Below are 71,744 nucleotides of genomic sequence, written 5' to 3' on the forward strand. Positions count from 1 at the left end.
TCAAACTCTTATGTTAATCAATCGAGTAATATGCATGAAGCCGTCAACTATTTTACGGAATGCGTGAATTAAAAAAAAAAAAAAAAAAAAAAAAAAAAAAAAAAGGCATAAGAAAAAGAAGTGGTAATGGGAGCATTTGTCCGGTTCGGTTCCGCTCAACATAGTCAAAATCGGTTCACCCCCAAACCGGTTCGGTTCAAAAGCGGTTTCATCATATTAGCAAACATTGTGCTCCTCATTTCAAACTCATTTATTTTCGTACACATTAAAATTTTTTTGGTTTAAAACTAAACAACTTGTAGGATAATAAACCCACGATAAAAAAGTAGTTGTTTTTTTAAAAACATCAAGCATGTCCGTAACAAGTTTGATAGTATCCCAACTTGATTCCGGATAAGTTGTAACCTTATTACGGTCCGCAAGATTGTCATGGAACATTTTTAAAGTATCTTTTTGACGTAAGGCACATTCAAACATTTTGCAAGTGGAGTTTCATCGGGTATTATTTTCCCAATTCGGACCTAAAAAGAGGGCATTCGCATCGACACAAAATTGCATATAATTATGATATCGAGCGTTACTAGAACTAAAAATATATTTTAGCATGTCTTTGAAACCATCTTTTATAGTTTCAATGCTAGTTAGTCCATCTTGCACAACCAAATTAATGATATGTGTAACACATCGACTATGAAAAAAAACACCATCGCAAATTGGTTTATATTTTAGTTTTAGTTGTCCAACCGCGACGGTGTTGTTTAAAGCATCTTCAAAAGATATAGAAAAAATCTTTCCTTCAAGTTTATAAGTTTTGATCATACAATCTAAAATTTTAAATAAATTTCTACCGGTGCGGGTACTCAAACAATTCAAACGTAATCGTACGCTTCATCATTACCCAATTAGTTGGATTAATCGAATGAGCGGTAACACAAAGGTACGCATCCGGTGAATCGTGAGGAGCCGTCCAAACATCACAAGTTAAATTCACACCGGTTTCTAAAGATTGAAATCCTAAAATCAATTCATTTTTTGCAAGTTTCCACATTTCAATACAATCACGTCTAATAGAAGTACGACTCACATGGCAATATCGTGGTTGGAGAGTATCTTGGATGAGTGAAGTCAATCGTTTGTTGTCGAAGTGGTCAAAAGGCAAACATTCTTGAATCACGAACTTCGCCATCCTATCCCGAACTTTACTCAAATCATAACTCCACAATGTTGCATCATTCGCCATTGTTGTTTGATTATGTCCCGGCCCAAATTTCACCGTGGGGTATCTTTTTGTCATATGAGTTTTCAATGTCGAATTCCCTTCTTCATTAAAAAAAGCACCACATTTCTTGCATCGCGCTCTTTTTGTACCGTTCGACATTACACACAAATCATAGTTGCACCAAATAGCCGAATTTCTATTTGTTTCTTTGATGCTAACAACGGTAGGATTGTTTGATGAATCTCCAATACCAATGGAAGCCGAATCCATTGTTTGAATTAAGAGCGTTTTTTGAAGTAAGAGAGGTTTTTTGAGGTTTGGTTAACCCAAAACATCTAATAGCTATTTATACTATCAAATATTGGGGAATATGGCCAAAAGGGACCAAAAATCGAGTGTCTAACAGCCATTAACGAATATATAGCCGTTAGAATAAGACAAAAAAACGGTCATATGCAAAACCGGTTCAAAACCGGATAAAAAAACCGGTTCTTATTAAATCGCTCCTAACGGTCAAAATAGCGAATTGGTTCGGTCCGACGGTTCGGTTCATCGGGGGTTCGGTTCAAGGCTGAACCGGTTCGGAGGTAAACCGGTTTCCGGTTCACTGACCGGTTCGGTTTGTGAACCGTTTTTTTTGGTCACTGCGACTCGCAAGTGGTAGCTCAATTTAATACCGGGTAGCGAGCTTAATTGTTTACATCGTGGCCAAACAAACCTCTTTTGGGCCTCCAGGGAGATCAAACCCATTTTACAAAAAAATAATAATAATAATAATAATAAAAATTTTAAAAAAAAAATCAAAAGTTTTCTTAAGCTTATTTAATATGTTCAATATATACATGTGAAAACAACATACATATAACATAATATACCCGTAAAGATCTAATGAACATTGATCTAATTATGAGAACATCTTCAATAGTCAATAGTTAAGTTATATAAGACTTAAAACTATTGTAAGCATCTTTATTTCAATAACTTTAACCAATAATTAAATAACTCATCCAATGATTAACCTCTTTCAATAATTTTATTTAATAAAAAATTTAACTAATTTATCTATATCTATTTAAAATACTCTATAAAACCCTTTAACGATTTTTTTAAACACACATTGTATTTTAATTTTATTTAAAATATTACAATACATTGTTTCAAAAGAAATATATTACAATATATCATTCGAAGAAGTTAATACGAGAAGACTATTACGGAATAATCATAAAAAAGATTGAAAAAAAATATATAATTATTTTAATTTTATATTTCATAGATTAAATGCCATCAAATAGTGAGTAAATTACATGAATGGTCTCTATGGTTTAGGGTAAATTGCGCGTTTGGTTTCTAACTTATTTTTTTAACTCGGAAGGTTCTTAATGTTTGTTTTTGTTACACGCTTGGTCTTTGTTTTACCTAAAAAGACTATTTTGCCATTGATTTTTTAATTTATTTAAATAAACACACCTCAACCCCACCCCTTCATCTTATCTTACATATTCCACAATTTTTTCCTATTTAAATAATAGTTTTTTAAAATAAGACAGAGACCAAGCGCGTAATAAAAACAAATAACAGAGATCAATCGCATAACAAAACAAATAGTAGGGACCTTCCGAGTTAAAAAAAAAAAATAAGTTAGGGATCAAGCGCGCAAATTACCCCTAACCATAGGGATCATTCATGTAATTTACTCTTAAATATTTAAGACAAAACTGTAAGATTGGTCCCTATGGTTTTCAAAAAAACTTTGGATGGGGTCCAAAAACTTTCATATATTTACATAAAAGGTCCAAACTCAAGATTTTTCGTTGTTTTTAGTCTCTGGACTACTTGAAAGGACTGGACTACTTGAAAGGACGATTTTACCCTTTTATTTTTTTTTTCTATATTTATGTTAATACCTTTTTAATTTAAAAGGAAAAAAAGGAACTAGTCCTACCCACCCTATCACTCTACTGGTAACGCCTCATATCTTTTTTCTCTCTCTCACACACACATACACACACAACTCAAAACATACACCCATACCTGGAACTCTCACTACTTCCTATAATCTCCAAATTCTAAAGAAGATGATGATGATTTCAAAGAAAACCCAGATCTGCAAGACCTCGAGTATGTCTCCCAAATCAAAAGAGACTCGTTTGGCCAAAATTAATTCCTCAAATACATAGATTATTTAGTGGATGACATAAGATAGAGACATAATGATTGGTGTTGCTTGACAGAAATGAGAAAGGAAAGAGAAAGAAAGTCAAAGAGAAAGAAGGAAGTCTCTCTGATTTAACAACCCACCCAACCATCGACACCTCACTCATCACCATCTGCTGCTCCTCCCATGAGAAAACGAAGGTGTTTGTTTTAGGGCTTCAAAACTATAACTAAATTGGAATTAGGTCATTGTTACATGTGACTTCGTAGATAAAGCTCATGATGGAGTCGAAGATACCCAAAACTTCTCGCTCTGATGGAGTGATGGTTTGGCTTGCCATTACTGTATGTTTGGACCTTGAACTCCATCGTGATTTCAATCAAAACTAGATGTTGATTCCCATGGAATGATATTGGTTTCAATTTTAGGGCTTCAATGGTTTGGATAGAGTTGTTTTACAGAATTATGTATGTATGTGTTTTTGTTGACGAGAGAGAGAGAGAGAGAGAGAGAGAGAGAGAGAGAGAGAGAGAGAGAGAGAGAGAGAGAGAGAGAGAGAGAGAGAGAGAGAGAGAGAGACCATTGGGGTGGGGTACGCCTCTTTTTTATTTTTATTTTTTAATTAAAAAAATATTAAAATAAAAGAAAAAAAAACATAAAAGAAATTCAAAAAGGGTAAAAATATCATTTCAAGTTTACCAAGGACTAAAACCAAAGAAAAATCTTGATTTCGAGCCTTCTATGCAAGTGAGAAAGTTTTTGGACCTCATCCAAAGTTTTTTTAATACCACATGGACCAATCTTGCAGTTTTGTCAATATTTAATATAAATAATTAAAACTAAAATATGTTCAAGAAAGTAAAATGAAATATAACTAAAATATGAAGGGATAAAATGACAAAACATAAAAGTATAACCGACAACCATGCTACGACATCCATGTTACTGCTAACTTCCATTTTTGCTTTTTCGACCAATTTCGTATTTTCGGTGGGAGCCATGGTTTTTGAAAGATCAAGAAACACAAATGTTTGATTGTGAGAGAAGAATTATATGAGATATAAGAAGACATCTTGTGGTATTTATATAGTAGGTTTATAATGATTTTTATTTAGGTAAAAAAAATGTTTGAAGCAGTAAATTGCAAATCAAATTCAATTGGTCGTTGCTCTCCGAGTCTCCGTTGTTGCTCTCCGAGTCTCCGTTGTATATACCACGAATCCTCCGGGTAGTGTGCATGGTGGTTTTCCATGGCCACCTTTACCATGGACCCATTTGTGCTTTGTATACTAATTGGTCTAATAAGCTTTAAAATAAGTTCCCATTTGAGATGCTCCATTTGAGAAGCTCTCACAATAGCTAATAAATCCTTACATTAGGGATGAGCAAAAGGACCGAACCGGCCGGAACCGGACCGGACCGGGGAACCGGCTTCGGCCAAAATCAAGAACCGAACCGGCCCGGCGGTTCTACCGGTTCCCGGTTCCTACCGGTTCTTGTCGTGTCTTCAAATGTTGGAACCGCTCCTTGAAAAATAGCATCATATGATTCCGGTTTTTGCCGGTTCTACCGGTTTTTGCCAGTTAAATCGGTTCCGGTTCCTACCGGTTCCCGGTTCCAAAAATCCACAAAAATAACGTCCCGGTCCCGGCCCGACCGGTTCCATCGGGTTCCGGTTCCGGTGCCGGTTCCGGTTCCGGTACCGGTTCCGGCCGGTTCCCCGATCCATATGTTCATCCCTACCTTCCATATCTTGTTAAAGTCATGTATTATTATGCGAAAACGAGTGGTTTGATGTTAAAGTTTCACTCAAGCACCATAATGGTGGCAATGGGCCAACTTTTAATATAAAAATTATTATATATAAATGCGATTACATTTTACCAAATCTCCAACACTGCTCCAAAGTCATACCTCCTTTTTTTTTCCTTTCTTTCTTTTTTTCATTTTTTTTTTTTTTTGTGTCTATCACGCGAGTTACTCCATTTTGGAAAAAGAATAGTAGTGATCCTCCAAATATGGAGTTATACCATTCATTTCTCCAAAAAGTTCAACTTCTACTTGTCAATTTTTAATCCCTCTTCACATTTTAGGTTTATCAATTTCCACTTTGTTTTAATCAACTAACTGTAATTTAAATGATACTAACTAATCATAAATATAAAATCAAATTCATATAAATTTTAGAAAACATAAAAGAGAAATTAAATATTCTCCTATATTTTATTCCTACTCATCCTTCTACCGTATCAAATGGTGACAACTGACAAGTGGATTAAATTAGTATTAACAATTACGATGTATCCAGATTTAGAACTAAAAAATATACCTTCACTGCAAACAATTCCATTCATTATATTTATTGCTTAGGGTAAACAATAATATAGCAAGTAGCAAACTAAAAAAAGAAAGAAAGTCTTACCTCTCTATATCTAGATTTAGAAGTAAAAATCTTGAGACTAAGATTTACCTGCTACTTGACACTTGACACCAACATCAGCAGAAGCAACTAACTACTGAGGTCCAGCAGGTTGAGGAGGTTCTTCTGATACAGCATTAGCATTAGCATTTTGGGTGGCAAATTGAAGAGGGGCATCAGCAAGCTGTGGGTTAGGGTTCTGGGGTGCCACATAAGAAGTCATCTGGATCTGATCAGAAGGTGGTGCACCAACACCAGCATAAGCTGGCTGAGCCTGTGCCAGTGCCTGTGAAAGAGGGTTAGGAGGGTAAAGAGCCTGAACCGCAGTGGGACCATACATAGCCTGGTGTCCTTGGAACCTTTTCAGTTTTGCAATGTGTTTCTTACCACCAACATGCCGCTCAAACACTTCCTGTGTATCACACTTCACATTACACAAGTCACACATCAACGGTATCACCACTTTCGGCTTTCCTACCCCTTGCTGTCTCTGCCTCTTACCACCGCGACCACCGCCGCTTTTCACCTTCCGTTTCAACCCCCCGGGCTTCTTCTCCCGCTCATCGTCTGCTTTCGTTGCAGCTTCATTCTCCTTCATCTCCACTTTTTCTGTTTGTTCAACACCAACACCAACACCAACGGGTCCGTATGCACCTTTCATTTGGAGATTCTTTTGGTGGCGTTTCCCGCTCTTGTGTGTCTCCAGGATTTCCTTACTCGTGCAGTCAACCCTACACAATTCACACCATGCAATCTTCAACGAAGCTTCTCCTTCGCCTTCCGACGCTTTTTCACCCTCCACAGGGTGAGAAGATGGTGGTGGGAATGGCTGGTCATGCCTGCCAATGCCTCCCCTACCCCTACCCCTTCCACGACCACCACCACCACGTCCCCTTCCGCTTCCTTGAAAAGGTGGAGGACCATAGCCGCTAATGTTTGGCGGCCGGAAGCCACGCCCGCCGCCTCTAAACGGACCTCCACCTCTTCTACCGCCACCCCTGTAGAAAGGAGGAGGAGGATGATCACCAACCTGCAAATTAGAGAGATGAGATTCTTTTAAAAGAGAGCACGTACAAAATGCAAGACAATAAATTATATACCCCACATATGATTATTAATTTCATGGAATAAACTAGGTCAGTTATGTTGAGTTGATTGAAAGTTGAAAGTAAATATTTCAAGAAACATCCTATTCCTAGCACATAATGGAGAGATGATAATGATGGAGGTTTAAGTTGTAATTTGTAAAGTATGAGTATGAGCCATGAGCCATCACATAGGTTTTGAGAATCACATATGACCAGCTTGAGCAATGAGCAGTGTTTTCTTCAATAGAGTTATGGGAAAAAGAAAACACGTCTCAATGTGCATGCATACTGATGCAACTGTCTGTTGTCCATCAGTCCGATTCTCCAGCATCATGCCAACCTACTTGATGTTTTGGAACAACAGCTTCCTCTTCTCAATTTCCTATATATATACATTATATGCGTTTGTTACCTTTGAACAAATATATTCATTCCATTTCCTCCTCAGTGTAACTATCTTGTTGCACTTAGCTGCCCAGAAAGAGACTAACAGTGGAAGAACCAACCGGAGTCCCACATCACATCCTCAGATGCATCATTTGTCAGCATGGAACCTTAAACTTTGCTCTCCAATCCATATATAACTCTATAACAAAAACCTCAACAGTTGAGTTACGCAAGTCCAAACAGAGCATAAAAAACTCATTCAAATTGCTTTTAGAAGCATCTCTCAATATTCTAAAATCTAAAGGCTCCGGTTATTAGACAAAGAAATCATCATTAAATTCCAGTTACATGCTACACAGATTGAATGTACCTAACTATCACTCGATTAGCTAAATTTCTTTATCAATTATCATTAAGGCAAGGTCTTGTTTATGTGTGTGAAGTGCAACCTCGTAGTAGTCTACAAGCACCCAGAATTGCCAGTGTAATATCTTCATTTAAATGGAAGAACTACTGCCACTACAGACGCCATAAAAGCCAATGCCCAAGAGAATAATCATGAATGAAGATAACCAAACAGAACAATATATCAAAGTTTTGTTTCAAAATCCTCAACATTTTTGAACATGAGGTAACATACATACCGGAGGACGGAAATGCCCCTGACCGTAATGTCCCCCACCGGCCATTGGGGGAGGAGGGGCATACCCTCCTCCACTTGCTCTCTCAGCAGCACCCATGGTACCAGCAAACTGCGTCAGCTGCGACAAGGCTGCCACAGCAGCGGCAGCAGCAGCATTAAGACCTGGAGGAACAGGGTAGCCTTGCGTCCCACCCAAATTTACCTGATTACCCGGATGAACATAAGGATCCTGCACTTGCCCTGGCCCTAATGATCCAGATACCGACCCAGCATTTTGTTGTTGCTCACTCGGCACAGCCGTAGCCACCAACGTCTCTGGATGCGTATACGGATGATGTTGCTGATACGCATTCGGATAATAATTCTGGTAATAAGAAGCATCGTATTGCTGTTGTTGTTGTGACGGGTCTTGGTAATTATAATTATAATAATACGATTGATCGTAAGCCTGCGATGGATCATATAATTGTTGAACCTGCGATTGATCGTAGGCCGGTGGCTGTTGTTGCACGGCAGCAGCAGCGGCAGCGGCGGTGGCAGCAGCGGCAGATTCTTGTTGTTGTTTCTGTTGTTGAGCTTGGTGTTCCTGAAACTGTTTTTGTAGCTGTTCAAGCTCTTGGCGTTGTGCATCAGGGAGCTTTGACAAATCCATTGATACAAATCACTGGAAAAAAAAATGAAAAATAAATCTAGGGTTTTGTATCTGGCGTTGGGCGACGGGGATTATGAGGTAATGGATGGAAGAGCGTGAAGAGGATGCTCCAATTTTAGCAATTTTTTTGTCCCCCTCCAGATTGTCTCCTTGTCAGTTGTGAGGGGACTGGAAATTAAAACAAACTGTATTCAAAATCTGTTTTACGGGTCCAGATCCAGCCTATTAGCTCAGTGCAAAGAGTGGATCAAGCCTGGCCTAGAGCATAGAGGGCCTGGACAACCACTTGGGCCCCTAACTTGATGTAAGTATGAGTTTAAAATAAGACCACATCCATGAGTAGGCATGCAAAAACCGGTTTTTTTTTTTCTGAACCGGACCGGTTCAGAAAACCGGTTCGGTTCAGGTCAACGTAATCAAAACCGGTTCACCCCCAAGCCGGTTCGGTTCAAAACCAGTTCAGCCCCAAAAATATCCGAACATATGTAAACCGGTTCGGTTTAATAGAAACCGGTTCAAATATTCCGTTTCAAAACTGGTTCGACGCAAATAAGCTTTTCTAATTTTTATTTTTTTGTTTTTGGGCTAATAGGTGTAAAATAGGAATGGGTTTTTGTTTGTTTAGATTATATTGCACTAGAGTGTTATAAACCAAAAAAAAAAATTTGTCTTCACAGTAGGTGGATTGGGGAATTGGGGGATTGGGAAGGCTTATAAGCCTTACATATATACACACATACTGCACGTCCATATGGACCATTTTGCCATAAGGTTTTTTTTTTCTTGTTAATAATATACATATGTTTTCATGTATTAACTTTTTTTTTGGTTTTAAATTTTATGTTTGTGTATATGTAGAAAAACATAATGTATGTAAAAAATTGTTCAACTTGAATCAACACATTTTTTGGAGCAATTTTCAAACTTTTTATTCATTTTTTTTTTGTTTTTTATATTAGAAATACATAATACAACTTCAAACATAAAAACACAAAACATCCAAATTGTCGAACTAATACATCTTCAAACATAAAAACACAAAACATCCAATTTTTTTTTTGTTTTTGTTTTTTTATTCGTTATCCGCCATGTCGTTGCGTAATCCTCTCTCATACTCGATCTCTTCTAGGGTGAGTGGCACCGACATTCCCATCGCTACTTCTTCCTCATGTACTCGTGCTTCGGCATGCAACGATGTGCCTTCTAGTACTTCAATGTCTTGTATCCTTTCCACGCCGTCAAGGTAGCATTTCAAGCAAATGCACACTTCCACCGACAAAGGGGTTAGTTTTGTTCTTCTTGATGATATTACCCTGCCACTAACAGAAAAAGTCGATTCCGAAGCTACCGTAGAAGCTTGGGAGCTTAGTAGATCACGGGTCATAGCGGCTAGAATCGGAAATTGGGTTTCCTTTCCTTTCCACCAAGCCAAGATATCAAAATTTTCAAACTCTTGAATACTCATTTGAGACAAGAAATCGGAACCAATGTACCTCCCGAGCTCGCTACTTGGGGTGTTAGACCGAGCTCGTTTGGAATTTTCATTCCTCAAAGTATTATAAAGCCTAATTGTTTCGTTATTTTGGTGAGAAGTGGATCCGGATGCCCCCGTATTTTGCATCATGTCATGAATGCTTGTTGAACCATATTTTGTTAAATAAACTTCAAACAAATTTTGAAAAACTTTGTTAAATTTTGAAATTTCCTTTGATGCATAATCCATGTCATCATCCATTAAACCCAAATCGTAACAAATATTTTCAATTAAAGTCTCAACCCCCCCCCCCCCCCAACATTTAGAGTCGGCGGAACAAGTAATAATGGGAGGCATTTCTTGAAAATATTTTTTTAACTTTGCTTTCATCGGTTTCATCATATTAGCAAACATTGTGCTCCTCATTTCAAATTCATTTATTTTCGCACACATTAAAAAAATTTGGTTTAAAACCAAACAACTTGTAAGATAATAAACACCTGATAAAAAGTAGTTGTTTTTTTAAAAAACATCAAGCCTGTCCGTAACAAGTTTGATAGTATCCCAACTTGATTCCGGATAAGCCGTAACCTTATTACGGTCCGCAAGATTGTCATGGAACATTTTTAAAGTATCTTTTTGACGTAAGGCACATTCAAACATTTTGCAAGTGGAGTTCCATCGGGTATTATTTTCCCAATTCGGACCTAAAAAGAGGGCATTCGCATCGACACAAAATTGCATATAATTATGATATCGAGCGTTACTAGAACTAAAAATATCTTTTAGCATGTCTTTGAAACCATCTTTTATAGTTTCAATGCTAGTTAGTCCATCTTGCACAACCAAATTAATGATATGTGTAACACATCGACTATGAAAAAAAACAACATCGCAAAAGGCAAACATTCTTGAATCACGAACTTGGATGAGTGAAGTCAATCGTTTGTTGTCGAAGTGGTCAAAAGGCAAACATTCTTGAATCACGAACTTCGCCATCCTATCCCGAACTTTACTCAAATCATAACTCCACAATGTTGCATCATTCGCCATTGTTGTTTGATTATGTCCCGGCCCAAATTTCACCGCGGGGCATCTTTTTGTCATATGAGTTTTCAATGTCGAATTCCCTTCTTCATTAAAAAAAACACCACATTTCTTGCATCGCGCTCTTTTTGTACCGTTCGACATTACACACAAATCATAGTTGCACCAAATAGCCGGATTTCTATTTGTTTCTTTGATGCTAACAACGGTAGGATTGTTTGATGAATCTCCAATATCAATGGAATTCGAATCCATTGTTTGAATTAAGAACGTTTTTTGAAGTAAGAGAGGTTTTTTGAGGTTTGGTTAACCCAAAACATCTAATAGCTATTTATACTATAAAATATTGGGGAATATGGCCAAAAGGGACCAAAAATCGAGTGTCTAACAACCATAAACGACTATATAGCCGTTAGAATAAGACAAAAAAACGGTCATATGCAAAACCGGTTCGAAACCGGTCCTAACGGTCAAAATACCGAATTGGTTCGGTCCGGCGGTTCGGTTCATCGGGGGTTCGGTTCAAGGCTGAACCGGTTCGGAGGTAAACCGGTTTCCAGTTCACTGACCGGTTCGGTTTGTGAACCGGTTTTTTTGGTCACGTCTACCCATGAGCATTCTGGTTATTCTTTGTTTTCATCATGGTGCGGGTTTCAGTCATCGGGATTTGAGCAACTCCCATTCCAACGTTCTGACATGTTGGACCTCGTTCAATTTTGAAAACTACACCACTCCTTGTGATGGTTAACGCATTCTATTCTATATACCCAATCAGATGTTCAATGTACCGAGACGAGAATATAGATAAGAAAGATTTAGACGCAAAATCCTCCTTATTACTCTGAAAAGTTATATGTCAGCTCTAATACCGTAATTAAACGTACGTTTAGAAATCTGAACACATCAAATTTCCTAATACTAGGTTGGCGACAGACCTTAAATCTAATAATAGCAACCTAGAAGGCAATCTAAGGCATGGTATATTACAATTCATTTGACACATAAAAGCGAATTAGGCATCTAATCCTAAAATAAACTAGTGCATGTTATAGCAAATAAGGTATTTAACATAAATTCTGATATATATATATATATATATATATATATATATATATATATATATATATATATATATATATATATATATATATCTTAATTAACACTTAATATTATTTAATGCATGTACCCTAAAATATCCTAGTGCTTCTGTTTATTCTAAAATATCCTACACCCACCTCATGATCATTGCTTAATCTCTAAGTTTAAGTCTAGAAATCCTACTTATTCCAAGTTCGCTTAAACTAATGTTTTGATACCAACTGTGACATCATCTAATTTTTAGAACCAATTACAACTTTTTTTATGCTTTTAAAATCATTTATTTATATTTGTGGAAATCCCAATACAAAATATCATTTTGGTTACAAATGTTCGTTTCCAAAATGTTAAAACCCTAAGGATGTCAAAATCAACACAAATACATAAGTTACAGTGTAAAGACCTGATGATCCTAAATACTATTGTGGGTTGTCTCTTAATCTCTTAGTATCCTAATCAAGTTCCAGTAGTTTAAGTCTTGACACCTGATATGCATATAAACTGAGTGGGTCAGGTTGGGAAAACATGGTGAGATACATAGGGATTTCAATCCCACGATATTGATATGATAATAATCTTTAATTATCAGACCCGCAAAACTAACCATTACCATACTAAATTCATATTGTCTTACATTGTTACTTATCTATTCCTACCGATCCTCACACATCCTAGTCCAATATTATCAAAGAGAAATTATCTCGCCTGATGAACCGTTAAGAGATTGACTACACAGCTAGCTAGGGGCTTCTGTGATAATCCGAAAAATTTTCCGTCACGGTATCCCGTTCTCGTCAATAAAACTATTTGTCTTGCAATTTTTCCGTTAACATTTTGGATTAGATCATTTAATTTAAGACTTTTATTATGACCTCGTGAGTATCCAAACCCGTTAGAAAAACGTGAAAACACCCCAAATTATTATTTGGAAAAATTTTAGTTTTATGCCGTCGGGTTACAAACAATTAAATCGGGTACGACCAAAAGCCTCGTTTAACGTCAGTATCGGGTAGATTTCCACCGGGCCACAAACTCAAGCCTTATATAAAGGATGAGTGAACTTCAATTTAGCTTTTTACCACCACCTCACAACTTTCTCTCTCTACTCTCTCTCTCTCTCTCTAAAACTCGAGTTTGAGCCAAAATCATCCATTTCAAGCTCCAAATTGGTAAGTAATCTATCCTAGCATGTTTCTAAGCTTGTTTAGCATGAAAATCTATGTTTAAACTACCCAAAACCATCAAAAACTTGTGTTTACGGTTTGGGAACATCTCCAAAACCGTAAACTCCCTTAAAGGGGTTTTGAATCCCCAAAACCCTTCCAACCCCCTTCTAGTGCGTAGATATGGCTTAAGGACTTGCGTGTACAAGAACATGCTTGGACCGTAAACCCTCATTCATAGACCATAAACTCCTTTTAAGGTGTTAAGATGCCCCTTAAACACCTCCTAAGCCTTAGAATAAAGTCTAGAACCAACCACCTTTGTGTTAGGGGCCTTAATCATCAAGAAAACCACTCCCTTAGGAGTTCACGGCCGTAAACCCCCCCAAGGAAAGGTTCCTGGGACGTAAACTCCTATAACTTGGTCAAATGGTGCCTTAACTTCATCCTATGACTTGTAAAATGAGTTAGAATCACATGTGATTAACCTAGAACCACCAAAACACAATAAGAATGGGTACATGAGAGTTTACAGTCGTAAACCCCTAGTTTATTGCCGTAAACTCCTCAAATGGTCCATAAGTTGATCTAGTCCCCTTCCATAGCCTTAGAACTAAACCTAGCACCATCCCTTAAGAGCTATAAGGCCATTAAGCACCCAAGAACACCACCCATGAGTTTATGGCCGTAAACTCATGGGGATATGGTCATTAGGGCCGTAAACTCCTTTAGGAGTTTACTCTTGAAGAGCAAACTCCATATCCAGGCCATACACATTCAAAGATGCCACTTGGGTCACTCCAAACACTTGAATTGAAGTGTTTTCGCGTCTCGAAGTGTTTATTCATATTTGATTAGTGGTTCAAGGTCTAATTAGATACAAATGTGTATCTCTTCATATTACATAGGAACCTCGCGCGTTTTCAAGCCCCGAACTGACGTTTAGCATCCAAACCGACACATTCCTCGATTGGTGAGTTCATACCCCAACTCCTTTTTCCGTGTTTTTCAAATTTTTTCAGGGGGGGAATACAAGCAAAAGTACAAGGAAATCTTGTACTCAAACTTATTATTTCAGTTCAAATGTTCATATTCTGTATGTTTTTAATATCGAAAACCGTATTAACCAAAAGTTCGAATTGTAGAGTTAGCTTTCAGATTAATTGTAGATCTCTTTATAAAATGTTATGATTTATGTTATATTTTATAATTTACGAAGGATTCATGCTAATCATAAATTAGGATTATTACTAATAAGATACGCCCTCGGATAGTAACAGAACTACGAAAGTACAGCCAGTGCACGCTTTTGGATGACACATAACTTCGAAATTACAGCTAGTGTACGTCTTTGAGTGCCACCAGAGTTTCGGAAATAATTCGAAAGTACGGCTTTGGATATCGACAGAGTTTCGAATATATACGCCTTTGGATGTCGACAGAGCTTCGGAAATACGTCTAAAGTATGCCTTTGGAAGTCACCAGAACATCGAATATACAGCTAATGTACGTCTCTGAGTGTCTCCAAAGATTCAAAATTACGGGTGAGTAAAGTAGATATTCGACATTCGAGTGTAGGATAACTAGGCTATCAGAATACCTAACTAATACTACAAGTATGGTAGATACTAGTACATTGCATTCCGAACCAAGAACTAACCACGACTTTTAGGAAAACAAGGGTTTTTCCTGGGATAACATAACTGCTCTTAACCAAATTGTGTAACAAATGGGTAACTAAACTTTACTTATAAGAAAATATGAGATTTTCTTGGATAACGAATTTTTCAGAAAAACCAAAGGAAACTTATTCTTTTACGAAAATAAACCGCTTATGAACTCACCAGCTTTATGCTGATTTTCAAACTGCTTGTATTCTCAGGTTCACATTAGACAGGTACCCCGCGATCTTTTGGAGAAGACGGAGCGTGTAGAAGACATGTCTTAGCTTTTGTTCATATGATATATATATATATATATATATATATATATATATATATATATATATATATATATAACACTTGTAACACTTTGTTTTCAGACAATGTAAATATTTCAATGTAATGTAATGGTTGTGTTTACTACGCTTACTATGTACATTGGTTGCGATACTACATGACGTCCTCCGCCCCGGAACGTTTCCGCCTTCGGTTTCGGGGTGTGACAGCTTCCTTTACCGATGTAAGTTGTAAAGGCTTATGGGCCGTCAGAGTATTTGATGAATATGGTTTTGCAATTCATCTGCGTCTGTGAGTAATGATCTCACACTAGCAACGTAATTCACAAGGCCGTCTAGAATGATCAAGTGTTGTCACCTACTTTGTGGGGTGCCTAGACACGCCGTTAATAGTTGCATGATCGGGACCCACCATTTCTAATCATCCCATACGAAGCTACCATACATCGACACCTGATAGTTTCATGGAACATAACTTTACTCCCCATTCCTAGGTGCACATTCTCATAATGAGACTACCTAATATCAAACTCAATTGAGCTAGGTATCTTCCATAAGTCTAAGTTTATCCCTAGACTAGATTATAGTGTTCGTAACCAACCTTAATATCATCTCTATTCTTGGGTGACACTAACCTAATTCTAGTGTGTTTATAATCCATACAGAGCATTATGTATAATTATTCTTTTATCTTCTTAGCAATGTAATTTTTAATACTATTATATGATGTTATCTATTTAATCCTAACATTAAATAGAACCATATCTCGTTCGCACATAGCACAGTATATATCCTAACATATAATCCAGACAATAAGTACATAATTAACATACGACTTCTAGAAGATATTTAATATTTTAATTAATACTCATTAAATCATGTTCATGAAAGGGACTATACACTCACTTGACAAAGTGTTTAGCGATTGGTGAATTAGGTAGAGCTTCGCCTTATATATCTTTCCAACAGACTTAGATGTACATAGCGCTAAGTCTTAGTCTAATTTAATACTTCATGGAACTATTATTTTACGGATTTGGATTTCTTAACAATCCCAAAGTCTACTTCAAGATCTAAATAATGAATAACCATGTAGGATTATATCGGAGGCAGGGTCCGTTTGGTATTAAAGTATATTGTTTGGAAATCTCACTTTAAATACCTCACTAAATCCAGCCTAGACATCACTCTCAAAAGTATATCAATCAGTATAACGACATGGAATTATTGATATATCTTATTTATAGGTTCACAATAACAATTTATGATCATAAATAAAAGTTACACTGAAAACGATATAATGTAGCTTAACTTACAGATGATTTAGTGAAAAGTTGGTAATTATGCGAGCAGAATTTTAATCCAGGAGCTTTTATTCACCGGCTATCTAACACTGCAGGGCTTCTGCTTGATAGTTACTACTACTTCATAGATCGCAGGGCTTCGTCGAAGCCTAAAAATCGAAGGAAATCGAGAGAGAAAGTGTGGGTAGTGTGAAAGAGAATGCAATTAAGCATATATATATATATATATATATATATATATATATATATATATATAGCCCATATGTGTGTCACACACTCTAGCCATGCCAATCCTCTCGTTTTGCGACACGTATTAGGTCCAAATTTGTCCGCTTCCTTATTTCAGCAGCCTACTGCGCGTCGTGCCCCTCGTGTGTACATGTGTGGATTTTTGATTTTTCAAAAATTGATATCTTCTTCATACGAACTCCATTTTCGACGTTTTTTTTATATCAATGCATAGCTAATGATGAGATCTACAACTTTTATTTAGACTCATCGCCTAATTTTGAATTTATTTGTAAAGATATATTTTTTTCAGACTTAGACTGTTAAAGTCTGTTAAAATTTTATAACTTTCTCATATGATATTTGTTTTCAACTGTCTTTATATCGATGGAACCATATGAACGAGATCTTCAACTATCGTTTAAATTGTTTTTTCCTAACAATGAACCGATCTCTACTTCGGTTTATGACTCATATACTACTGCGCTGAAACTTAGAAAAATCACAATTTCTTCTTTCGAAGTCAGATTTAGGTATTCTTTACATGCACACTCTCGGCCTCTTAGGCTAAAAAACAATTTATCAAAAATTCACTTTTTACGATACACAAAGTCGTGCTGGTTTAATCGCGAAACTTCGAAGAAGCATAACATCTTCATATGAAGTCGGATTTGAACGTTCTTTATATATACAAAATCCTTGTCACATACATTATAACTTTGGTTGAGGTAATTTATCCTAAATAATCTTCTATCAAAAGTCATTTGTATGCTTATTATCTATAAATGGACAAACCCGAATATACGGGCGTTACATAAACTCACTTGAAAACACATATATATGATGAATGAGAATGTTTGAATGAATTACTTAGTTGAGTTGGTTTGTCATACATCAGATATAATGATATACACATAATAATAGTTAATTGTGTGATCTATGTGTAATCTATAGATTTTGTATATACATCATTTTAAATTTAGTTATCTAAAATAAAAATTGCAACTTTGAGGAGACAAGATAAACATTACTTTATTTGTTTGATGACGTGCATAAATATTTATCACGTTTTATTAAATAGTATTCGATAAAATAAAATACGAACCTATTGTAAACAACATTAATATCATCATTATTTTTAGGTTTTGTAATTCATTAGTGATGTTTCTTGTTTTAAGCATTAACATTATGTTTTTTCCGCAAATATTATAACTTGTTTCTCCCATGTTAGATATGGACGGCTAAAGATAATATTTACCTTTATGTTATTTTTATAAAACAAACATTCATATAGTGTTAACATAAAAATTGACAAAAAAAACATTTTAATTTTATGAGACGAAAACGTATTATCAAAAGCAATTCAAAATCTGTAACTTTTTACATTAAAAATAAAAAACAATCAAAAGTATGAGGACTTGAGAAAGCCCGTTCTAGAAAAATTGATAAAATATTTAAAAAATTATACTAAATTACAAAAAATAAAAAATAAGACAAGTGTGTCACCATAAACACCCTACAAGTACAATCAAGTAAGTCGACCATTTAATTGAGCTTGTAATCACCCAACCCGAAGAAAGATCGGATTCCATCAATGAACTATATCTAAAATTCGGGTTTGACCCGTATAGCGCCTGGACCCCTTCCACGTCATCAATCTTAAGGTCCACCTTCTTAGTTCTCGGACTCAAGCTCGGGTACATGATAGCGTCTTTGACCGAAGTGTGGGCCAACCCGAGTATATGCCCAATTTCATGCGTTGCAACTGATTCTAAATCAACGGCCACCTTTGATTTAGTTGATTTAAAATCAACGGCCCATGTCTCAGCTTCATCTAAATGGAGCCGACCGTTTTCCGGCGAAAAAGCGTGAGCCAACACTCCTAAAACACCGTCGAACGGCTCTCCGTCGCCATGATCACCTTTGTAAAATCCGATTTTTATGTCTGCCGACGAGTAATCGTCCGCTTCCGTAAAGTTCACCGGTATCACAGACGACCACCGTGAGAACGAACGCCGAAAAGCATCTTGCACGTCGGAGGAACTAAGGTAATCGATCATATGATTACGGGAAAAAGCGTATGTTAGCGACACCTGAGCTGATCTCCCCCACCGCGGCTCACCGTAAAAATACGCATAGTGTTTAGTGACGTGGATTTTGTCCGTCGACCCTTTCCTTACATCACTTACGCCGCAGCGCGGCGACATGATCTGTGTCACAGTCCCGGCGTCGAGCTTTCCAGTCACCATCAATCCGAGGTTCCTCTGGTAGTTAACGACGGCGGATTCGAAACTATCATCGAATATGTCTGTGAAGTTATCTACGACGTTGTCTGGGATTTGGAGGTATCCAAATCGATGGAAGTACTTCTTGAGCTCAGACATGCCGGAGAAGTTGGCACCCTTGCCGGCGTCGATGAAGTTAACGAAGTTGTTCCAGGTAGCGTTCGGAGAGAGGTCAGCGGGGAACAGAGTGCCGGGAAGGGTTCTGGCGGGAAAGAGAGAAGGCATGAGACAGAGGAAGAAGATGGAGGTTAAGGAGTTATAACTGAAAAACTGGAACATGTTTTGGTTAGTTGTAGTACGATTTCTAAAGTGTTTTGATTTAGTACAATTTGTGTATTAACACCAAAAATCAAACTATTTATATTGAGCATAATACTCTTTAATATTTATTTATATATATGTATGTGTGTGTGTGAAATATCTTAAAAAACAAAAATAGATAAGAAAGATATACAAGGAAGATGGGACTTGGGATTTAGAGAAATGGAAGAATCTTTGGACCAAAGTGCGAGTCTTTTTTTCTTTCTGATTATGACTAGTTTTTGATAGAGATGTTCTAAGGTGGGTGAACCACTGGGTTGGGGTTCTATTCCTTTTCATTTAATTTATTTTTATATGTTTAATTCACTTAAATAATTTAGTAATAGTACTCTTTTTGTTCTAATGGCGTCATTTTCGTTAAATTTTTTAAGCAAATGGTCAATTTAAGGATAAGGAGACGAATGAAAAGGAAATAACAGATTATAACATCAATTCAGTGAGAGAATCTAAAACATTGTTTCGTTGTCTTATTGAATCATTGGAAGTCGATGTACTCTTGTGGTGATGTTAAGATAAGAATGCGATATAACTAATAAAACAGTCCTCTCTATTAAAAAGTTAAAACTCTGCATCATATTCTTTTTTTTTCTCTTAAGGAAATAATTACAAAGACATAAGGGGTAAAATTGAAATTTACCTTCAAGATGTTTGAACGTAGAACCGGTTTGTGGACAAGCGTCAAGAAATAGTGTTTACCTTTTTTTTTAGTGAATCACTGAATAGTCAATCACTTATTCCTTCAAACATTTTTTTATTAAATAACCAATTTCCCACTTAAATGGACATTACATGTTTAATATTACTACTCATATATATGTCTTAACTCTGAAGTAGGGAAAATTCTTAATTATTCAACACATACTGATCTAACCATTATTAGCAACTGCTAAATGTGTGATTGATGTATCTTGTTTTTATATTTGGGCATGCTATTTGTTATGTATCATGCAGATGATAATAAAAGAATAAAAGGCTGAAAAGGCTTTATTTGATTATGGTTAATTTCAAAGAAAAAATAGAAATAGGGGTGATGATTTTAAGGTTGAAAATGGAAGGTGTTAAACCACAAATCCTAGTGGTTTTTCAGTTGAGAAATTTTCTTGTTTGTTGACCTACAATTAGGTAAAATTACCATCAAACCCCTATAATCATCCATATAAAATAAAGTCGCGTCATTTTTTTTCTAATTATATATGAAAAATAATGTGACTATGTGCAACAACTCAAACCCTAACTTTCAACTACTCAAACCCAAACTTTCCTATGTCACCTTTGAATTATTGTTTGTTTTTATGTTTATTATATTTGATAGATAATTGTTTTTTTTTTTCTAAACAAAAAGTAGAAAAAAATTATACTTCATAAGAATAAACAAAAATTTATGAAATCATTTATAAAAAACAATCACCTTTAGCCTTTTCTATAGTAGATTATTTATTCTTATAAAAAAATATAGTTGTACCACCTTTATGGGTATGATTGATGGTGTGAGTGTAGATCATAGTCTAGCATTGTCGGATTATTGTAAGGAATTATATGTATTAATATTTATTTAGATACTATAATTAAAACTTGCTGAAATGGTTGTAGTTGGTTCTAAAAATTGTTGAATTCATGGTTATGTTGCTGAAATTATTTATTTGGTTTGAAATATGGTTTGATTTTGATGAGATATTGTTGATTTTGATGAAATGCTGCTGATTTTGGTTTGATTTATCAGCTATGGTTTCTTTCTCATGTTTATTTTACTTGCATATGAACCATTTGATGAAATGTCTAATGAAATTGTTTCAACTTATGATTGATTTAAATTTCTTTGTCTTGAATCTTTTTACAGAAAAGAAACCTTGGATGATAAAAACTGTTTGTATGTAGATTTGTTAATATTCTCTCTTAAAATGTTCAATCTGGATGATAAAATCTCATATATCCTTTGTTTGGTTGATATAGGTGATTGATAATGACCAAGATGTTATCAAGATGAGGGTGATAATGGATGCAATTTTCATTGTGATTTACACCTAAAACCTTGGGTGCTTCATCATTGCTACTTGTAATTCGATTAGTCTGATTCTTCTATTATTAGAATATCAATAGGTCATTTTGCTATTTTAGCTTTGTTTCTTATGCCTTGGATGATTTGTATACCTGCAAACTCAATCCAGGTTAGTTTATTAGTGGTGTTTCATTTTTGGTGAAAGTTTTTTATTCTTTTCTTCTAGTAACGCAATAATTAATTACGTTTAATTTCTTTCGGGAGTGGGTGAAAGTAAATTCAATTCTCCTCAAATGTCAACAAAAACTACATGCTAAATGAGGTAATTATGTACAAGTATCTATCATGATTTCTAAATTAACATATAATGGAATAAAAATAGATATTGTTTTTACCTTTCTAATTTATTGTAAGAACAAAGTTCCTGGGGTTTTTCAAGCTGACCAATCTGATACCACATATACAGGTACAATGTGCATGGTCATCAACATCACACCCATCAAGAATTACCACTAGAATGCTCTATGAAACTTATATTTTGAAAAGCAGGTTTTAATTAGTATGGAAATGCTTTTGAGAAAATTAGAAGAAAAAATATTAATTTTGTCATTAAATTCATCTGTAGTTGTTTGTACTTTTGATAAAAGTTGGTACCAAGTGCAAGTAACATTGTTTCTTTTAACACCATTCTGAATTTGTGCTGTGAATTGTATTCATTGGTCTTAGAGTATGCACTTGACTTTTTTGACCTTCTAATTCCTGCTATCCTAATTATGATCGCGGCTCACAACATCATCAATCATGTAAGTAAATTATGAGCATATGTCACAATCATGTGAGATAAGGGTAAGAATGTGCCTCAATAAGTCCAATGGCTATTATGTGAGGTCCGCATTTGAAATAATCATAAGCTTCTTGTGCATTGTTGTGACATCCCCATTTTCACGGCCAGAAAATACCGATTTTGTTTATGCTTTATAAAAATCAGAGTACTTCTTTTAATAAAAATGTTACGGAATTTGTTACCAGAAAAACATGATGAATACGTTATTAAAACATTTTCGAAGAAACATATTTTATTCATTTTAAAACGTTTGAGATGTCATCGTTAATACAAAAACATAAGCATAAATAGAACTTACATTTATTTACACTAGTGATCTACATCTCTTTAAATCTCTCAATGTAATGTGACTTCATATCAACATCTGTGATATAAATAAACCGAGTGGGTTAGGTTGGGAAACCTGGTGAGTACATAGGGTTTTCAACCCACAATAATATAATTATTATGTTCAAACAATCAAACAATCAACCCAATTACCCATCCCCATTATCTTCTTTATTCTTAAGGATCTACCCTAAGAATCAACCATTCCTCGTTCATACATTCCTAAGGATCATCCTAAGGAATCGGCACGAAGTCCATCGTCACCGGGGTTTAGGCACTAAGTCTGCATAGTCGCCAGAATTTATACAATAGGCACTAAGTTTGCATAGTCGCCAGGGTTTTGGCACCAAGTCTGCATGATCACCAGGGTCTAGGCATCAACTCTGCATGATCACCAAGGTTTAGAGTACACCGAGTGAACACATCGTTCACAACACCTACAGGTTGTGAGCCTGCTAGTGTTCCACTGGACTGTCTAGAATAGTCCGTGGTTGTCATCCATACTCTGCTGAATGACGGGGACATCGTTTGGGAAAAAGGCTTCTCACATCGTACACCTCTCACCCATACCTCATAGTCTATATCACCTCTCAACTCATCGTCCAACTCATATTTCTTCTATTATATCTACCCATGTTTTACCCCAACATTTTCGTAGATATAAAATACATATATAGTTTAAATCATTTAAAACATGTATAAAATCTTTCACCGAGCATAGACAGCAAGTAAACAGACAATATGCACACATAGCACGTAGTAAATACTTCATATCTATGTGTAAGTTGAAGGGGACCATGCACTCACCTGAAAGGTGGTGACTCAGCACTCGGACAACGCTTCGATACTCTCAAAACAATTTCCTTCGATAAAACCTAGTATCAATACCACTAGGGTTTAGTCTAACGATAACCGCGACAAATTAATAGTCTGACTATTATTATTATTATATAAGCGTTAAATAACACTTAATATAACTCATAATAATAGCCCAAATAATTATTTTAAGGACCTAATAACATTACTATAATTATTTGGAAGCTATATTAAAAATTGCGTAAGCGTAACTCACTTACAGCAAATTTTATCGAAAATCGGAACTTTATTTGGAGCAACGTTTCGAAACCGAAAGACACTTTTTCTTGGGACTCCGGGAGCCTCGGGGCTTCCTTAGGGTGCTAGGGGGTTTACCTAGGCTTAGGAGGGGGTTAGGGGGTAGTGAGAGAAAGTAGAGTGAGAAAGTTGGAGTGAATTTGTGAGAAAATATGGCAGCCATCGCAGCCCTTTTATAGGTTGGTCCTCGGACGTACGCTGGGCGTACAGGTCCTCGGACGCAGGGCGTAACCTCGGTCGTACAACACATGTCGCGAAGGGGGTGGGTCATCGTGGACGTCTCGGAACCGCAGAGGGCAGTTGTACACGGCGCGTACCCGAGCTTGGACGCTGGGCGTAATGCGAGGGTGGCGTGTCACTCATCCGAAGTGGGTTCATCGGACGGCTGGGAGCTAGGCCACGTCATCAATCCATGCATCAGTTTCGCAAATCTCACCCTCAACTTCTAAAAATCGTAACTTTCGCATACGAGCTTCGTTTTCGACGTTCTTTATATCCACGCGAAGGTGGGGACGTACTCTACAACTTTCGTTTAGACTCCGTCGGCTAATTTTGACTCAATTTTAAATTTTATATTATTAACAGGCCGGGATAGGATTGGTCCGTTAAATCCTCATAACTTCTTCATCCGACGTCCGTTTTCGCCCATCTTTTTCTCGTTACGCTACTCTTAACGAGATCTTCGATTCTCGTTTAGGTCGTGTCTGCTAAAAATCACTCAATCTAATATTCGAATTTCGGGCTGTACACTGTTAATCCGAAACTTCGAAAAATCATAACTTCTTCATACAAAGTCAGATTTGGGCGTTCTTTTTATCGATGTTCTTAGTTTAACATACTCTACGACTTTCGTTTATATCGCTAAGGCTTAAACTCGCTCTATCGTAAATTCACTATTTACGCTACCCGGTGTCGTGCCGGTTCCGTCGCGAAACTAGACAGGTCATAACTTCTTCGTTATAACTCGGATTTCGGCGTTCTTTATATGTATGGAAACCTTGTGACATATACTACAACTTGGTTCAAATTATTTATTCTAAATAATCTTTTGTCGAAAAGTCGTTTTCGACCCTTATTGCCTCTAAATTGACTAATCCGGATCTACGGGCGTTACAATTGTAAACTTGTGGAAGTGGCTTTGTCCACATTTTAGAGATATATTAATAATACATTATATATATATATATATATATATATATATATATATATATACATATATATATATATATATATATATATATATATATATGTACCCAAGGCTTTAAGGTCAACCATGATGAGATTTGTGCAAGAGAGTTCTGTATAGCAGATGGATTATTGTTGACATAAATGGCAAAAATGGTCTAAAATGGAGACAGATTGAAGAAAGTGGTGCCAATGAAGAACCTGAACAACTCCTTGGGAACTTTAAATAATCAAAAGAAAAAAAAACTAAAGAAAGTATATAATAACAATCACAATGTGAAAATGTTGTATGTTGAGTGCACTATGAAAAGGTTACAAAAGGCTATACACACGAATAACAAAGAAAACCTTAATAAACAATAAAAGTATTCTACTTTGAATAGAATCTAAAAAACTGATAAGTTTGCAATTGAAATTTTAAACATAACTGATATTTCTCCCATCCAGATCCTACACAGTAAAGGAAATCGTATTGGCTCATCAATGTCACTTCATAATAACAACACAAGTAAATGAAATGTTCCCAAATACAAAATAACTGATATATTGTAAATCAGAAGAAAAAAGGAAAGAAATCAACAAACTCACTGCAACAGTGGCGATGGAGAGCAACTGTGATTCAGGTAGTGGATTTGCTTGAAAGGAAACAAAATGAAGAAAAAGCGAGTCTAAAGAGTCCAAAAGCTGAGAAAGAACAATGAAATTTGTACATATGAAAAATCAAAATTAATAGAGAATACAAAAATCAAGAATCCTACCTAGTTTAAACAACGATGTTCAACCAATGTTCTCTTCCTCATCTTGGTTATATGGTTGATAAATGGTATATGAATGATGAAATGAAGGATTTAGAAACAAAAGTGGAGAAAGTATTTAGAAGCTACCAAGTGTGATTTATGTCCAAGGATCCAAAATTGCAATTGTTGATAGGCGACTTGTAAATTGTTACCAGAGAATTAGAGTTTAAAAGAGAAAAATAGAGGAGAAAGATGGGACGATTAATGTTTTCGGACAAATGGAGAAACTGATTTGCTTTCGATAAATAATATAATGGCTGAATTTAAAGATTTTGTAGTTAGCTGCAATTGTGTTTGACCAAAATATTGGTCAACAATGATGTCAACAAACAGACCTAAAGGTGGAAAACAAATGATTGGAATACAATCAAGGATCATTATTGTTTTATTGGTGAATGAAATGTTATCTTTTAATACTTTCTCCGTCCCATATAAATAGTCCATATAAATATCCTTTTAAATACCCCTCATTATTAGTTAAACTATCGTAGAGATAAATGCAACTACAAAGGAATTAAATACAACAAAAAGGTAAGACTGTCATTTTATTTAATAAAGTCAGTAGTAACTAATGTTTTCTTAAGAGTAAACTACACGAATGGTCCCTATGGTTTGGGGTAATTTATACGTTTGGTCCCTAACTTATTTTTTTAACTCGGAAGGTCCCTGCTATTTTGTTTTTGTTAGGTGTTTGGTCCCTACTGTTTGTTTTTGTTACACATTTGGTCTCTGTCTTACCTAAAAAGACTATTATTTAAATAGGAAAAAATGGTGAGGTATGTAAGGTAAAGTGAAAAGGTGGAGTTAGGGGTGTGTTTATTTAAATAAATTAAAAAAATCAATGACAAAATAGTCTTTTTAGGTAAGACAGCGACTAAGCGTGTAAAAAAACAAACAGTAGGGACCTTCCGAGTTAAAAAAATAAGTTAAGGATCAAACATGCAAATTACCCTAAACCATAGGGACCATTCGTGTAATTTACTCTTTTCTTAATCTGTATGTTTTTTGTTTGGTGGACAATAATTTTGGGAAGGAAGGAGTAATATTTAAAGATTGTAACTAACTATAGTTCTTTACTTAAAAGGGCCTCATCACCTTGGGCCTGAAATCTCCTTGGAGTGGCCCTTACACACAACAAAGAACAAGGAAAAAGACCTCTACCATAAACTGCACTACATACATGATACTATGATACATCACATCACCCAACAAGCAAAAAACATCACCAAACAAGCAACAAACTGGGAAAGGGAATCACTTTTATTTCTAATTTCTGCATTCCTTATGTTATACAAACAAGAGAAATAGAATAAATTCCATTTCTTTCTTTTCATTTCTCCATACTCCTCTATTACATTGTCGTTCCTTCAAACTAACAGAAAATTCCACATCTTTTATATGTGGTTTCACTTTTACAGTTTACTTTGAATGTATCTAATATAAATGGGCCTATAAATAACAAATATTTTCAAAAATCTTTCGCCATAAGAAGCTCAAAAGAACATTATCATTATGACGATAATCTGCCCACCAGAATGCCACCAAACACAATAGCTCCAAACCACTTGTTTGACACAAATCTACAACCCAAATCACACATCCAAAATAAGCATCATATGCATGACAAAATAGCAACATACTTGACTCTTTTTAGTTTTTACCCATAACAACAACATACTTATATTTTTTTTACCCATTAAAGACTTCAGTTATTATTATACCCATTATGTAAAATGACTTACTTTTTTTCAGGCTATATATTAGTCATTATCACTAGTAAAAAAATGACTTACTTTCTACTGCAATCGGCTCCAGATGACGTGTCTACTGTCCAAATTTGCCATGCTAACTGGCTTGATGCCCCTGTCAAAAACACATAATATGGCCATCCTGTTTCACCCACTTCATATCAGCACATTATTATGCCATCAAACTTCAAACACATTATACATATATTTTTATAAAGATTCCAAGTTTAGAAAACCAATTTACTCATACCAATAAAAAAAGTAAAAGTATTACCAAGATTTGCATTGAAGCCACTGAGTGCAAGGCTACAAATGCAAGCAACTCCGAATCCAGTTACCCATTTCTTTGTGGAATCCCCAAATCTCAAGGCTGTAGACTTAACTCCAACTAACTTATCATCTTCTTTATCCTGTATATATATGTATATGTGTGTAATCAACATGAATGAACAATCTAGCCTATATAGTTAACTACTCTCTTTTACCTGATGGGCGTATATTGTATCGTAGACAAGTGTCCAAAACACACCAGAAAGATACAGAGGCAAAACAACAGCAGGATCTAGGCTTCCTCTAATGGCAGACCATCCTAGTAAGGCTCCCCAATTAAAAGTTAAACCAAGATATGCTTGAGGCTGCAAAGTGCAAACAAACATAGATGTCCATGTGTAATTTTACCTAACAAAAAGACAAAAAGATAAAGGACTATATGAAATGGATTTTTAACCCACCCAAAATGTAATCCTTTTCATAAGGGGATACGAAAAGACAAGTAGCAATGATGAAGCACCCAATATGCGGCTGTATAACAAACAAAACAGTAGTAATCATCAGAGCTGAAAGGAACTTTCTTCTATGGAAAACTATGCATTTACTATAGAAGTTGATATACGGACCTACCTATAGTTGTTAAGCTGAAGAAGGATACCAAGACCCAAAAGCAATTGAAAACCAAGAAAAGAAACCCCTTGAAATGGTGTTAATGCACCACTTGCAATTGGCCTTGACTTCGTTCGTTCCACCTGCATCAATAAGCTAATTGATTCATTACTATCACATCACATACATACATGCAGCATGGACATATAATGATATGCTCAGAACATTCAAAATAACTTAGAGACATATAATATAAGTTTATGTTTATAGACCTTTGTATCAATATCTCGATCAAGCAGATCATTGATAGTACATCCAGCACCCCTTAATAGAAAAGCTCCACAACCAAATAGTGTCAACATCTTCATATCAGGAAGGTTTCCAGGGGAGGCTGCTAATGTGATTGACCTACATTACATATGAGTTAGGGTACATACATCATCAGCCATTCCAAGAAAGAACCAACTTTCTGTTTTATAGTTGTAATTTTAAGCAAAATTGATCATCCTCCATTTTCAAAACAAAGAATACTGTTTATAAAGAAAGTCAAAAGTATAAATCTTACCACATACATGGCCAGGCTAGTAACCAAGTCCCAATAGGCTTATCCAGCCGAGCAAGATGTGCATAGGGCCGAATCTTTTCAGGCAAATACAAATCAATCCAAGATACAGAAGAAGAAGAAGAAGAAGAACCCTTGTTGTTCTTCAACTCCTCATCACGTTTTGCCTTTTCTTCTTCATCCCTTAAACTATGCGAAGACGTGGAAATGCCACAACTCTGGCCTAATCTAATCAAATCAAAGTATTTAAACTTGGAGTTATCAAAATTAGGAATGTAAAATTCGTGATTTTGTCTGTGGTCAGAGTAATAGTGGTTTAAACTAGGTTTTGGAGGTGGGGGATTTGTTAGATGAGGGGAAATGGATTGAGAGAGTGTGAGTGAGATATGCTGATGCAAGGGTTGAAGATAACGAGAAGATCGAGAGAAACGGAGTAATAACGCCATCTTTAGCTAGGGTTATAGAAAGACAAGAGCTTGGGAAATTGATTTTCGCATTGAACTTTCTTTAATGTATAAAGTTCCTAGGAATTCTTCAGGGTCTGAATTATTCATACATATGAATGGCACACAGCTGAAAAATCCGCATCTGAATAAAAACATACTGTTTCGTTAGACGTCTGAATAGTTGTGCTTAATAATCCTTTTGGTAAGCATGTTAAGTGGATATAATGTATAATTTGCACAAAACTAGCGTATAAAAGTAAAATAGTTACAATTTTGGATAAAAATTATTGAAATAATGTATACAATCAGATCTGTTCTTGAACATGTAAATGAAAAATATCGCTACTTAAAGAAAAACACACAACAACCGGAAGTTGATCGATTCCTTGCAAATCCATGTTTCTTGGGTGGTTTCTAAACAGCCTGCACATAGAGCATGTCCTCATAATGATAAAAATGCACATAATATACATGAATTCTGATCATTGCTAGTATGATATTTAACTGTCTTGCAAATAAATGAAGATATTTTTGCTTTGAAATACATATATCCAAACCAGTAACTGTGAAACTCTAATTTCATTCTGAAATGGAGTCAAACATAGGTATGTTACTAGAAAAGAAACAAAAAGAGAGTAAAGACATCCAACATTCAATAGTATACAGAATCCAGACAGGGGATCATCCAATTCAAACTTCATAACTTTTCAGCAAAATCAACAAACAATTTCATCAATCAAATGTGGAGGATAATTTTAGAAATTTTGCATCAGAACATAATTCGACTCAGAAAAAAAAAATTCAGCAAAACCAGCACAGATTCCTTGACATCAGACATAATTCCATCAAATAATTTCAGCAAAAAAACAGCTAACCATCGATTTCAGCAAAAAAAAAAAAGAAACCCGATTTCAGCGTATTTGGGGGAGAGAAAAAAAAAAAGGAAAACTGAAGAACGGTATATACCTGGAGCGACATCTGCTATGCGACGGTGGCGCCGGAGGGTAGCGACGGAGATGCGAAGGTGTAGGAGGGTGGCGCCGGAGATGCGAAGCAGGAGAGCTGTGGAGGAGTGGAGCGTCGGAGGGTTGAGAGAGAAGAGGCGTCGATTGTTTCTACTTATTAAGATGGTGTATAACCAAACGCTCTGAATACAGATTCGGAGCTACCTCTAACAAAGTGATCGAAAAGTTTTCAATATGATCGACAAGTTTTGTGAGTCTATCATATGTTTTCATGGTTAAGTAGTGTTAAGTCCCAGAGGTGGTTAATATTTGGTCAATCTTTGACTAATGAAGAGGAAGGATTAGGGTCTTTTACATTGTTGGTTCATTACGTTCGAATTTGGGCCGGTATGAGTTGAAAGTCTTGTTGGCTCATATGTGGGAGATCTTTGACTAACAAGAATACTGATGCGGGAGTTGAGTTGGATCATAAGTTGCATTTGGTTTGGTGGTGCATGGGTGTTGGGTCATGAGATATGGGACTAGGTTGGAAACTGGGTTGGTCCCTATGGAAATAGGGTCGGCCCGAGATCAGAGGTATCTATTTTTAACTGATAAAAAATTGGACCCATTTTTTAACAACCAATTACAAATAAGTTTTATAAAAATCTAAACCGTTTTATTTCGGATTTTTTTTTAAAAAAAAACGGGTGTTGTTAAAACACACCCAAAAATTGGGTTGAAACTAATTAAAGTCAAAACCACTTTTATATCTTTGGGTAAATTACACCAATCGTCCCTCGTGTATATGTCAGAAAGCGTGTATAGTCCTTATTTTCAAAAATTAACTCGGATTGTCCCTTATTTGTTTTAAACTTGCACATTTCATCCCTATTGACTTGAAATGACTATTTTGCCCTTAATTTATTTTTCCATTTTCTTTTATTTGTTTATCAGTTTTAAATTAAAAGAAGAAAACAATTAATCCCCACTCTTCCCCAAATCCCAGCTCCTTCTACCTAAATTCGTCTCCCTCTTTCTCACCTTCCCTTCACCAATGCCGACAAAAACCCCAACACAAATAGACAAGATCATCAAGTCGTATGAAATCAAACTGATGCAAAAACCCATCAAAATCAAACCCAAATGAAATCAACTTAATCTTCTGAAATCAGCTTAACCTAAGAACAGATTCTTCGTCGGAAGTGGAAAGGAGATAACAGAGATTGAAAATGCTTTTTTGGATGCATAGATGAAAACCAAACCAACACACATGTTAGAACACCTCACACATCAAAAGGCATTGCAAATGAAGAAAGTGAAAACGATTGGAAGTTTATAGATTTGGAAGTCAGAAAAATGTAAAGAACCAACCTTAGAAGCATGGGTGGAACCTGTAATCGGGAAAACTTCATTTAAAAGACCTAAATACAATAAAATGAAAATCGGAAATACAAAAGCTTTGGAAGCAGCATTGTGTGCATCAATGAAAAACCTAGAATTAGGAAAACGGAGGTTGCATTAGAGCATGCTCACAGATATTATCAAAAATACAAGATGGTTTTATGGGCCGGAGGGGAAGCTTGTTATTTCTTATCATCGTGAACCCACCACCGATATCCTTCTCCTGCTCTCTTTTCTAATTTTGCATAACCCACCACCTATATATCCTCCCTGAAAACCCATCCTAAACCACCACCATCGATATACAACTAGTGTGTTTATGGTTTTCTCGATCAGTAACACAATAAAAGGGGTGGGGAAGTTTCGTCAGAGGATGGTCATCGGTGATTGGACGATGAGTTGAAGGTCTCCGTTTTCCCTCTAATCGTCGATTTTGTATGTGTGTTTGTATCTCTCCGATTGTGAATGAGTTGGGGTGATGAAGGGGAGGGTACTTTTATTATTTAGTTTTTAATTGAAAATCATAATAAAAGCATTAAATTAGTTTTAAAAAAAAATACAAGGGTATTTTGGTCATTTCAAATTTGGTATGGACTAAGTTTGCAACAAAATCGTCTTTCAGGGACGAAGTGTGCACATTTTAAGCAAACGAGGGATAGCCCGAGTTAATTTTTGAAAATAGGGACTAAACACGTTTTCTGGCATATGCACGACGGATGATTGGTGTAATTTACCCTATATTTTTAAACCCAAATTGACAAGACTTTAAGACTTTTATGTATTTTTTATATTTTTTAATTAACTTCATAATCCCATATTTTACTATATTTTTTTATATCTTTTATTTTATAATATATTATCAAAGATGAAATAATTTTAACACTTTTACCCCTTATAGTTAAAATATATTTTTTAATTTATACCCATCTTTATTTTAAAAAAATTACTTTCAATCCTTGTTAATATATTATTAATATATTGATATTTCAACTTTTTCACACACATATACACACGAATGTAAATATTTTCAGTTTATACCCTTCTTTATTATAAAAGATAATAACATTCCCCAGGCAAAACTAATAACTATATTTATATTTATGGTCCTTTAACTTACCCTATATTTACAATAAATATCATATCTTTATTTTAGTGCGGTGTAAATGAATACCACTACGATCAAATCAAAATAATAGAACTATATTTACATTTATCATCCTTTAACTTAGCCTATAATTTATATAGTATTTTTTCATGCCTAAAGTTTTACTTGTAACATCCCGGAATAGCAAGAGTATAGTTGAAGGGCTAAAAGAGTAAAATTGGAAGGGGAACTCGGCGAGTCCATGGGTGGACTCGGCGAGTAGAGTCGCGACTTGGTCGCGTATTAAGCGGCCGACTCGGCGAGTCAGTAAGATAGACTCGGCGAGTAGGCGCTGAATGGAGAAAACCCTAAATCCGGAGGTTGAGCCCTATATAAAGAACATTATGTTTCCTCCCCAACCTCCTTATCATCCCTTGAGTTCCAGAAACCCTAATTTCGTGAGGAAACCCCATTGTTGAGTGAATTGGAGCTTGGAGAGGTGGTTGTTGAAGAGATCTTGAAGGAAAAGAGACTTGGATCAAAGGGCTTTGCAAGGATTCGGGTTAATCTTCTCTTGGAGCTTCCTTTTGAGGTATCATTTCATTGTTTGAGCTGCTATTGTCTAGATCATTCATTTTGGGGGTGTTAGAGATCATATCTTTTGGTGTTTTGGAGTTTAGAGGTTAGATATGAGGTTGCTACCTCAGATCTGGAATGGAGAAGGGTTGGAATGCATGAAAGTCCCTGTGTTTGAGTGTGTAGTGAAGCTATCATGTCCCAAACCCTAGCCCTAAACTGTAAAAGGCCTAGAACTCTTTGGATTCACGTAAAGTTTGCCACTTTACGTGATGGATGGGTTGTAGGAGGCTAGATCTATGTTTTGGATCAATTGCATGGCCTGGAATGCTTCTGTATAGATTCAGACCGATGGTACTCGGCGAGTCACATGGGTAGACTCGACGAGTTGCTTGAAGATAGGTTGGGACTCGACGAGTTGGAAGAACAACTCGGCGAGTTGGATGAAGATGGCCTGGAACTCGACGAGTTGGAAGAACAACTCGGCGAGTAGGTTGAAGATAGCCTTAGACTCGGCGAGTCTTGTCGAAGAGTCCCAATCTTTTCTGGTTGAGCCGTGAATCGGTGAGTCAAAGGATGACTTGGTGAGTTGTGTGTGAGTGGACTCAGAGTTGTTGGACTCGGCGAGTCTCGGGGTGACTCGGCGAGTTGAGTTGCGGATTGGGGGAATTCTGAGCATGGGGACTCGGTGAGTCATCGGGTTGACTCGGCGAGTAGAGTCAGTCAGGGGTTGACTTTGACTTTGACCAAGGGTTGACCAGTGGTTTCCAGGGGCATTTTGGTAATTGTTGGTTATTGTTTTGAGTTTAGTGCCTTGGTGATTGTCCAGTGGTGGAGATCGTATCAGTGATCGGAGCAGCTTGGATTATCTGTTCAGTCGGCAGTTTCAAGGTGAGTTATCCTCACTATATCAACAGGGTCTAAGGTACTATGGCCGGCCCTTTATCGGATTGAGATCCGGGTATTTGATGTTATTGCTTGATATGTTGCATACTAGTAGCTAGGATGGTATGTGTTAGAGGCCTGATTGAGATTGGTATTCTGAGATGTAGGGTGATGCTATGTTAGTGACCTGTTAGGTCGATATCCTGGTTAGGATGATGATATGACATGTGATCTGTTTGATTGGTTAGTTGACTGTGAATTGTTATGTGATTGTATGTTTATGTGCACATGGTTGTTTGGACTGGAGTTGGGTTGAGGCGGGTCCTGCTTTGTGCTGTAGGCCAAGATACCCAGGGCGGACCGGTTGTCCCGAAGGCCCAGCGAGTGGTCCGGATAGGCTGTAGGCCCCAAGAGGGCGGACCAGACGTGCCGAGGCTCGGAGAGTGGACCAGGCCGACTGAAGGCCCGGTGCAGGCGGACCAGTCATACTGTAGACTCAGAGAGTGGACCAGGTGGATTGTAGGCCCGGTGAGGGCGGACCAATCACACTGCAGACTCGATGTATGTGGTTAGATTTAGAGAGTGGACCAGGTGGATTGAAGGCCCGGTGCAGGCGGACCAATCCCACTGCAGACTCGAGGATTATGGCTAGACTCAGAGGGTGGACCAGGTGGACTGTTGGCCGGTGCGGCGGACCAGTCACACAGTAGACCCGAAGTGCATGACTGTCCTGTGATCGGATATGTTATGGCATGTTATGCGTGTTTGGTATATGTGGTTGGTATTTTGGGGATATCTCACTAAGATTTCGGGCTTACAGTTGTGGTTTTATGTTTTTCAGGTTCTACAGGAGACCGTGGCAAGGCGAAGGCGTGATCGTACCGCTCATCGTGTTTATGTTGTGATGAGATTCTGGGAATACTTAAAATAAACTGTAATGAAAACCTTTTTGTAATAACTTTAATGGAATCGAGTTGTTTTCGAAAATTTTAAATTGGTTTAAATTTTTGGTCGTTACATTACTATTAATGAATGTGTCCCAAACTTCATTTTCAGTGTACGATAGTTTGCAAAACGATAGGCTAAGTAAAAGAAAATGAGTTTGCCAGAATATTTGTCACCGTTTGATGAGTTCAATTACGAGGTATGTTTGTTTATTATTATTCATATATTTATGTTTTTATATATCACATATTTATATTTGTATGTATTGATTAGGCTAATGATATTTACACAAACAATGCATCTCAAGATGACAAGAATGAAAATACTTACTTCATTAGTGACACGTCAAAATTTGAAACTAACATGATATAAACTTTTAGATTTATTAATATTGTTATTAGTCAATAAGTTTACTTGTATCTAATCAAAAAAATATTTTTTAGGTGAATCTGAAACTGAGGAAGCATACAATTCCAATCTCTTACAAGTCGAAAACATTTTGGTGGACTATAAAGGTATTTATTTAACATATCTTTTAGATTTGTTAGTTTATATATATATATATATATATATATATATATATATATATATATATATATATATATATATATATATTCAAAATTGATGTAAGTGTATTATGTTTCAGAAGTTATTACTTACTTGAAGAAAACGTGGTTGACACAATATAAAAAAAGTTTGTATCTGTTTGGACTGACATATTTCTCCATTTTGGGAATTACACAACTAATAGAGTGGAGAGTCAGCATGCCAAAGTAAAATTATACTTGGACTCATCATAACCAAATTTAGCGACAGTATTACCAAGAATTCATGATGTTGTTCAGTCACAAGACTATGTTATCAAAGCAAGTTTAGGACAGAGCATGATTATTGCACGACATCGTTTCGTCCATCCAATTTTCAGATATTTGGTTGGTAATGTTTCAACTTATGCACTTGAAATAATTTTCAAGGAATTTGAACAAATCAAATTCCTTGAAAATTGTGGATGTCAACTGCGTACTAGTCACAGACTACCATGTGCGCACGAACAAGCGGTATATTTAAAAAATGAAAATCCAATACCACTTGATTCCATTCATAACTTTTGGAAAAAAATAATTTAGATCCATGCATCCGACTAGAAGATGATGATGTTGATGTTAAAGGCCAAACGTCTAACACACAGCTGAAAAAACAATCAAGATCTAGTAAGTTCAGTTGGGTGCGGAAGTTAAAAGATATATTTTCACCACCAACAACTTCGCTTCGGGAACCTACTTCCCACAAAAAAAAAGATACCAAGTGGACGTTCGTGGTTGAGTACACAAACAAGACCTACTGTTCTGCCTACTCAAGATCCAACGACTTAATATCCTCGTAGACATAGTTTTGCGACGTCTAAGTCAGATTATAACGGGTCTAATCAGTTTGAATTAAAACCAGTAACCAGAGATGCACAATACATTTTCATTTCAACAACCTTCAACATTTTATTCAAATTCACTTATGAGTGAAATTCCAAATGAATTTCATCCGTACGTTACAAACATTAAAGATACGGAGGGAGATGGAAATTGTGGACTTCGGGCAATAGTTGTCTCCCTCGGGTATAGTCAAAATTATTGGCGTCAAATCCGCTCAGAATTACACAACGAGTTATTAGAAAATTAGGGCCGATATGCAATGATTTTCAGGATGATATAAACAATGTACATCACTCGTTGAGTTTCATTGGATTGCGTTCTGCACAAAGTGAATATTGGTTGATTATGCCGGATACTGGATTCCTCATTGCTAATAACTAATAAGTATGGTGTAATCGTCTATTTTTTAGACAAACAAGGTTCGTCGACATGTTTTCCGCTTTGGCATGGCCCGCAAGACATCTCACATCATAGATCTATTATTATCGCCTTCGTTTATAATGGTCATTACGTAAAAGTTGATTAACAAGAATCACATCCAATGCCTATAATTTTGTCACTTTGGCGTTACCATAAATCAGAACATGCCACTGTATGAGAAATATTGTATAATGCTCGACTTAATGCATATATTCCACCGCATGCACCGCATAATAATTATAATATTCATGTAGTTGATGTCCCTGATAATTAATAAAATTAAAATATGACAGTGTTTGAAAAAACGGTGGTAATTGAAAATGATAATTTTATTTGTTATAGTTGTGAAAAAATATCATATCATATTTTTTTATTGTTCGTTTAATTGTTTGTGATCGCTATTTTTTATTGTTCGAATCATAAACAAACTCGAATTTAAACCGAAAAGTTTATAATTAATTTGAAAAGGTAAAAAAAATTATATGAAATCTACACAAACTCTATTAAAATAAAGAACAAATAAAATTGTTATATAATAATAATAATAATAATAATAATAATAATAATAAATTTTTAAAAGAAAATAAAAAAGAAAAAAGAAGAATAAGTTAATGTCTTTATATGAAATAAGGACTAAAAGTGTAATATTTATAAACTATAGGGATATAACTTATTAATTTTTAAATTAGGGAAAAAAATAAAAATAAAACCAAAGCACAAGGACCATTTCTCCATTTTACTCTAAACAAAAACATTAGTTTTGAAACGTCGTCACCGTTAATCTGTCATTCCTATATACTATCATTACATTTTAAATATTTTTTTAATTGAAATTACTGCTAATGGTTTTAAATAGGTGGTTATGACTTTTTTTTCGGGTGTATTTAAAATCCCCCACGACGGATCCTATTTCACTACCTTGTACACCCTCATCACCTACACCACTACATCCACCACATATGCCTCCTTCACTACCACCCATTCGATGAGACAATTATACACCAACACATCTCTAATTGATTGGTTGTCATAAATACTCTTTCATGCAATCTCTAACACCTACCTAGGTGCAACAATATGTTGTATTTGGGTCCCAAGACAATAAGTTTGATGATAACAAATAATTAAAGTGTGATTTGTTCTTCAACTTCATTAAAATCAATTGTTGGTCAATTTGACATATACCATAAACACTAAATAAGATCAAGTAAAAGGATATGAAGAAAATCTGAAAGCAGAAGCGGGTTCTCATTGGAAAGTAGAGTTCAGGACTTCCATATGATGCTCATACATTTTAGAGGCTTTTAAATTAAAAATCATCAATTGAAATAACGAAATAAGAATACATTTTCCCTTCCGTGGGTTTGAATATGAATTTTTTTTTGAAGTGTTTGTGCAACAAAAAGGTTGAAAATTGGAATTTGGTGTATTTGGCATTGACCTAATTGGCTTACCTGGTCCTTGCTAGACTTGGCAATGGAGCGAGTTTTGACATTGATATGATCCAAACGTATAATAATTATATGGGTTTGGAGCGTAATCTTTTATTCATTTATCTTTTAATGACATGACTAAGCCTTTTATTAAAAGGGTCTGGTATGGATCATCACTGATCCTCTCCGTTTATAACCCGCCCCGAATAAATCTTCAACTTATATATTTATATTTTATATTGTTTATCATTTATTTTTATTTTTAATTCCAATTGAAAGTCCAAAGGGAAATTGTCAAATTGTGTTTCCCTAAGGCTCGAGGAGTCGATACCCAGACTTCCAGTTTACTGCCAAGAATCATGAATTCATTTCATTTATATTTTATCAAGCAATCTTCAATGTCATTTATACATCAATAAAATCATCTATCAATTGGAATAAAGTTTGCAATCACTATTCTTTATTATAGCGATCAACAATAAAAAAAACAATTAGAAGTTGTTGGAATGATGATTTTTAATTCCAATTGAAAGTCCTCAAGTACATAATAAATTTTCTAAATCGACATTTATTTATTTTTTTTAAAATTGTTATTTTAAGTATTAAGTTATAGTAGACATTTTTTATTTAAAAAAACTTATTTTAATAATTAAGTAAAATATGTTTGGTTATTTAGAAAACATACAGGTTACGAAACGGATTTAAATATCTGTTGATTCGGTGGATAAAAGTATGAGTTTGATTATTCAAAACCATGCGAGTTACATAGCGGGTTTAGGATCAGATTTTGAATTCTGGTAAAAAGGTTTGGGTCAAGGCCGATTCATTCCAAACACGCTCTATTGTTAGGTCTAGTCCTTTCGTTGATTGCAATGACTTTACGAGAAAGAATGTCCGGTTAATAATGAAATAAAAGAATGACATGTACAATATAATCTTTTAACGTTATATTTAATAGAAAAACTAACAATGTTAGCCGTAAGGAGTTATGGTGTTCTAAGTTTTATTTAAAGGGACATCCTAAATTTTATTGGAAGGAACCATTCATAAAAAAAAAGTTTTATAAATTCTATTCTGATATAAAAAAAAAAAATTAAACAATGAGAGGACAATTTCTCAAAATTTATCTATTTTTTAAAGTTGTTGACTTTTTGACCTCATAACAAAACCTTTTTTTAAATGAAATGAAAATATGAAATATCTATCTGCGTGGTAAAAAACCAGTTCTTGATTATGACGAGTGAAGGGGGAAGACAGGCGAATTAAATCCTTTCATTCAATGCCATCAACAACACAATAGTGACAGTATTCAATTCGGTTTTTGTATCAGCTACTGCAACTGTAGGTAAAATCCCAATTTAGGGTTTATAGAATGCTCTAATTGATTTTATTCCTCTAACTTATTGCACATTCAGCCGTTTGATCATTGAATTCAAAAAACAATATGATATTATAAGAGAAAAGAAAATCCAAATATAATTTATTATACGTTTATCGTCGAATTTATGATCACAACATTCATCATATTACCTCTGTCTGACGCCATTTATATCACCTTTTGTCGTTTTCCGAAACGATTACCAACAACAGTCATGCCATCATTTAATGACGAGTATATCTTCTTGTATTTACCACAAGGCGCATGAATGATTTACACGAACTTGTTACGAAATTGTGTTTGGTGTGAACTGTGAAGTGAAATGTGTATTACTTTCTTAAAGTGATTGTGCTATTAGTTTCATTAAAGCAGAGAGTCAGACATGCTTTGAGTGTTGTTGAAATTAAGAAACAAACATGAGAATGGTGTATGTTGGTAATGATGAACATACAGATGTTCATGGACAACACAAGCGTTCTAAGAGGTGAATTTCGTTTACATTTTGTCCTTTGATCCTAGTTTTTTAATGAATCATGTGTGGCTCATCTTTTAATATCGTGACGCTATTATGATTTCACAGTCAGTTGGTTTCATCTTTAGTTCACTGTTTGAAGCTCAATCTTGTTCAAGTTATGCTTGAGTGTAAATGTGTCTGATTTCATGAGCAAATTTTGCGATAAAGTTTTCTCTTAACAATAAGTCTTTCTGATGATCCCTTTCAGTGCTTCTGGGCCTATTCATGCTTTGAGAGCAGGAGGAGCTTCACATTCTAAAGAGAATCGGAACCAATCAACAGTAAGAGAAATCAATTCTAAACAGGGACTTCATTGCGATGCAAGGAGTAGCGTCCTGCATTCTTCTCTTCATGAATCTAACAGCAACAAGGACACAGATGTTGCATCAAATCAAAAGGATTCATTGGAAAAGGATGTAAGCATACGATTGATGTGTTTTTAACCATTTATCAAATTTTTAAAGCGAAATTGTACCTTTTGTATGATTTTATTAATATAAACTACATCGCACATTTGAATTACAGATCGAGCAACTTCAAATGCGGTTGCAGCAAGAGAAATCAATGCGGATGTTGCTTGAGAGAGCATTAGGTCGAACATCTAGCAGTTTGTCCCCTGGGCATAGGCATTCTGCAAATCACGTGAGTATTCTACAATGTACACATTCGATTCTTCATTGTTAATTATCTACACCTCAAATTCAAATACCGAGTGTTTTGTTGATGTAGACAAAGGGGTTAATTGCTGAGATCGAATTACTTGAGGAAGAGGTTGTGAATCGCGAGCAGCATGTTCTATCTCTATACAGGTCCATTTTTGAACAATGTGTATCTTCCAAACAAACTTCAGTCCAGACTTCTCCTGCACATGCAATGAAGAAGGAATCAATATCAAGTTCAAGGAAGCATCCAACGATTATCTCCAGCACCTTTTGTTCTTCAAAAACCTTCCCTTTCCGAAACTTTCATGCTCTTTCCACCATGAATGCTGGGAAAGGAAGCTTATTGCAGTCCAAGATAAGGCATAGCAAAGCTAACAGTTGCTCAGATGAAATAGTGAAGGTGTGAAAAAAAAATTATCTGCTTTACCTTTTTGGTGACAATTAACTAATAATGCATCTCTGAATGAATAGGAGATGAAGGGAAACCAGTCTTCATCCAGAAAGAAACCTTGTTTACAGTTAAGTTTAAAAGATCATCTTTACGAGTGCCCCAGCAGATTATCAGAAGAGATGGTGAAATGTATGGCTGCTGCATACTGTTGGCTTCGCACTCCATCATCATCATCATCATCATCAACAACAAATAAGAAATCGTCTTCACTCTCTATTACCAATGGAGAGGATTGCAAGTCAATGGTTGAAATATGTTGGATATCAACTCACAACAACAACTTCTCTCGTGCATCTTATGCCATAAATAGTTATAGGTAACTAAGTGTTTATGCATGATTACTTACTAGTTACTATGTGATTTATTATTAAACATGTATTCAGAGTTTTAGTGGAACAACTGGAGAGGTTGAATTTGAGCCAAATGGAAACAAATGCTCAGACTGCATTTTGGATCAATATGTATAATTCCATGATTATGCATGTAAGTATTTGCTGACTCAAGATGTATAATTATTAATTCCTCTCTCTCACGAGATCTTGATTTTGGTATTTGCAGGCATATCTGGCATATGGAATACCCCACAGCTCTTTGAGAAGGTTAACCTTATTTCACAAGGTAGTGTACTTTCTATTATCAAATTACACTTTTTATTAATATGTCAATAATGTTGATTTCTCTCTGTGTAGTGCAGGCTGCTTACAAGATCAGTGGGCATGTAATAAGTGCAAATACTATTGAGCAAGCAATATTTAGGTTACGCACCCCTAGGGTTGGAAAGGTACTACATCTTTTTTCCAATTCATTAATCCTTAACTAAATATGATAGTTACTTAGTGATAATTCATAATTGTACATATAAACCAATTATACTTAGTGGCTGGAGACCATTCTTTCAAATGCATTGTGGAAAAAATGTGGAGAAGAAAGACAACGTATTAGTACAAAGTTGGGTCTTGAGAATTATCAACCACTTTTGTGCTTTGCTCTTTGCACTGGAACTTCATCTGATCCTGTGGTAAAAAAAAAAAAAAAACTTTCTCAATATTCTTTTATATTATTTTCTCTATTTCTATCATGGGATTATATTGTGTTCACTCTTTTGGCAGCTAAAAGTGTACACAGCATCAAACATCAAAGAGGAGCTAGAATTAGCAAAGAGGGAGTTCCTTGAATCAAACATAATGGTGAAGAAATCAAAGAAAGTTTTGATACCCAAATTACTTGAGAGATTTGGAAAAGAAGGCAACATGTGTCAAGAAGGTCTTCTCAAGTGGATAATGGAAAACGTTGACAAAAAGCAGCTTCGTGATTCAATAGAGAAATGCATGGAGCATAACAAAGGGGTAGGAGGCAAAAAGACATCCCACACCATTGAATGGATGCCTTATAATTCAAGATTTCGGTATGTTTTCTCCAAAGATTTAAGTGAAAAGCCTTGGTGGTTATGAATGGATCTATTCTATGTATGTTCATTAGGAAGAAGGAATCATTGTACGTACATATATGACAATTGGTCTGCGACACTTGCAATATCATCATATGACTGAGTGTTGGATTGTTTAATGAAAGAAATATGTAACACTCCCCCTTTTCTTATAATTTTCTAATTTTGGGTTAATCTTACTCTTGCCCTACCAACTTTAAGGTTTTGATCCCATTTGGTCATCGATTGATTTTTTGTTCACTCTAGCTCCCTAAACTTTTAAAATTGATGTAAAAAAGCCATGCTGGCCAATGTGAAGGTGTTGTTCGGTTTCCACGCTTACATGCCACGACATGTCATTTTAGTCACAAAAACACACCCAAGTCATGCTGACATGACGTCCACGTGGCTTTTTTTAATTAATTATATCTTTTTCATTACTCATAAATTTATTATAATAATAATTATTATTATTTGATTTAATACAAAATAAAAATGTTCGCCACTACCACCCTTATCTTCAAGCTCTTCATCAAAAATTCCAACCTAAAATGATAAATTCTAATCTGTTTAGTCTTCTTCTTCAAGTTGCAGTTTAATCGTATTGTTGTGATTACTCCGATCACTTTGTAGTTTTTTGTTGTCATAAATAAGCATGAATAAAGTCATACACATGAGACACATTATTTAACGTGGTTCGGGTTAATGTAACCTACATCTACATGTCATGAAAAAATATTATTATTCATAAGCTCAAACGCCAATATAAAATACAATTAAAACCCTAACTAGCAAGTAGGTTGCGAATTATACATAAAACCCTAAATAATAATCTGTGTTGGGTTTATTTCTGGTCATCAACTCTCAAGTCACACTTAACATATATAGCAAATATACAAGTAAGAAATGATTCCAAAGATTTAAAAAAATAATACCAAACTGAACAATATGTGAAAGCCAATAAAAGATTCAGATTGCTTATAAGTCGTAATACAATTTTGTCATGAATAAGCATGAATAAAGTCATACACACGAGACTGATTATTTAACGTGGTTCGATTAAGGTAACCTACATGTACATGTCATGAGAAAATATTCTTATTCACAAGCTCAAACGGCAATATAAAATACAATTAAAACCCTAACTAGTCTTCAACAATCGGTGTTGGGTTTATTTCTAGTCTTCAACTCTCAAGTCACACTTAACATAAACATCAAATATAAATAAATGATTCCAAGTATTTAAAAAAATAATACCAAACTCAAAGATATGTCAAAGCCAATAAAAGATTCCAATTGCTTATAATTCATAATACAAGATTGAATTGTAGGATTAACCATTTTGGCACAAATTTACTCCCTCTTGACCTCCGTCGATAAGCATCTAACTGCCGCCACATAATAGAAAATTTTCCAATACTCGCTAGAAAAAGGAAAATTATACCTAATTTACAAACGATCACCGTCTCTCATATAATTGTGTTTCACATGTAAGGGTGAATGTAGTCGTGCTTTTTGTGGCAATTGATGGGGTTGATACCTGCAGTACCTCCATTCTCTGAGGCGCGGATTTGAGAAGATGAGGGTTCGGCTACATGGTAATCTATCCCAAACCACAAGAATGTAGCTGTTATATGGTTATGTTTTCAAAAATATTTTTTCGCTATATAAATCACCATCAATCGCTTGAAAAACTACACCAACCTTATACACTCTCTTTAATTCCATTCCAACATTTTTTTTCTTCAAATTCAAATCTTGTCTATTAATGGTAAATCCAAAAAAAACAAGCTCTACCAAAAGAAGAAACCATTCAGGAGAATGAGGTCAAGGAGCAATTTCAAACATTTCCATTTTGATATTGGATTTCCCTTTTTAAGATGTCTCAGAGCAAGCAAAGTCTGACCTTATCTACTTATAAGCGCAGAGGGAAAGTAGCAACTGGATTTGGACCATATGGGGCTTCCTTCCGAACTACGGATAGGCTACCAGGCTTTGCAGTTCGACCCACAAGAATACCCAAGCTTACTTCACGAAATTCAAATCCCAAATTATCCCTAATAACCACAATATCAACACCAACATTAACAAATGTCGGAGGAACAATCTTATAACCAATTTGGATTCTCTCAAGACTACCCTCATTTATAATAAGTTCCCATAAAATCAAACTCCATATTCCATCCTCGAAACCCCTATGCCATATTACGTTCCTAACATATAACATTTTGGTGATCCTGAAAACAACAAATTGTTCGACAAAATGCAACCTATCCCTCAAAACCAAACGACAAATCAAGCGAAGAAACCTAACGCACCCCTCAAACCAAAGCCAAACCCACAAGAAATTTTACCCGATAGGTAAAACAATGACCATGGTAAGAAAGAGAAGAAGTGACGATGTCCAAGGATTTTATTAGTGTTTCAGAAGACGAAGAACTGGGAAATCATCAACAAGTAGACTTATTTTGGCAGCAAGTTCCAGAACACTTCAGTACTCAACTTCGTTATACCGGTCGTACTCAAAATGGAAGGATTTGTAGGAGAAATTAAACAACTTCAAGCATATACAACAACAAGTGCAACATCCATGCTACCAGGAGATCAAACATCAATGTTTTAAAGTTAACACAAAGTGAGTATCACAAAGTCTTCGGATCAAAACCTTTTCAACATTCGACGGCACGGGATATTTTAAATCACCATCCGAAATGGCTAACCATTAGCGTAATGGGTGAAAATCTTCACATCCTTCATAAAAATGACCAAAACATTTGACTTCATCACGTACACAGCCTCTTCGGATGCCCAAAATTTCATCTCACTTTAACAAGGAAGCTGATGAGTTTGATGTTGTAGAGTTTCATGTCGAATAACCACAAAATCGACAATGAAAAAGGGAAGAAAATGCATTGGAAAAGATGGATTATTTGTGTTATAGTTGTGAAGGATAAAAATGAGAGAAAAAACTGATGTGACACTTAGGTGGCACGAGGATTGAGATAATTGAGGGAGATGGATTGTAACACCCAATTTTGAAAGTACTCGAATGTGGCTTCGGAGGCCAAAGGTATAGGCGTAATGGGACAATTCGGTCTTTTATGGTCTCGGGTCTTATCAGGAAGGTTTTATGCTTTGGGGTGTGGCTAGGATCATAGAGCTTTCCGCCACCTTTTCGTGGATATAAAGTTCGTCAGAAACGAACTTAGAACAAAGAAGTTATAGCACTTTGAAGTATTTTGCAATATTGGTCCCTAATGGAGAAAAGTGGCAAGAAGGTACCATGCATGCAAGGTGGCCAGCACGAAATTATGCCCAACGTAAGTTGGGGGTACACCCAACTTAGAGGAGTAAGTGGACGTGGGTGTTGGAGGAGTACGCCCAGCGTACGCTCAGAGTTCCTAAACCTTAATTTTGGGGCTAAGCACTATATAAAGAACATAATGCCCTTGATATCAGCCTCCCTCTAACCCATAGATAGCCACCATGAAACCCTAATCCTTCTTTGAGTGTTCTTGGAGCTTGGAAGTCCATGAGAGAACATTTTGGTGTGGTGAATCCATTTTCCAAGCAAGTGAAGAGCAAAGCAAGGTGGTGGTTCAAAGGAGAAGCTGTGGATCCGATATTGTTGCTTCATTTCAGATCATCTTGAGGTATAAAATTTTGAACTTGCCTCTTAAATGGTTAGATTTATTATGTTGAGTTTTTGGACTTTTTTGGTCCCAAGAATGGAGCTTTATGGTTCAAATTCGATTCGTAGGCTTATAGTTGCCACTCTCAGTGCTAACTGAGTCCTTAAGGAAGAAAGTTGCCATCTTGGATGCCTTAATGGGTTCATGCATGAGTTAAGATCACTTTCATGGAAATAGAATACCATTTTTGGAGTTTGGGCTTATTTGGGTCATGTAAAGTCACCAAGTCAGTGACTTTATGGATTAAGACGTTGAAGAGGACTTGGATATGTGATTATAGCCGTTGGAATAGAGTATTAAGTGCTTAATCAGAAAAGTGACTTATTAGAGAAGTACGTCGGGCGTACAAGCATGTACGCGCAACGTACACGCCATTCAGCCAGTACGCTTAGCGTATAGAGGAGTACGCCCCGCGTACTCAACATATATGGGCTTGGCGTGTTTTGGGCCTCGGGTTGGGCCATGCTTTGGACTTTGTTTCTTTGGGCCTTGGTGGGCCATCAGAAGTTAGATATTTGGGCTAAGAATACGTTTGGGCTTTAGGGTAAGGCCTATAAGAGGGATTGGGCCCAATTTGGCCATTAGTGGGCCACTAGTGGACTTGGGAAGTCTACCTATTAGGCCTTTCATATTTTGGTTTTTGGGGCCTTAGTTTTGGACCATTTTAGATAAGGGGTAAAATGGTCATTTTACCCTAAGGAGGATTGTTGGTTTGGACTAATTGTCATTTTGGTAATGGTAGCTCGAGGATTCGAAAGATCAACAGTTTGGGGATCTGCCAGCTAGTAGCGAGAGGTTATTCGCATGATTCTACAGTCAGCTTATGAGGTGAGTTTTCTCCTGTAGGAACGGGTCTAAGGCACCAATGCCGACCCATTTATGTGTGTTAGCGTATGTCGGACTTAGGTCCGATGTCGGGGGTAGCCCGATGCATGTTATATGTTACCGGACTTTGGCCCGATGTCAGGGCAAGCCCGAGGAATGTTTAGCTTATATGTTATTTGTTACATGTGTCGGGCTTCGGTCCGATGCCGGGGCAAGCCCGAGGAATGTTTATATGTTTCCGGATTTTGGTCCGATGTCGAGCGGGGCCTGAGGAAGGAATTTATGTTTAGTTATACTTGTTATCTTTGTGATACTTGTATGTTCCTAGTAGAGAGGTGAGTGTGGGTGGGGTCTCGTATCTCATCACTAGCCGAGAGTGGACGGGGTTCCATCTCTCACATTAACAGAGTAGGGGTGGTGCCCATGAAAGGCGAGGCCTTAGACTAGAGTATGTGGTGTAGCGTATGATTCTTTGTGTACTAGTATGACTATATGATATCGTTTGTATGTGTATAGTGGGCGGGGCCTAGTTACTGGCGCGGCCTAGTAGAAACATATATGTATACTGAGCGGGGATCGATGTCAGGCGGGGCCTGATGCTAGATTAGTCGGATGTCGGGCGGGGCTCGAGGTAACGGGCTAGGCCCATGTATGCTGTTATGTGATTATGTGTATGGTATGTGGTAGTTTGGGGAGACTCACTAAGCTTCGTGCTTACAGTTTTCAGTTTTGGTTTCAGGTACTTCCGATAGCAAATGGAAGAGTTCGGGATGACTGCATGGCACACACCACAACTTTTATCCTGGGATGATTTACTCTGATGTTTTGACATGTGATTTGATACATTGACAATTGTTATGATATTTTTGAGATACATGATTTATGACTTTTATATGATGATGATATTTATAGTTTTATTAATAATTTAAAAATGAAATTTTTGGACTGTATTTTTGGGATGTTTCATGGATTCCCTCCACCCTAACAAAATTATTGAAAAGAAATTAAAAAAATATATATATAAAAACACAAATCCATATTCATCCATAATTTTTATGCCCTAGAGAAGCAGAAGTTCTATATTGTGGAAATAAATAAATAAATAAACACAAATTCATGGGCAAAAAGTCGATTAAAACAAATTAAGCAACCAAAGTTCAATGATGTACAATGTAGAAGTATTGTGGGGGAGTGCTTGGAATTTCTGGCTTATATTACTCATAAACTACTCGATTCAAGGTTGTTATACGTTTTATTACTGATTTTCGGAAATCAAGCGTTTTAAAAATACCGAAGCAGGATTGTTATTCATTTTTCAACAAAAATACATTCAGAAAATCTTACAATCATTCTATTTTGATCAGTCCAAACCAGTTGGAACTCCTTTTGTAACACATTTTAAAATTGGTCGAAGTACTATACCAACTACATATGAGAAAAGAAATTACATGAACATGGTTCCATATTCGAGTGTTGTTGGAAGTCTCATGTATATGATGGTATGTACCATACCTAATTTGGATCATAAGTTAGTGTATAAGCAAGTTTATAAGTAATTCAAGAAATGTCATTCGAAAGCAGTCAAGTGGATTATGCGATACTTGAAGGGAATTTTTGATGTTTATCTGTTGTATGTGCTAACACATGAAATAGTGACTTGGTTGGATATGCAGACTCAAACCATGGCGGTAATCTGCTGAAAATAAGATAACTTACTTGTTATATTTCCACTTTATATAGATGTGCTATTAGTTGGAAGTCAATGTTATAGGCTATCATTGCCTTGTCTGTAACTGAATTGAAATACATGTCAATAACTAAAAGTATAAATGAAGGTATATGGTTAAATGGTTTAGTTAAGAGTCTTAGATTAAAGGTGGAAAAGCCTATCTTATAATGTAACAATCAGAGTGCTTTGTGTCTTGCGAGAAATCCAGTTTACTATGAGAAGACAAAGAATATTGAAGTCGGGTTGAATTTCATTTATGTGACATTCTGGAGGAAGAAAAATTCTCTATCTTGAAAATTGATACTAAGGTGAATCCAGCAGACAATTTGACAATGTCATTTCCCACAGCAAAGTTCAAGCTTTGCTTGGACTTAGTAGATGTGCGTAGGAGTTAAGTCCCTACGAAGAGATTGGTAGGAGGAAGCTGGAAGTTCTTGGTTTTTAGAGCTTGGAGTACTAAAGACTTGAAAGACATAATGGAGCATTTGGATTAAGGTTGAAGCTTTTGGCCGGATGCGGTAGAGGCAAGCCAAATGCACTCCAACATGTGAGACAAGCCAAATGTGTTGTAGGCTTTTCCAAATACGCTAGAGGCATTGCCTAATGCAATCTAACATGGTTTACTATTCTACAGCATGGCCAAAGGCACCGGGCTGGTCCCTCATGTGCTGGGATCGCTTTGGAACTTCAAGAATGCATCGACTTTCTCCAAATGTGCACTCTTGGTGCAAATGTGCTCTTTAGTGTAAATATGATCTTGATATAAATGTACTCACTTAGTTTAAAAGGTGCTCTCAATTACATGGTGTCTTGTGATTGGTTGACATCCATTTGGGCCTAAAAATGGATGGGCCTAGGCCACTAAGTTTTATGTTTGATTATCGGTCTATAAATAGGGTCTGCTAGATAGCATTTAAGTGGTGCTCCTTTTGTGGTCTTTAGTCTGTCTCGATTTGCACTGTTTATCTATGTTTAAGCCCTTGAATAAGAATACTCCCACCTACCGTATGGATGTAAGTCACATTGATTGAACCATGTTAAATATTGTGCCTTGTGTGTGTGTGTAATCTTTCTCGTTTATTCCCGACAATATTTGATTAAAAAACCGAACTAACAGACATATACTTGAAATATTAAAACGTAACGATCAAAAAACTAACTTCTTATTATAATGGTCAAACAAATTATCCCCTCACCAAAAGAATAGAGATTCACAATCATGTTAAGTTTTGTTCATTATGTTAAGTTTTGTTCATTAATATGAGTATACTTTAACTATGGATACAATATTTTGTAAATTGCATGGTTATCATTAAGATATATTCATAACATAAACACCTTTTATAAAACAAAAACAAAACAAAACCTACATGATTTAGGTGCATAATACTAATTCAACGTGCATACTTGGTATTATGGTAAAAATTTCAAGACTCAAGATTGGATATCATTCTCGTTGTTCTTGTAGACATTATGATTTATCTTTTTGTTCTTGTAAGATTGTAATTTAGTAGTAATTTACCTATCGTGTTTCGTGAAACTGGTTAGTATCTCTTACCTATAAAAAAATGAATATTTTACATAATTGTATGTCAATGCCATATTAGAATTCTTATAAATATATAAGAAACATAATTAATAATCTAAACATGACAAGTGACAACTAATCCATCTACCTAATCCGTTTAAATAGAATATCTTATCCTAATCTTCCATAATCCTAATTTATAAACTAAACTTTCCATTTTTAAATCTATTGCAAATTAAATCAGTTGTATTAAGTTGTTAACTTGTCATATTTCATAAAACTTGATAATCATAGATATTAGTTTTTTTTAACTGACAAATATAAATATATAATTTATTCTTAAATTAAGACCTAATTTCATCTATGTTTATGACGAGACTTGAACCATCGACATAAAAAAATTGATGGCACCACACAGTGGCGAATCTAGAATAAAAAACTATGTGGTTTCTAATGTAAATGAATTGAAAAAAATATATAAAAGAGTAAACAGTTATGTTGGTGGTGGTGTCGGGTCAGATCGAATCGGATTGTATGCCTTAAAATATTTAAACATCACTTCAATAGTTCTAATAAAGTTTTTACAAGTGAACCATATGAGGTCTTATATCTTGAAACATATTTATAATTTTGTCGTTATCGATATTTTTTAAAATATTTTTTCAATATACGATACTAAATTATCACTTAAAAATTAATCACTTATTTTTTTACGTATACAAGAAATCTAAGATTTTAAAGTTTGTGGATTGATTATGGTCGATGGAGGGGATGAACGACAACAAAGTGCGACCGGGCAATGGCGTGGTCAGATAGTGATTGTCGAATGGAAGTCGGCAGCCTCAACAGTTTAAGGCTTGAAGCCGCATGGAACGAGAGTCATTAAATGACGTTTCTAATTTTTTTTTAAAAAATTTTAGATGGATTGGGCTATATTTAAACATTGTGCTTTTTCTAAATGGTTATTAGGTATAAAAAAATATGGGTTCATGGACATTCCTTTTCCTAAAGGAAAAATTGATATTCCTTTCTTTAAAAACTTATTAGGTAGTTCTTTTAAAAATAATAAGGTAGTTCCCATTTATTTTATATAAATACCTCTATTATAATTTAAAAAAAAGGTAGGTCCTAGGTGGACCAACGCATGGTAGGGCGGTCGACCCAGTCAACATTAGAATAAGAGATCAAACGATCAACATTTGACGGACAGGGGAGAAGACCATGCATCAACGTACCTTGAAGGTACCACAAAATACACTTGAGAGCATGAAAGTGTAGGCACGTAGATCATGCATGAAAAGACAGACCTGTTGCACATTATACACAATATCAGGATGAGTGAAAGTCAAGTATCGCAAAGCTCCAAGAAGAGTACGATAGAGGGTAGGATCATCTACCAGATCACCGCCAACAACAAGTTTGCTTTTGGTGTCAGCAGGGTGTTGTAGGGATCGCATGTAGTCATATTGGCACGAGTAGTGATCTCCTTAGCAAAGGAAGATTGAGAAAGAAAGAGTCCAAAAGAGTTATGAGTGGCAGAAATACAAAGAAATAAGGAAATAGGTTCGAGATCAGACATTGGTAACTCAGAGGAAAGTTCATAGATGACCTAGGAAATAAGAGTAGGAGAAGAGGTGGTAAGAATGATGTTGTCAACATACAGAAGGAGGTAGATAGTAGCGGGGCCGCGATGATAGGTGAAGAGAGAGCAATCCGATTTGCTACTGATAAATCCAAGCATGGATAAATAGACAACAAAATGCTGATACCAAGCACGAGGAGCTTGCATTAGCCCATAAAGAGCTTTATGTAAATGACATACATGATCTAGAAATTGGTTGTTGACATAGCCAGGAGGTTGATGCATGTAAACAGTCTCAATTAAATCATCATGAAGGAAAACATTTTGACATCAAGCTGATGGATGATCCAATTGCGAGAAATAGAGATGTTGAGAACAATGCGGATGGCAACTGGTTTAACAATAGGACTGAACGTGCCATCAAAATCCAAGCCCGACTTTTGAGAAAAAACTTGAGCAACAAGGTGACCTTTGTAGCGATCCAAGCAGCCATGGATGTCAAAGTTGTGACAATACAGCTATTGACAAAACACATTATTAGCAAATGCGGGTTTTGGAACAAGATCCCAAGTGTTGTTGGAGAGAAATGTAGACATTTCAGAATCTGTAGCTGCATGACGTAACATCCGGTTTCAAGAAGTTTCCTATTTTAGGAATTATTGATCATTGGGAAATTAATGGACCAAATTAGGGCCCTCGACTTCAAGGGGCTTGGGTTTTAGACCCAATTGGATGTGGATTATCTAGGTTATGTGATCCAAGCTCTCAGATTGTATTTTGGAATCAAAGAGTATAATGGTGAAAGCAATGCTTCAGACTTTTCCTCAAATTAAGGATTCTAGTTCGGTAAGTATTAAGTCAAAGGAGATTAGATGGGATTATAGGGCTTTTCTTTACCTTTCCAAGCATATAAAGAACGCCGAAAACAGAGTTGGGACGCATAATTTATGACCATTGGAAGTTAGGAATGAAATGGGTGTTGGCCAGTATGTTGGGCATACTACATGAAGGAAGTGCGGTCATCCTTTGAGTACGTCAGGCGTACATATGGTACACAGGGCGTACTCACGTGATTCTTAAACCTAAATTTTAGTGTTTGGACTGTAACATCCATAAAATTTCATAAAAATTTAAACTTTTAAAAACAACCATTTATTTATAGAAGTATTTACAAAAATCGTTGTCTCCAAAACATTATTTAAAAATAAAAAATCTCTTTCAACATAGGTTTCAAACTTTTAAATTATCAGAGTTTCCCAGAAATCAAAAGTCCAAAATGCGAGGATGTGTACGGTCACGCCTTCACCCACATAAGATCCGTTGAAGTACATGAAACCATATACCAAAACTGTAAGCACGAAGCTTAGTGAGTTCCCCCAAAATACCAACATACAAATAGATAACATAAACAAATAACAACATGCTCAAATACTCATGCTTAGCCCAATCAGCCTTGAGATGGAATACCAGGCATGTCTACGGTGGGCTCAATCATCCTCGGGGTGGAATACCCTCGTATCATAAGCAATTTTGTCCAATCAACCATCGGGTTGGAATACCAAACATGTCGGGTCCATTCAACCATCAGGTTGGAATACCCCAGGCCTGTTGACTGACACATAAAGTAGACCAGTGTCACTACAATCCATACTATCATATCGGGTCCAATCAACCATCGGGTTGGAATACCCCAGGCCCAATCAACCCTCGGGTTGGAATGCCAATACCCAACGGGTCCAATCATCATCGAGATGGAATACCCTCAAGCCCTCAGTACGAGTCTGGCATACCGCCCAATCCTCAGCTCGTATCTGGAATGCTCCTGGGTTTGTTGGCTACCGCACGGAGCAGTATAACCTCAACCCAACACAACATGTCGGCATATAATAGATAAACATATAAATAGTCTACATGCATACATGCAGATCTACAGATCACTACTCATAGCATCATCCTATAAACCAGGATACCGATCTAACAAATCACTATTGAACAATAACATACTATCACATAACAGGATATCTAATCCAATGTTTCGGCCTTGGTGCCATCGACCCAAAAGTACAGTGAGAAAAACTCACCTCGAATGCAGAAGTTCCCCGAAAGAAAATCTTAGTTACTGCCCTGCCGCCTTCCCGAGCTATCGATACCAACAACACACCCAATTAACAATTAGTTCCATGATATAATCCATAATCCATACTTGGGGTAAAATGAAAATTTTACCCCTGACCCAACATGAACCAAAACCGAGGCCCAAAACCAAAAGATCCACAAAGTCCCACTTAATGGCCCAATTTTCCAAATTGGGCCCAACCCCATATGGGCCTTATCCTAAGCCCATAATTTTCCTTATTACAATTCATATTACTTCAAGCATCCCATGTGACAAACTTAGTCAATGACATAAATCAAAAGTCAAAGTCCACGGTCCAAGTTGACCTAATTCGTCGAGTTTCTTCATCAATTGCACAGGTTGGGTTAAACCAAGTTAACTTGCTGAGTTGATCATAAAATCGTCGAGTTCCTCTATCAGTCTGAAAATGTCGGGGAAAACTGAGCCAACTCGCCAATTTTATCCAACAAACTCGTCGAGTTCGCCAGAAACCCACCTCTTAATACATTAAGCACTTAATCCACAAGGACATGACTCCAAATCATAGATCTGACTTCCTTGAGCTGGAGAACCACATAAAGTAGCCAACTTTATGTTCATGCATGTCTAAATGAAGCTCTTAAGCTTGGAATGGACTTAATAACTGACTTAATGCATGCATGACACCAAAATCATCATAAAGTTTGCACCTTTAAGCTCAAGGGTACCAAAACCAACTTAGATATGAAGGAACTGAAGGGTTTTGAGCATTCTAACACTCATATGGTGTACATGCAACCCTAAATACATTGGATCTATGTTTTCTCTATTATACATGCAAACTTGAACTTTCCAAGGTATTACCCTAACTAGCATACTATGAAGCAACTATACTACAAGAAACTAGTAAGATAACATACCTTTTGGTGAAACTTGAAGTCTTGAACTTTAAGAGCTTAGCCCCAATAGTGTGGAAGCCTCAAGTGGAATCACAAATCACCAAAACCAACTTGGAATAACTAGAGAATAAGGATACTTAGGTTCTTCTTATGAAATCGGCCTTGCCCTCATTTCTATGCACTAATGCCATTTTCATGAACCAAGGACCTCTTTATATGGTGTAGAGGATTAGGGTTACATTCATGTAAACCCTAATACCCATGACCTTTCATTTTCATAGGATCCATGGGTTAAACACTCCATGGACTATCCATGAAAGCTTAGCCCAACCTAAATGAACTTGGTCCACCATAACTTGGTCCATCACATATCTATATATATATATATATATATATATATATATATATATATATATATATATATAAGAGTCCATTTTTAATTAGTTCCTTTTTTATCACTAGATTAATTCTAAATTAATTCTTGATCAATACTAATTAAATAATATGATTTCATATTAATATATTAGAACTTATAATACATTAATATAAATCACTAGTATCATTTTTCTCATTTAGTTTATCCAATTGTTCCGGTGAAGTGCAGTCTAAATGGACCATGCCAAGTCGGGTCAAATACATACCAATAATAGTTATGGGCTTAGACATCTAATCCAACAGGAACAACCCCTAAATGACTTTACTCCATCATCATCCCAAAAAAGAGGCCAAAACACAAGAAAAGCCAAAATAAGGAGATTTAATCATCCATAAGTCAAGGTATGAACTTGATACCTTAAAGTGACTGCAAGAAATGGAGTGATTATGGATCAAATACTTCCTTCTCCAAGCTAGAAACTTCAAGATCTTCTAATTACTTCACAATGCACAAAATGAGCACCAAACTTCCTTCCAAGGCTCCAAAAACTTGACAATGGAGGCTACAACTCGATTTAGGGTTTGGACAATAGTGGAGGCTGATAAGGAGGCCAGAAGAAAGACTTAAGGACTTTAAATAAGGTGCAAGACCCTAAAAATTAGGGTTTCCTTCCCAGCTGCCAACTCGTCGAGTTGAGGCTCCCCAACTCGTCGAGTTGGTTCATTAAACCCCCACGATCCATCCATCTTCAACACGACGAGTTGGTCCCTCCAACTCGTCGAGTTGACCTAGAAATTGGGTTAATCTCAACAATTCCTCCTCAAGATTTCAAATGTTACATGGACCCTATATAACCTCATTATCTCCCTTGAGGCAGACCTCATTAATTTCGAAACCCTTATCTTTGAGAGCTTGTTTTGGAACTTCAAAGTGTTCTTGGTGCTTTGTAGAAGAAGGATAAGCTCATCCTTGGGTATTTTTGCGGCTAGAGCTTCAAGATCTAGTATTTTTATCATCTTTGCTAGCTTCTAGAGGTATAAAGCTTCAAACTTTATGGCACTTTAGTGTAGATCTAGTTTTGGGTTAGGTTATGAGCATGTTTTGGTCCCATGGATTGGATCTTGTGAGTAGAAGGTACTCTAGAACCTTTAAGCCTTATTTCTAGCCATTTATGAGTTCATTAAGTCATAAAAATGAATCTTGATAGGTATATCTCTTACATACATGAGTTAGTAGTCTTTTGGTGAAGTTATGAATCTAGGGCTTTGGTTTGAACACCATTAAACCATGCAAAGTCATAAAGTCAGGAACTTTATGACTTAAGACTTCCCTTAGAGTCAGATCTGGGAGTTAGAGTTTAAGTCTTAAGGTATTAAGACTTGGAGTGGTGTTTAGGTATCAGCGACGTACATTGGGCGTACCTTCCCGGTACGCTGCATGTAATAGGTTTCAGCCCATTACCTCTTCTTTGAGCATGCGTTACATTGGGCATACAATGGTGGTACGTGGTCGTGCTCACCAGAAGCCATTTTAGGCTTTGGGTTATTTTGGGTTTTGGCCATGATTTGTTGGGCCAAGTATGGGAAGGGTAAAATACTCTTTTACCCATTAGCATGATAGAATATGATTGGACCTTTGATTATGGGTTATTACCATACTTATTGATTAGGATTGATCTTGGATATGTTCAGTGTGAGAAGTCGTGGTAGCAGCAACTCGAATGTGGGATTTGTTGACATCGGTTTGAGGTGAGTCTCCTGACTATACTTGTGGGTCGAAAGCACCAATACCAATCCACTGGAATGTGTTATGTATGATGCTAGTTGTCCTTGTGAATCTTGCTTTGTATGTTGGGTTGGGCCTATTGCATAATGGGTTGGACCTATTGATTAGGAAGGGCTAGGCCCAATGTGTGGGCTAGACCAAGAATATGTATGGTATGTGGTATTTTTGGGAACTCACTAAGTTTTGTGTTTACGTTTATGACAGCCGGATAAATCGAAAAAATAAATCTAACAAAGATAAAAAAAAAATAAAAAAAAAAAGTAAAGAGCATAAATCTTAACAGAAGGTAGAGAGAAATTAAATGTACCAACTATTTTAATTCGATGATTGAGAGGGTAACACATAAGAAGGCAGTTGTGTGCGGTCTTCAAAGAGGATGTGAAGGTGTTTAGTACAACACCAAGATGTTGTTGCGATGAAGAAACAAAGCAGTAGGAGACAACGATTGAGTAGTTGTCGACGGTGATAAGGGAAAACTTCAGAGGTAGCAGCGAAAAAAAGTATGGTGATTTAGGTTGTACGATCACTTTACAGGCTCGACACCATGTTGAATAATGTGAAAACCCATAATTAGGGTTACGTATATTGAAACAATATATATAGGGTACAAGATATACAAAGGGTCCTTATACTAAACAAACGAATAAAATATAGCTAAACTATTAAACAAATTTAACAAAACATGTGTAAGTGTGTATATGATATTTTTATTGAATAACTATAACAATAATATATCTTTTTGTATGCATATGCAATTGCACAAGACATGAGAATGGAACCGGGGATGAAAATATTGTATTAAGTATGATCGATGAAATTATGTTTTGTTCGAAACAATATTTCTTTAAAACATTACGAATTATATACATTGGCGGACCATAATAGGGACTGAGGGAGGCTGGTATTTAAAAAAAATAAAATATAAGGAAGATTGGTAGAGTGTTTGAATGATCTTTCGGTTTTGTTATATAAAAGACAACATGTTGAATGATTAGTTTAAAAATAATTTTGAAAGACTTAAAATCGACGAGGTCCATTTTGATTAACAATATATCAATAAGTTACATTTTTAGAGTGAAAAATTTTGAATAAATTTTTCTTGTCCATTTTGTTATGTTTTGAAAATTCAATTCTGCCCCTAGTTATTGTGTATGTGTTTCTGCCAAGATTATCTATGATTATATAGAACAACAAAAAAATCTTTATAAAATGATCTAAGACCTTCATTTTATATCGTACTTATTTCAATAGTAAAAAAATGAAAATTCATAATTATAGTCTTATGTTCAAGCCTAACATAATTTTAATTAATTATGATTTGTAGTCGTATGTTGACGATAAACCCGATTGATGAGAATGCACTTTACATTAGGGAGTAAATATTATGCTTTTATATTCGGAATTTTTAAAGAAGATGACTCATCCCCTCAATCATTTAATTTGGAGCTCACTTAAATTAACTATTCCACAACACATAATTAAGCTTAACTTCATAAACTTTTGTAGATAGCAGATATTATTGATTATTCATTTAATTTTTCTAAATAATTATTTTGTCTCCACTTCATAATCAAGAAATATTTCAATTTTTTAGGCCGGTGGGTAATCACCAATGAGTGGTCATGGTTAGGCTCTTTGGGCCCATGGTCGGTGCCTCCAAACATTCTCTATACATGAAATGCTAGTGGTCATTATTTAAACTGATTTCACAAAATAACTTTAAAGAATGAATATTTTTGAAAATACGAAAAACTTCAAATTGTGTACTATATAACCCTATGTTGAACAACTAGGAACTCACAAGTTTCAGCAAGTCATTCATCTTACAACTAGTTATTTAACTTTTTAAGTTCATAGTTTCGGTCTTAGAAACCTTGAAAATGGTGAAGTTGGCATTTGGTGATTTTGGTGATTCCTTCAGTGTTGGTTCAATTAAGTCTTATTTGGCTGAGTTCATTGCTACACTTCTTTTCGTTTTCGCTGGTGTTGGCTCGGCTATCGCATATGGTGAGTTTTTCATTTGGTCTAGTATGATTTATATCTATAAAATAATACTAGGTGTTATTTCTTTAAGAAATAAGACTCAATTGTTGTTGTAACATGAACTTGTATTGGAACTTTACAGGCAAGCTCACAACAGACGCACCATTAGACCCTGCCGGACTAGTAGCTGTTGCAGTGGCTCATGCTTTTGCATTGTTTGTCGGAGTCTCAATGGCAGCCAATATTTCCGGTGGTCATTTGAATCCAGCTGTCACCTTTGGATTGGCTATTGGCGGCAACATCACCATCCTGACTGGTTTATTTTACTGGATTGCTCAACTGCTCGGTGCCACTGCTGCTTGTTTTCTTCTCCAGTTTGTCACCGGTGGCTTGGTAAAACTCTATTTTATTATTTATAGTGAAACCTTTTAAATAATATATATATGTATGATGTATGTGTGTGTTTGTATGAAATCATGAATATGGGTATGTTGTTTGATATTTGGTAGGCTGTTCCAACCCACGGGGTTGCTGATGGAATGAATGGTCTACAAGGAGTAGTGTTTGAGATCATTATAACATTTGGGCTAGTCTACACTGTTTATGCAACTGCAGCGGACCCCAAAAAAGGCTCACTTGGAACCATCGCACCCATTGCCATTGGGTTCATCGTTGGAGCTAACATCTTGGCAGCCGGAGCATTCAGTGGTGGTTCCATGAACCCTGCCCGGTCCTTTGGACCTGCTGTGGTTAGTGGAGACTTCTCGCAAATTTGGATCTATTGGGTTGGACCACTTATTGGTGGTGGTCTAGCTGGACTTATCTATGGCGATGTATTCATTGGATCATATGCTGCACTCCCAGCCTCTGAAGACTATGCTTAAGAAGTTGTAATAGTTTTCATTGTGAAATTGTACTCATGCTTTATGTAGGTTGCAATTGTAATATCCTTTTTATTTGGCTTCCATTTTGAGAATTGTGGAAGGTAAAGGGTCATTGTTGATGAGATATTGTTATATATCTTATTCATATTTGGCCACCCCATAATCTCAAGTTTGTGATTTATTTTGCTTTGGTAAATTCTAAGATTGTAATCTTGAGATGTGAATAAGAAGTGTTTATGTCAAGTGATGAATGCATGGAAAAACAACCTATTTCGGTTCATTTGTTTATTAAAGCATCATATTTTTATTTTTATTTTCTAATAAAACATTGTGTTTTAATATATATATATATATATATATATATATATATATATATATATATATATATATATATATATATATATATATATATATATAAATTGAATAGATTTGTTAAATAGTTGCAGCCCTTGAAAAAGTTTTGGACCTTAAGACGATAGACTTTGAAGAAGTGGTTGGTTGCTTAAAAGCTTATGAGGAAAGAATCAAGGGAGAGGACAAAGTAACCGATCGAGACTCAAAACAAATTACTTTATTCCAAATCAGAATCTTCTAATAGAAACACCGAATCATCAAATAGGTAGAGGTCGGGGTTCAAATAACCGAGGAACAGGACGTGGTGGTGGACGTGGTCGGGGTAACACCTAAAATCACAGTCACTCGGAATCCACTAAAACTCGTGAAGATCAAAAACAAAAAGGAAAATAATGTGAACAAAGGGATCTCTCTAATATTCAATGTTTCCGATATGATAAGTATGGTCACTTTGCTTCAAGATACCCAGACCAAACCAAAAATCATGAGGCTAATCTTAACAAAACATAAGAAGGTGATATAGATCATGAAGAAGGGTCGTTCTTTATGATGAATACAATTCAAGAAACGGTGTTCTTGAATGAAGACAAATACCTCCCTCCTAAAGATGCTAAACCCATTGGTTTAAGATCGTTGTATAAAATTAAAAGAAATACGAATGGGTCGGTTACAAGGTACAAAGCGCATGTAGTGGCTAAAGGCTATGTGCAAGAGCAAGGCATTGATTTTGATGAAGTATTCACACGGTAGCTCGACTCGGTACAATAAGACTATTGATTACTCTCGCGGTCGGGAACGGATGGAAGATTCATCACTTAGACATAAAAACGACATTTTTTATGGTGACCTAAAAGAAGAAGTGTGTGTAAGCCAACCGAAAGGTTTCATGAAGCAATGTGAAGAAACAAAAGTCTACAAATTGGCAAAAGTTTATATGATTTTCGACAATCTCTGAGAGCATGGAACCTGAAGCTTAATAATACGTTGAAAAATATGGGTTTCAACAATGCATCCAAGAAAATACAGTTTAGAGAAAGGTTTCAAGTGGAGAATATATAATTGTTTCGGTTTATGTAGATGATTTGTTCGTGACGGGAACAAGTTTAGAGTTTATAAACCAATTCAAGAAACTAATGGCATTATAGTTTGAAATGTCGGACCTTGGCGAACTAACTTGATACTTGGGTATTGAAGTATTGTAAGAAAACGGTTGTGTAAAGGTAAAGCAAGAGAATTATGCATAAAAATTCTAAAAGAGCAGGTAGGGAAGATTGTAATTCAACTCGATGTCCTATGGAGCCGGGACTAAAATTATCTAAAGCTGAAGACGAACCAGAAGTTGAAGCTACCCATTATCAAAAATAGTGGGTTGCTTACGATATCTATTGCACAGACATCTCAATTTAGCATATTTGGTTAGAGTAGTTAGTCGTTATGTGCACCGTCCAAGAGAATCTCATGCACACGCTATTAAGCAAATCCTTCGTTAGTTACGTGGTACTCCATTTTTTGGGATAGTATATAAGCATAGTTAAAATATGATCTTGTTGGGTTATAATGATAGGAGTCACAATGTAGATGTTGATGATGGCAGAAGTACAACAGGGCATGTTTGCTACCTTGGTGACTCGCCTATCACTTGGTGCTCCCAGAAGCAAGATACAATAGCTTTGTCCTCGTGTGAAGCTGAGTTCATGGCAGCTACTGCAGTTGCGTGTCAGGCAGCTTGGTCACGGGAGTTGTTAGCTAAACTAACATGAATTAAGAAACAAAAGGTGTTGATTTGCATAGACAACTAATCATCAATAACATTGTTAAAGAATCTTGTCTTTCATGGAAGAAACAAACACATTCACACTCGATTCCACTTTATTTGAGAGCGTGTTGAAAATGAGCAAGTGATTGTTGAACATTTTTCGGGAGACAAGCAATGAGCGGATCCACTTACGAATGCCTTAACTCGGATAAGGTTCGCGGATATGAGAACGTTGCTTGGTGTGCAAGAATTACCCTTTACTCAGAAATTCAGGAGGTTATTTTTAGGGAATTATGTAAGAACAAATGTGGCTAATGGCATATTTTGGTCCAAGTTATGGATTACTTGGAGTGTTGTCCAAGGTTTCCTAACTTCCTTGAGCAATAAGGAAATTCTTATAAGTAATGTTTTGTGATTATCTTTCTAGAATCCTAGTTTTATTCGAATGTGTTATGTTTAGTATAAAAACCGATAGGATCCTCTAATCACATCAAATTAGGTTTTGAGTTATTTTTCTTCAATAAAAGTTCCAGCGAGTTAAGGCTGCACATTCATCTTGTTTTTCCTGTTTCTTTGCTTTTATCTTATAGATATATGTGTTGGTTTAATTATCTATATTGTCTGGTAACGGTTATGTTGTAGGATTATTATGTATGATTAAAATATTATGGGATTGAAAACTTTATGTGTCTCGCCAGGTTTCCTAACACAACTCACTCATTTTATATGCATCATAGCTAGTGGAACTAAGGCTGCTAGAAACTAAATAGGATGTCGAGTGAAATAAGAGAGAAGCTTGTGATAGTATTCAGGACCTTGTGTCTTTACGCTGTAACATATGTTGGATATGAATTATGATATCCGTAGTGTTTTAATATTTTGAAACAATATTATTATCTCATAAAAAGGTTTTATTTAACTAGGATTTTCCACAACAAATACAAATGACATTTTAAAGTGTAAATAAAAAGTTTTATCTGGTTCTGAAAAATAGAGGATGGCACAGAGAGCAAGTAGACCTAGCAATGGATTGGGTTTAGAGCAAATTAGCATTGATCCAAACACTTTTAACAAATTTCAAATAAATGTCTACTATATCAAACATTCATGGGGCAACGTTCATCAAGATGAATCTTAAATCAAATAAATGTCTGCTAAAGAAAACATATGGTTGATTTGAAAATCAATCTCACTCGGAAGAAGATTGCATTCTCAGAGTATGTGCTTGATTAGAGAATACGAAAACAATTCCCCAATCCTCCCTTTCGATTTGGGAAAATATAATTATAAAGAAACGGAAAAGTATGGGGGAATCAAAGGGTGTTATACTTAAATGGAGCGAGTTATAAATGGAGTAGATCAGTAATAATCCATACATAACCCATTAAATAAAATGGTTAAAGGGTATGGGGGTAAACTTGTAAACAAATCAAAAACTAAGATATAAATCCATATAATTCTTACGTATTTGAATCAGATTAGGATCAGAACCCACTTCATTGTCAAGTCTTGTAATAAGAGGGAAGATAACGATGGTACGAGAGCATAGGGAAGAGTGTACTATTGTCAAGTCTAGTAATAAGAGGGAAGATAACGATGGTACGAGAGCATAGGGAAGAGTGTACTAGTTAAGGTAAATGGGGAAAGAGTCAAAGGTTGTAGGTGGACCACACATTTTACAAAATAATTTTTTTTTAATATAATACAAATTAAAAATGGGAAATTCACTAAACTAACCTTTCTAAATGAGTTTTTTTTTAAATAAAATAACTTTTGGAAATATGTTTATGGTCGCAACAAGTTAGTGATTTTTCATATTTAGTAGGATCCTTTGGGTTATATGCAAGAAATACAAAAGGAAAATGAAAAGGAGTAGTTTATTAACTTGTCAACTAATGGCGAGTTAATTAGAAACTTAAGAAGTACAAGGCTTTGAGTGTAATTATCTCTAATTCAACTTAGAAGATAAGAATAACACTTAAAATGGGAAAGGGTATAAAAGCGCTTAACCTTAGCCCGTCCAAAAGACTTTTAGAACATGACACATAGGGTTTTCCCACCATTTCCCTTACGGTTTCTTCGTGGAACTCTCAGCCCCTCCCCTCTTTTAGGTTCTAGGGTTTGAGTTTAGCCATCAAAGAAGAATAGAATGAGTCATTGTTGCAAAATCGTGGTATAGGGTGCGACTATGAGAGAGATATGGTTTGAGTCTTAATCATCCAAGAGAATAATAAACAATAATGAATCGAATCTACATATTGCACCATAAGATGTATAAAATTCGCATCATGACTTCAAGGCTTGTACTTGCCGTTAAGTTTTGAAAAAAATGTCACCTTAAATCACATATGTATATAAAAATGAATAATAATAGAAAATATATATTAAATTATTGATTATATATAGAATTGTCGCTTTAAGTCACGCTTTACAAACGACATGACTCGCTACGACTCAAAAAAACTTGAGGTTTGACATTGCCGTCAAGTCTCACCTTATGTTATTTAGAACCTTGCTATGAAATATGATGATCAAATTTTGATTTTTATGTTTCCATTGCTTTGTGCTGTATTATCATCTTTTCAATTTTTGAAAAATGACCATTTTATTTTGAATGATCATTTCTAGACTTGTTTTTTAAATTTTAGAGTTCTTCTTTTTTTTGCAAAATGTTTTTTCACAAAAAATATTTCTATTTATGTCTGAAATATCTATTTGAAAATGTTTAATATCATAGTTTTAATAAAATATATGATCTTAAACCGTAGTTTATATATATTTTCCGTGTACTATGTTTGTTTAGATTTTAGTAAAAACAATTTTTTTCATGAAATTCTGAAAATTTTCATTAGATTTCAGACTTGTTTTTAAAATTCTGTGTTTTTCGAAGTCCAAAATTAGAAATATCACTCCAAAATATATTTGTTTGTCATAAAAAAATATTTTTTGTTAGGGTAAATGGCACAAAAACACTATTTTTACACAGAAATTCGATTTTGACACCGTGTTATTTTTTGTGTCAATTTTGACACTGTGTTTTCCAATTCGTTACAATTCTGACCACTTGACCGGTTAACCAGGTTACATGTTGACGTGGCATGATGACGTGTCAGTTTTGATGACGTGGCATACTGACATGATATGCTGACGTGTCAAAATTGATTTTTTTTTCCACAAAAAACACTAAGTTTAATTTTTTATTTCAATTTTGACACTATGTTTTTTTTGTTCCAATCGAACATCATTTATCGAATTTTGTTCGATTTTGTCTATTTTTCATTTGAAACCATATAAATATATTTTTTTTATTACATTTTAAACCGTATAACATATTTTTTTCGTTTAAAAACCACATTTTTATTTAAATACAAGGTGTTTTTTTTCTTACATTCAAAGCATTAGTTATATCATGAGAATCAAACTAACCATAAGCTTCTAATAAGACGTAAAATTTTGATGGGTTGCAAACTTGATATCCAAATTTTGATCAACTACACGCCTATAAACCTTCAAACACATTTTAAAGTTGCATATTAATATAAAATACAATTTTTATATAGCTAATACATATTTATACATAAAAATATGGTTTGAGTGTAAAAAAAATGTATTTATACAAAACTATGATTTTTAAATGAAAAAAAACATATTTATACGGTTTAAATGTATTAAAAAAATATTTATACGGTTTCAAATAGAAAATTGTCAACATTGAACAAAATTGGAAAAAATGATGTTCGATTTGGAACAAAAAAACATAGTGTCAAAGTTGAAAGAAAAAATTAAACGTAGTGTCAAAATCGAAAAAAAAATGAAAACTTAGTGTTTTTTGTAAGAAAAAAAATTCAATTTTGACACGTCAGCATATCATGTCAGCATGCCACGTCATCAAAACTGACACGTCATCATGTCACGTCAGCATGCAACCTGGTTAACCGGTCAAGTGGTCAGAATTGTAACAAATTGAAAAACACAGTGTCAAAATTGACACAAAAAAAATACAGTGTCAAAATCGAATTTCTGTGTAAAAAAAGTGTTTTTTGTGTCATTTACCCTTTTTGTTAATCTGAAATGTCTCATTTCGGATTTTGAATCGTTACAAAATCAAATATAAAACGGCCTGAGTTATAAATAAATAAATAAATAAAGTTACAAATCAGATACACATACTGCCTCAACCACATTAATACATTATCATTCCTGTAAATGCTTTGCAAATGTTGCAGGATTAGGAAGGCCAGAATCTGATTTAGAAGTAGGTGGGAAATTATTTCATCTCATAATTCGTGAATTCTCTGCCATCGATCATCTCCAACCCAACCCAGCCAAACCATGCCTGTAAGTCATTTCTCCCGATTCACCTGAAGTAGATCTAGGGTTACACTCCACTCTCCACACACAAACTAAAAAATTTTCTACTGAACTAGTGTTATCTGATCTTACTGTTGAATCCAATTTTGTTAGGTCTGGATTGAAATATAATTCTCGATTTTGTTACAGATTAAGAGGCTCCTGTTGGAGGTGGAACCACCAAGTCCAGTGAGATACTTGATCGGATCTGCAATCATGATGATCGGCGTCGTTTTGCCTCTTGGTTATATGATGTTTCGCAACAAACGTGTCCCGTCTTCTTCGTCTTTTGCTAAACAGACGTAGGTGTGCTTCCCTTTTTTACTTCTCATTTTTAGTTTAGAGATCAATATGTGTTATTAGTTAATAAATAAAATCCTGGCATTATTGTAATCATCAACCTCTTAGTTTTCCATTTCGCAATTCCAGTTTTATAGATTTAAGCCGATTTTGCCCAATTTTAGATGGAAGTGCTTAGGGTATAGCATTCTGTTCCATTTATAATTTGATGGTTGAAATTGAACTAAAAGTCAGTGTGAAATGAGGGACCATACTAAAATGAGAATGTGGTTATTGTTTCAGGAACAAAGTTTTGATATAGAGAAAGAGATGAAGTTGAATTTGGTTTGTAGTTTGACTGAAAGATGAGAGATATTCATATACTGTGACCTCATATGAAGGAATGTAAATGCTTTAAGCTCAAAACTCTGATTTAGAAATTACATACTTGTGTTGTGGGTGTGGTGTGGTGTTATTCATGTTCTTATTGGAATTATTTACCCATGTGACTGTAGTATTCTAATTGAGATATTCATAGGCACTTTAACTCTCCGCCATGACAACATGAAAAATCCAGTTTGTTGTTTGATTGAATTACAAGTTACAATTGTCTGATTTGGTGTATTTTGGTATCAGGACTTGCATTTGTTAGTTGATTCGCTTTTTCCTATTCCATTTCTCCTCCTATCAAACAAATATGACTCATGATACACAATTACACACACACACACACTGAAATGTTATCTTTTTTGCCATGACGATACAGTAAGGATTTCATGTTATATCATATGATCATTGAATCCTTAAGAAAGACATATCTACACTTATGTGAAAAGATGAAATGTCAATACTCCAACAAAAAAATTCACTACAAAGAGACTTTGTATTTCTATCATTCCTATTGTTTGACCAGGACCTAATTATGGGTTCAGTAAAACAAAAGAGAAGGAAAAAAAAATTAAAGACTTGATAAGTAGCAAGGGTCAAAGGGCATCTGGTTAGCTTTTTCAGCCCTCATCTCTTCTAAAATAGACGTTTCCCAGCCATCAATAATAATAATATAGCAATGAAATCCATATAAACACCAGCATCAATAATTACAACTGTTGATGCCAACGTCCTAGAGCTTCTCCCATTTGTATCTTATCGCCTTTTTCAACACAGAAACTGAATTCTGATGATGGTGAAGTTGTTGGTGCTTGGAAAACTAGCACCACTGTTGATCCCATGTTAAACGCACCTACCTGCAAACACAATATAAGATTTTGTAAGAAACTTTTGTCTTTCTATTATTCCATTCCATTGTCATGAAAGAAAGAATCTAACCTCATCTCCTTTCTTGAGCATCACTTGAGGTTCATACACCCGCTCTTGAGGGGCCTCTGATTGGACCAACTTCTTTCTTGGTAGGTTGGTTCTTAAACCAGGTTCAATGAAAAGCTGCAATACATTTCTATTTACTATTACTTTTGGGACATTGGAAGGAAAATAAATAAATAAATAAGACACATAAAGTTAAACACAACCTCAATGGAGCCAATATTTGTTGCACCAACTGCAGCCATTGCCATATAACCTTCTTGCCATCTACCTTCTAGGACAACCTGCTAACATGGAAAATATCAATCCTCTAAAGACCAAATACTTTTTCAAACTGAAGAAAGTGAAACATCATGTGATATGACACTAGTAGTAGTTATTGTTTCTTGGGTTTATTTATCTCTAGGATTAAAGCACCAAGCTCTAGATTTTAGATTTTTTTTTTTTCTAAATGTTGTTTTTAGTACTTGGGTGTAAGTAAGTTATCAACAACCCCCACCTTTGGTTTGTGATTTTGTCAACATAAAGATTTTTTACATAGAGAAGGAAATTTAGAATTACCCTTTCATTCTCAACATAAAGATTTTTTATTGTCCTGATAGCACGTGAATGAAGAGGGTAGAGCCGACCTGCAAAAAAGGTAACATAAACTTATTATTATTGCACATATTCTACTACGAATAGGATATGGCATATTCATGCAATATTCTTCTATATAGTTAAAACAGGTAATAGGAAGGGTATATACTTGTCTAGAATAATGAGTTTTTTTTCTTTAAAAAAAATTAATTAAACAATGATGTTTACCAGAAAAATGGCGACGAACAAGCACATTCCAATCAACGGGTGAGTGAATTCGATGGTAGTTTCCTGGTGTCAGGTATATAACACAATAAAATAGACCTTTCATTGGACTGCTGCAACCAAACATTTAAAAAAAAAAGTAAATGTAAAACTCCTTAATAATATCTGTAACTTGTAAGAAGAAAAGTGTTAATTATAATTTATATGATATGAAGCGAGTAAGAGAGGTGGTATGAAATTACGGTGGTGAAGAAGGCTCCTCCCTAAGTTTTGGTGAAGCTAATGAAATTCTCCACCATGATTTGCTGCTGAGTTTGTTTTCTTGTTGGCAGCTTGTATCTTCATGGGCAGGTGGTGCCATAAGAGGGAGTAAGGAGCGTGCACCTAAGAGGGAAGATACAGAATAGGAGAAGCCTTTGACTTGCTCAATCATAACCCCTTCTTTCAGCTCTCCAACTCTTAACACAGTACCATCAACAGGACTCATCTACACTTACATGTTACATAAACATCATGTAAATTATAAATATAAATATATAAATATCAAGCCTACCAGAGTGTGTGGGTCAGAATTGATTGGCCTAGCACCATCTTTCAGTCTGCGAATAGCAAAATCTTTAAGTGATGCGTATTCCTTTAAAGGCAGCCCCACCTCTTCCAAATCTAAGTAACATACAACAACAACAAATCACATTCACATTCACGTTCACGTTCACGTTCACACCAGTGTAATAATAATAATAATTTTTGGGTTCAACAAGTAACATACTTGAATGAAATGCACGAGCCCAAGCTCTATGAGCATATGGACGCACCCAAACTGGAAGTTCCTGTTTGGAAACAAACAAACATCACAACCACTTGTTTCTCGATCAAGCACCAGAATACAAGACCATATTTTGTACCTCTCAACTGCAATTTCTCTAGTTGTATATTGTTTGTTTTTCATGGATAACAGAAGCCAAGGGACTTAACAGTTAACATACATTCAACTTGAAGGGTCAAAGTATTTCCTTTATATTAAATATAGACATTACTGGTGAAGCTTGATGAAAATTACATTTTGAACACCACTCATATGACTGGCTAACAATATACTAAAAAAAAGGAAGTTCACCAAGACATGTAAAATAGCTTTTGATTTGTGACAAAACAATTTTTCAGAAAATAACACAAACATATAAACAGCCACAAAAGTAGGTCACGTGTTCCAATTTTCCTAGAAAAGAAGCTTTGTGTAAGGAAGTACACATTCTCCCTTTTCAAAAGAAAAGGTAGAGTGGCAACAGACTTGTTGGTAGTTATAGATTTACTCAGTCTAAAGAAACTTTGTGTAAGGACACATCATCTCTAATGAAATTATTACTTTTACCAAATTACCAACTCAACAACATAACTAATCTTTTGCGTTTTGGATGATTCTCACCTTGCCACACAGATGACCCCAAAACCTTGAAATGGAGCGTAGAGGTAACATATTCAGGAATTTAGCCTACAATTGTCAAGCAAGAAAATCAGGTATTAAGCAATAACAAGTTAACAACCTTTCTACGTGGCTCAAAATATGACAAAAGATGAAAGACAGAATTCAATACTTTTACATCAGGTTGGAGCTCGGGTTCAATGCCACTCTCTCTAGCCTCTTCAATCTGGATAATTTTAAGATAAAAGTTTTTCTTTTAAAAAACTCCACCATAATTTTATTGACTTAAAGAAGAGTGTTGTGGAGTGTGCATTACATACCTTTTTATCACTATACATTCGTCTAGCATGAAGAGCTCCAAGCATGGCTATAGTTGCAACAGTTGCACCGGGCACCAGAAAAGGATTACCTTTACCTGTCAACCCTCAGCCTCAGCAATCAATCATGCTATTTTCCTCTAAAATTTATAAGATCCAAATGAGCAACACTACAAATCTATTTACCTTTAGACCCGCTGCTGTTTCTGTCGCCATTAAGGGAAGCTTGAGGTTGTGTAGTAGCAGTACGCAGTTTACGGAGGAAGAAAAATCTATGCCGACGATTGAAGCTTGTTTTACGACCAAACATCATCGCTAGTTAAACATTAAAACATGTATATTAGAATTGATAAGTGAAAACATGCATCTCTCAGGCATTTCATCAAACAGCTTGCCTGCAAACACATTCTATTTTTCACACAACACTACACACATCAGATTTCATACATTTATTTGAACATCAAACACAGTTACCAAATCAGTAGCAGCAAACAAATAACAAATTAAGTATCAATGAGAGCAAGAAATCACCTAACAGAGTTCCAGGGAATAACTTGAACTTGACAATTGATATTAAAAGGAAATACTACAGAAATTTCGTATGTGAACAAGGAACTCACAGGAGAAGTAAACCTCTTGGATTAAAAAGAAATCTACCATCAACATCAATTGGCGATTTCAAAGAAAGCAGAAAAAAGAAGAAAGAACGCAGAAAAGAAGGAAGAAAAATGGAACCTGTGGTTGGGTGCGACGGAGTTGTGGCTATCGAATGTATCCGGCCGGTGGCTTCACAAGGGAGACGACGGCGAGCAGGGGAGAGTCGAAGTGAGGAGCAGATAGCGAGAGGCGATGTTGTAATCGTAAGTACGAGGAA

General features: G+C 35.6%; 7 protein-coding genes across 10 annotated transcripts in view; 3 read left to right on the forward strand and 4 right to left on the reverse strand.

The window, feature by feature from the left end:
• Positions 1–5,707: 5,707 nt before the first annotated feature.
• On the reverse strand, positions 5,708–8,722 carry LOC111882955 (uncharacterized). The gene is made up of 2 exons (XM_023879313.3): positions 7,916–8,722; positions 5,708–6,826 (listed from the first exon to the last, which is right to left on the reverse strand). The coding sequence occupies exons 1-2, from the start codon at positions 8,564–8,566 to the stop codon at positions 5,891–5,893; spliced, it is 1,587 nt and encodes a 528-aa protein (XP_023735081.1). The 5' UTR covers positions 8,567–8,722; the 3' UTR covers positions 5,708–5,890.
• A 9,460-nt stretch (positions 8,723–18,182) lies between these two features.
• On the reverse strand, positions 18,183–19,538 carry LOC111883026 (metalloendoproteinase 1-MMP). The gene has a single exon (XM_023879387.3). The coding sequence runs from the start codon at positions 19,399–19,401 to the stop codon at positions 18,340–18,342; it is 1,062 nt and encodes a 353-aa protein (XP_023735155.1). The 5' UTR covers positions 19,402–19,538; the 3' UTR covers positions 18,183–18,339.
• Positions 19,539–26,944: 7,406 nt separating this feature from the next.
• Positions 26,945–30,586, reverse strand: LOC111882981 (4-hydroxybenzoate polyprenyltransferase, mitochondrial). Its single transcript, XM_023879341.3, has 10 exons — positions 30,307–30,586; positions 29,709–29,763; positions 28,898–29,482; positions 28,605–28,740; positions 28,354–28,475; positions 28,185–28,254; positions 27,939–28,088; positions 27,728–27,863; positions 27,499–27,595; positions 26,945–27,285 (listed from the first exon to the last, which is right to left on the reverse strand). Exons 3-10 carry the CDS (start codon positions 29,338–29,340, stop codon positions 27,216–27,218), a joined length of 1,224 nt encoding a protein of 407 aa, XP_023735109.1. The 5' UTR covers positions 29,341–29,482; positions 29,709–29,763; positions 30,307–30,586; the 3' UTR covers positions 26,945–27,215.
• Positions 30,587–39,671: 9,085 nt separating this feature from the next.
• LOC111883017 (uncharacterized) lies at positions 39,672–43,084 on the forward strand. Of its 3 annotated transcripts, none has more exons than XM_042895679.2 (10): positions 39,672–39,803; positions 40,559–40,766; positions 40,876–40,992; positions 41,080–41,412; positions 41,484–41,779; positions 41,847–41,946; positions 42,022–42,081; positions 42,158–42,244; positions 42,341–42,481; positions 42,573–43,084. In XM_042895679.2, exons 3-10 carry the CDS (start codon positions 40,891–40,893, stop codon positions 42,912–42,914), a joined length of 1,461 nt encoding a protein of 486 aa, XP_042751613.1. In that variant the 5' UTR covers positions 39,672–39,803; positions 40,559–40,766; positions 40,876–40,890; the 3' UTR covers positions 42,915–43,084. The 3 variants fall into 3 exon arrangements, with proteins under 3 accessions (XP_042751613.1, XP_042751614.1, XP_023735147.1); XM_042895680.2 differs by having other exon boundaries at positions 39,681–39,799; XM_023879379.3 differs by lacking the exon at positions 39,672–39,803 and adding an exon at positions 39,897–40,320.
• Positions 43,085–59,186: 16,102 nt separating this feature from the next.
• Positions 59,187–60,547, forward strand: LOC111882972 (probable aquaporin TIP-type RB7-5A). Its single transcript, XM_023879332.3, has 3 exons — positions 59,187–59,407; positions 59,526–59,776; positions 59,893–60,547. Exons 1-3 carry the CDS (start codon positions 59,281–59,283, stop codon positions 60,265–60,267), a joined length of 753 nt encoding a protein of 250 aa, XP_023735100.1. The 5' UTR covers positions 59,187–59,280; the 3' UTR covers positions 60,268–60,547.
• A 5,992-nt stretch (positions 60,548–66,539) lies between these two features.
• LOC111883004 (uncharacterized) lies at positions 66,540–67,630 on the forward strand. 2 transcript variants are annotated; one of them, XM_023879363.3, is made up of 3 exons: positions 66,540–66,715; positions 66,878–67,033; positions 67,310–67,630. In XM_023879363.3, exons 1-2 carry the CDS (start codon positions 66,710–66,712, stop codon positions 67,031–67,033), a joined length of 162 nt encoding a protein of 53 aa, XP_023735131.1. In that variant the 5' UTR covers positions 66,540–66,709; the 3' UTR covers positions 67,310–67,630. The 2 variants fall into 2 exon arrangements, with proteins under 2 accessions (XP_023735131.1, XP_023735130.1); XM_023879362.2 differs by having other exon boundaries at positions 66,541–66,715; positions 66,878–67,029.
• A 106-nt stretch (positions 67,631–67,736) lies between these two features.
• LOC111883003 (phosphatidylserine decarboxylase proenzyme 1, mitochondrial) overlaps positions 67,737–71,744 on the reverse strand; it is a 4,169-nt gene continuing 161 nt past the window's right edge. The window contains exons 1-13 of the mRNA XM_023879361.3: positions 71,606–71,744; positions 71,057–71,185; positions 70,874–70,968; positions 70,726–70,779; positions 70,557–70,622; positions 69,900–69,960; positions 69,684–69,793; positions 69,373–69,617; positions 69,134–69,243; positions 68,888–68,955; positions 68,533–68,610; positions 68,333–68,446; positions 67,737–68,250 (exon numbers count right to left, since the gene is read on the reverse strand). The exon at positions 71,606–71,744 is cut by the window's right edge and continues 161 nt beyond it. Coding sequence (XP_023735129.1) covers positions 68,104–68,250; positions 68,333–68,446; positions 68,533–68,610; positions 68,888–68,955; positions 69,134–69,243; positions 69,373–69,617; positions 69,684–69,793; positions 69,900–69,960; positions 70,557–70,622; positions 70,726–70,779; positions 70,874–70,968; positions 71,057–71,185; positions 71,606–71,744 — 1,416 coding nt within the window. The 3' untranslated portion in view covers positions 67,737–68,103. The remainder of the gene's footprint in view (positions 68,251–68,332; positions 68,447–68,532; positions 68,611–68,887; positions 68,956–69,133; positions 69,244–69,372; positions 69,618–69,683; positions 69,794–69,899; positions 69,961–70,556; positions 70,623–70,725; positions 70,780–70,873; positions 70,969–71,056; positions 71,186–71,605) is intronic.

The sequence above is a fragment of the Lactuca sativa genome, chromosome 6 (assembly GCF_002870075.4).
Source record: "Lactuca sativa cultivar Salinas chromosome 6, Lsat_Salinas_v11, whole genome shotgun sequence".
Taxonomy (NCBI): Eukaryota; Viridiplantae; Streptophyta; class Magnoliopsida; order Asterales; family Asteraceae; genus Lactuca; species Lactuca sativa.

Bases quoted from the DNA above. Each gene is read 5' to 3' on its own strand.
- LOC111882972 (XM_023879332.3), top strand. From the start codon at position 59,281: ATGGTGAAGTTGGCATTTGGTGATTTTGGTGATTCCTTCAGTGTTGGT. The intron at 59,408-59,525 runs GTGAGTTTTTCA...GGAACTTTACAG, and splicing joins TGGCTCGGCTATCGCATATG to GCAAGCTCACAACAGACGCA. The intron at 59,777-59,892 runs GTAAAACTCTAT...GATATTTGGTAG, and splicing joins AGTTTGTCACCGGTGGCTTG to GCTGTTCCAACCCACGGGGT.
- LOC111882955 (XM_023879313.3), bottom strand. From the start codon at position 8,566: ATGGATTTGTCAAAGCTCCCTGATGCACAACGCCAAGAGCTTGAACAG. The intron at 6,827-7,915 runs GTATGTATGTTA...TCTAATTTGCAG, and splicing joins AGGGGCATTTCCGTCCTCCG to GTTGGTGATCATCCTCCTCC.
- LOC111883017 (XM_023879379.3), top strand. From the start codon at position 40,253: ATGAGAATGGTGTATGTTGGTAATGATGAACATACAGATGTTCATGGA. The intron at 40,767-40,875 runs GTAAGCATACGA...TTTGAATTACAG, and splicing joins AGGATTCATTGGAAAAGGAT to ATCGAGCAACTTCAAATGCG. The intron at 42,082-42,157 runs GTAGTGTACTTT...TGTGTAGTGCAG, and splicing joins GGTTAACCTTATTTCACAAG to GCTGCTTACAAGATCAGTGG.
- LOC111882981 (XM_023879341.3), bottom strand. From the start codon at position 29,340: ATGGCGTTATTACTCCGTTTCTCTCGATCTTCTCGTTATCTTCAACCC. The intron at 28,255-28,353 runs GTAGGTCCGTAT...TTTGTTATACAG, and splicing joins CTTCAGCTTAACAACTATAG to CCGCATATTGGGTGCTTCAT. The intron at 27,596-27,727 runs GTAATACTTTTA...TGGGTGAAACAG, and splicing joins TGGCTTCAATGCAAATCTTG to GATGGCCATATTATGTGTTT.
- LOC111883026 (XM_023879387.3), bottom strand. From the start codon at position 19,401: ATGTTCCAGTTTTTCAGTTATAACTCCTTAACCTCCATCTTCTTCCTC.